The following is a 71,763-nucleotide window of genomic DNA, read 5'->3' as shown; positions in this document are numbered from 1 at the left end:
TGAGACATCCTACCCTTATGAGGCTAAGGTAAATAAATAGCAATATATCAAACACACACACACACACACACACACACACACACACACACACACACACACACACACACACACACACGCACCTGTTTCTTCTGTGATTTAAATCACAAACCTTGAATATATGCAGTCAGGTCTTTATCACCTGAATATCATCACATTGTAAATATCAGAATTATAAATGCAAATCAGCTCATTCAGACAGTGGTGTTAATAATGGCCATGCATGAAAGGCTGTACAGTACTGCCAAAACATATGGTAGCTCCAAGCCCTGTAAAACTCACAGCATGAGCTACTTTATTAACTTCTTTCAAAATCTATTTTTAACAGCTTTTGGAAAGCCTCTGTTTGCTAATATAAATATGTGACAGCAGTAGAAACTTATGATTGCATATGTTCTCTGTATTAGGGTCAACAATGCCATTACAAGCCTGATGGTATTGGTGCCAAATGCACTGGCTATGTTGAAGTGGAACCCAGTAATGAAGACGCCCTGAAGGAGGCTGTGGCCACTATCGGACCAATATCTGTTGGCATCGATGCTTCTCATAACTCATTCAGATTCTACCAATCAGGTGCAGACATTGAAAAAATATTTGTAAAGTGCAGAGAAACATTTTTAAATTGGAAAAGAAATGTGAAATGCTTCATTTGTTCTTTTGTTCAGTCTGATTGACATGTATTTGCAGGAGTGTATGATGAGCCCGACTGCAGCAAGACAGTGTTGAACCACGATGTGCTGGCTGTGGGTTATGGTACAGAAGATGGACATGACTACTGGTTGATCAAGAACAGGTATTTACTCCCATGTGATGCTCATATTTTAATTCATGCACTTCACTACTTCTAACATTCACTGAGTGCTGATACAAAAATATGTAAAGGCATCTTATTTATGCAGATCATTATTTCTCCACATGCTTTTGGACTGTTAGTGTGAACACTATTAATTTTTAGCTGCTAAATGTTGTTAAACTGTGTAATTTGTTTCTTTCTGCAGCTGGGGTCTCAGATGGGGAGACAAGGGATACATTAAGATGAGCAGGAACAAATCCAACCAGTGTGGGATTTCTTCTGATGCAACGTACCCTCTGGTCTGAAGAGGTCGGAAGAAACCTATCCTCAGTTGTTCCCTCTGATTTGACCAAAATTTAGTTTAAAGTTTTTAACCGTGTTATGTAACTAAACATAATTTTATTTGTCGGGTCAAGAACCTCTCTTTTCCTGCATCAGTGTTTAATGGAATAAATTCATAAATAAGACAAATACAAGTTAAAATAAATACATAAATTGTCAAACTGTGTTCTGTTCATCAATCCATCATCTAGACATAAATGTTTAGCACCTGTGGAATGCAGCTGCAGACTTTTGTGTTCCCCAGTTATTTTTGTGTTTTGTGACTCTTCGTATTATGACGGTTTAAGTTCAAGTTTTTAAAGTTTAGCACCGAGTTTAGTTCTTTCTATGTTTTTAAGTTTTCTTGTGTGTCTGTGAGGTTTCTCTTGTGTCTTTGTCTCACCTCTGTGTCACTTGTGAGAGACTGTTTTGTCCCTAGTGCTCTGTGTGTCTTAGTCATGTCGCTGTGCTTCATCTTCCTTCCCCTTTTCCCTTTTTCCTCTCCTCGTGTTTTATCTTTTGCTTTTCCCCATTTCTGTGTCGTGTACTTCCTGTTTTATTTTGACAGTCTTTCATCCTGTGTGCAGTGTATTTGATTTTGCTTCCCAGTCTCGTTAGGTCTAATTCATCCTAGCTATGTTCCCATGTGCCTCATCTTCCCTAAAAGCTCAAAGAAAATGGAGCAGAGTGGATACTTTGATACTACTTGTTCATATTGTAACATAAGAAACTTTGCTCAACTCCTGTCTGGCTTAAAATGACTCATACTTATTGCAGACTTACACATTGGAGGTTCAGAACTTCAGGAAGATTAGAGAGCTGGTGGCTTTAAGTAAGAAGCAGTTGGTTGATTCGTTAGCAACCATGGAAACAGTGGTGGCAATGACGGTTTGATGGACTGGGCCATTCAGTAGTGGTGTGAAATATTGATGCCTCTGACACAAGATATTTATGTTCTAGAATCAATTCTCATATTAAAATATTGATATTTTAGTCATTTGTGATAAATTTGTAATTTTTCATGAACTGAAAAACAGTGGAAAAGTAACTTTATTACTGGGATTCTGTAAATGATTGGTAGGAACTACTTCTTTTCCCACCTGTCATAGTGATACGCAAAATATCCTGTATAAATGCATCACAGCTCACTTAGTTGACAATAATGGGTGATTATAAGCAGAGCCATGTGTGGAGCTATTTCAGCTAAAACTAAAATAGTGCACATTTAACAATTGAGAAAACTGTAAAGGAAAAATAGAGACACATAAATGACCATTATATGGAAGGCTTGAGAAGACAGGATGGAGGCGTGAGGAAGGAATTACAGTAAACTCTATAGCTAGTAGAAAAACAGAACAAACCTTAATACGCTAAGAATACATAAAAGAAATATACACAATAAACAAACCAGGAATCAAACACAGAATATATAGGTAAACCAAATGAATAAACAAATTCAAAAATGCTGGGTAGCTGAGCCTCCACTGAGAAAAACGATTTATTATTATTCATCCATCCATCCATTCGCTTCCGCTTATCCTTTTCAGGGTCGCGGGGGGCGCTGGAGCCTATCCCAGCTGTCATAGGGCGAGAGGCGGGGTACACCCTGGACAGGTCGCCAGTCTGTCGCAGGGCCAACACACAGGGACAGACAACCATTCGCACTCACATTCACTCGCACATTCACACAATGGCAATTTGGATTTTCCAATTAACCTATCCCCTCAAGCTGCATGTCTTTGGACGGTGGGAGGAAGCCGGAGTACCCGGAGGGAACCCACGCAAACACGGGGAGAACATGCAAACTCCACACAGAAAGACCCCGGCCTGATGTTGGAATTGAACTCAGGACCTTCTTGCTGTGCGGCAACAGTGCTAACCACCGTGCCACCGTGCTGCCCTTTATTATTATTATTATTATTATTATTATTGTTATTATTATTATTATTATTGTTGTTGTTGTTGTTGTTATGCGAGAGTAAAATGCTACTGAAATATATAAAATCAAAGGTTTATTTATTTTTAAAGTAAAGACAACCGAAACAACCCTCCATTTGTGCTAATGTTTGTCCACCAGAGGGCAGTCTGAAAGTCTAAGCAGAGGCATGTAAGGCGTAAATGAGCAATCAATGTGTTTACTTTAAAATTATTTTTCAGGCTCTTGATGCTCTCCACTGTACACTTGTAAAAGGCCAGAGCCTCCTCTGTAGGGAGGCATGTAAGGGTGGTAAGTAAGCATATACTTTAGCCTTTGCACACAATGTGCTTCAGCATTTTGCACACTTTTTGTTAAAGAAATAATGACATGGTGTAACATGTTATGTTTTGTAGCTCATATGAGGTTGTGGTTACCTCATTTTAAGAACACTGTAAAACCTTAAAATTTGAAAGGGGTTTTACCTGATCTTGACCACTCAGTATGCATGTCCATTCTCAGTGCTACATGTCGATGGGGTGGAAGGGCATTTATTCCTCCAGGACCTGAAGCTCAGTAAAGCACCCCACCAACAGCCAAACCCACCTGTTCTCTGATTGGATTGTTAAATTTGTGATTGTCATGACATAACTAATACCTAATCAGCTGAAAGGAAGAAAACTTTTGTTAAAAGAGTGACATCATGCAAACATCATGTGATCCTTCTCCAAATGTATAGCTCCACCTTTTACTGCACCTGAAATTCTTTCACTATGTTTTTGAACTGTTGTGAGTCACCAAACTGGAATACAACTATTATAGTTAGCCATATAGGAACTCTGTTTCTCTGATACAGAACTACAGTACCCAAGCCCGAACTGGCTTAACCTCAATCTTTGCAACATTTTGTGTGGTTTTCTGCAAGACAAAAGGATCTGTATTTTTCTGCTTGTCTTCAATCAAGATGAAGTTGCTTCTAGTTGTTACTGCTTTTTTGGCTGTGACCAGCTGTGCCAGCATCTCTCTTGGAGATCTGGAGTTTCATGCATGGAAGCTCAAGTTTGGTGAGACAGTAGACCCTTTTCTCCTCTTTTAGTTTAGCCTTGGGTGAAATGCTGTTGTTCATGTTTTGTGGTCTTTAAAATATGCTTAGTAAACCTCAAATTCTGAGAAAAAATGTGAACTAACCCTTACGTTTGCTTATAGAAAAGTTTAAAAGGAATAAAAGGGTATCTCTTACCAGAAATTCAATTTTTATTCTTTATTCATAATTCCTTTGTTCTCTTTATGATTTTTTCATTTTCCAACTGGCAGAAAAGTCCTATGACTCTCCATCAGAGGAGGCTCATCGGAAGCAGATCTGGCTCAACAACCGTGAATTTGTGCTAATTCACAACATATTAGCAGACCAGGGTTTCAAGTCATACCGCCTCGGTATGACCTACTTTGCTGACATGGTATGTACGGAAAAACATGTGCCAGTTATGTTTAATCCTTTTTAAAAACATTTAAATTTTGATTGCAAAAATGATATTTGAAAAGAAAAAAAAATGTCCTTCTTCATTATGTTATGTTATTATGTTGCTTTTATTATTCTACCATGTACAGTGTCCATGAGTGTTCTGAAAGGCGCTTTCAAATAAAATGTATTATTATTATTATTATTAGGAAAATGAGGAATACAAGCACCTGATTTCCCAGGGCTGCCTTGGTTCCCTCAATGTTTCCTTGCCTCACAATGGTTCTGCGTTTCTCCGGCTACCTGAAGATATTGATCTGCCCGACACTGTTGACTGGAGAGAAAAGGGATATGTCACTGATGTCAAGGATCAGAAGAAGTGTGGCTCCTGCTGGGCCTTCAGTGCAGTCAGTACATATAACTTAGTGTTCTCTACTTGTTGTAATTTGGCAAACGTTGCTCAACTTAATTATATTGTATAATCAGCTATATATTCTGGATTAAGATGAACTCATGTTTATTGCAGACTGGTGCACTGGAGGGTCAGCACTTCAGGAAGACAGGAAAATTGGTGTCTCTGAGTGAACAGCAGTTGGTGGACTGCTCTCGCAGCTTTGGGAACCACGGCTGCCAAGGAGGCTTGTCATACCAGGCTTTTCACTACATTATATACAATGGAGGAATTGACACTGAGGCGTCCTACCCTTATGAGGCTAGGGTAATTAGACAGCAATGTCTCAAAAACCTGCTGTCACACCAGATCTCCTAAAACAAAATCTTTGAACGTACATTTTCAGGTGTTCATTACCTGACTATGATCATCTTGCTAAATATCAAAGTTGAAACCGCCATGTGCTCATTCAGACGGTGGTAGTCATGATGGTTTCTGGCTAAAATATATAGTAGTTCCAAGACTTGTAAAGTAGTACTACTTACTACTTACTGTACTTCTTTCAAATACAATTCAATCTAGTATAGTAAATTATAGTAAATTATAACATATTTTCTCTCAATTAGGATGGACTATGCCGTTACAACCCCAATGCTATTGGTGCCAAATGCACTAGCTATGTTCATGTGAGTAACTCTGATGAAGCTGCACTGAAGTCTGCTGTGGCTACCTTTGGACCGATATCTGTGTCCATTGATGCTTCTCATCGATCGTTTCAACTCTACCATTCAGGTGCAGACATTGACACACTTTGGGGAAAGTACCAAGAAAAATATCTTCAAATAGAAAAAGAAATTGAAGGTGCTTAATTTATTCTTTATACCTGTAAGTCTGATTGACATGTATTTACAGGATTGTATGATGAGCCGGCCTGCAGCAGCACACGTTTGGGCCATGCTGTGCTGCTTGTAGGTTATGGTACTTTGACTGGACACGACTACTGGCTGGTCAAGAACAGGTAAATACCCACATGTGATGCTCATATTTTAATTCGTTCATTTCATTCTTTACAATATTCACTGAGAGGTGATACACAGATACGTATACATGAACATGAAGTGTGAGCTTTACAGTGGGGCAAAAAAGTATTTAGTCAGCCACCGATTGTGCAAGTTCCCCCACCTAAAATGATGACAGAGGTCAGTAATTTGCACCAGAAGTACACTTCAACTGTGAGAGACAGAATGTGAAAAAAAAATCCATGAATCCACATGGTAGGATTTGTAAAGAATTTATTCGTAAATCAGGGTGGAAAATAAGTATTTGGTCAATAACAAAAATACAACTCAATACTTTGTAACATAACCTTTGTTGGCAATAACAGAGGTCAAACGTTTACTATAGGTCTTTACCAGGTTTGCACACACAGTAGCTGGTATTTTGGCCCATTCCTCCATGCAGATCTTCTCGAGAGCAGTGATGTTTTGGGGCTGTCGCCGAGCAACACAGACTTTCAACTCCCGCCACAGATTTTCTATGGGGTTGAGGTCTGGAGACTGGCTAGGCCACTCCAGGACTTTCAAATGCTTCTTACGGAGCCACTCCTTTGTTGCCCGGGCGGTGTGTTTTGGATCATTGTCATGTTGGAAGACCCAGCCTCGTTTCATCTTCAAAGTTCTCACTGATGGAAGGAGGTTTTGGCTCAAAATCTCACGATACATGGCCCCATTCATTCTGTCCTTAACACGGATCAGTCGTCCTGTCCCCTTGGCAGAAAAACAGCCCCATAGCATGATGTTTCCACCCCCCATGCTTCACAGTAGGTATGGTGTTCTTGGGATGCAACTCAGTATTCTTCGTCCTCCAAACACGACGAGTTGAGTTTATACCAAAAAGTTCTACTTTGGTTTCATCTGACCACATGACATTCTCCCAATCCTCTGCTGTATCATCCATGTGCTCTCTGGCAAACTTCAGACGGGCCTGGACATGCACTGGCTTCAGCAGCGGAACACGTCTGGCACTGCGGGATTTGATTCCCTGCCGTTGTAGTGTGTTACTGATGGTGACCTTTGTTACTTTGGTCCCAGCTCTCTGCAGGTCATTCACCAGGTCCCCCCGTGTGGTTCTGGGATCTTTGCGCACTGTTCTCATGATCACTTTGACCCCACGGGATGAGATCTTGCGTGGAGCCCCAGATCGTGGGAGATTATCAGTGGTCTTGTATGTCTTCCATTTTCTGATGATTGCTCCCACAGTTGATTTTTTTCACACCAAGCTGCTTGCCTATTGTAGATTCACTCTTCCCAGTCTGGTGCAGGTCTACAATACTTTTCCTGGTGTCCTTCGAAAGCTCTTTGGTCTTGGCCATGGCGGAGTTTGGAGTCTGACTGTTTGAGGCTGTGGACAGGTGTCATTTATACAGATGATGAGTTCAAACAGGTGCCATTCATACAGGTAACGAGTGGGGGACAGAAAAGCTTCTTACAGAAGACGTTACAGGTCTGTGAGAGCCAGAGATTTTCCTTGTTTGAGATGACCAAATACTTATTTTCCACCCTAATTTACGAATAAATTCTTTACAAATCCTACCATGTGAATTCATGGATTTTTTTTTCACATTCTGTCTCTCACAGTTGAAGTGTACCTCTGGTGCAAATTACTGACCTCTGTCATCATTTTAAGTGGGGGAACTTGCACAATCGGTGGCTGACTAAATACTTTTTTGCCCCACTGTAGCTGCTAAATGTTGTTAATTTGTTTCTTTCTGTAGCTGGGGACTTGGATGGGGAGAGATGGGATACATTAAGATGAGCAGGAACAAGTACAACCAGTGTGGGATTGCCACTCGAGGAATCTGCCCTCTGGTCTAATGAGGTGGGAGTAAACGCATCCTCATTTTGTCCTTATTTGACAAACAATTACTTAAAATACCATTTAAGCATATGTAACTTCTGATAATCAAACGGTATGTTTTTACAGTACACTACAGCTTACTATAGGATCGTGGTTATGGGTATTAGTTTTTTAGTTTTATCTAAATTAACTGAGTTATAAGACAGTATCTTTTTTATGGTGTCAACCAGTCTCTCTTTTCCCAAAACTGCAATTCACATTGAGATATAAACATTTACATTTGCGTTTTTACTGTAGTGGTGGGTATGACTTAATAACCATCTTGTGATGTTACCATTAGAACTATTAATCCGTTGATCAATCAGCTTTATTCAGAAAGAGAACCTCAGCCCTTGTGGGATGCATTTCTATCCAGTTTTCTGCAGATTTTTGTGTTTAATCCAGAATAAAGCAGATTTACTGAATATCTGCTGGCTTTTTCTGTAGAGTTGTCAGTGACAGTTTTGTTTCATTTAGAAATGTTTAAATACTTATTAATACCAATGAAATGATATTGCTGAATAATGCACCTTTTGCTGGTCCTTCCTTATCAGGTGTGTGAGTGGGTGGATTTACTATGTTAACAATATTAAATCATTGGTAAAATGTATCAGTCAAATCAAATTATGTACTGCTGATACATTTCTCTAAAATCCATGTGGGTTTTCAACATTTATTTGGTATTTCATGGATTCCAATTGAGTTCCCATTGGCTCAACTTTGAGAGTCACCAATATGTATAAATAGCATATCATTACACTTAAGCAAATTAATTACATGCTGTTTGTTGAGGAAAATAAAACCAAACTGATTTTCTGGGATTTATTGAAAGAATCCATCACTCCAGCACAAACAAGGCTCATACCATGATTTTAAGTTGTTTTAAGTTGTAAATCAGTCAGATTTGACCCAAACACGACAGGAAGGTTAAAGCTTCTGTTAAAATGTTCAGCAATGCTTGATTTAATCTTGCTTGATGTTGAGAAATGTGTGATATATCGTGCCATTAACCATTGAAAATGTTTATTAAAAAACTCCTTACCTTCACCTGTCCCTCCCTCAGAATATCCTCAAGCGCTGATGCAATAGCTGATCCTGTCTGTTTTCGGAGGGAGAAACATTTCGTCGCTCATCCAAGTGACTTCTTGGAAAAGTCACTATAACAAGTATGATTCAATGCAGAGAGGTCTATTAACACATAATGAGTGAAAAAGGTGACTGAAAAGCAATGCATCATGGGAGTCCCCCAGCAGCCTACCCCTATTGCAGCATTACTAAGGAAGGATTCAGGGTCACCTGATCCATCCTTAGCTTTATGATTTAGCAAAAAGGAAAGTTTTAAGCCCAATCTTTAAAGTAGAGACAGTGTCTGTGTCCCGAGTCCAAACTGGAAGCTCGTTCCACAGAAGAGTGGCCTAGGAATATTCAGACCTCAGTCAGGCGCAAGAAATGTTTCTCCTTTATAAAGTTTTATTACACAAAATTAAACGGTTATAATTTTAGCACCATGGAGAGTGCACATAAATTTCACTGTATTTACTGTGCTCTAATGCAAGACTGTTTTTAGTGGTGGACACAAATTCAACTGCATGCACTTTCACACTGCATGAGATAAAGATTACAGACAGACACATGTACACACGCGATTTTTCTTGATTTAGTAAATCTGGGTCTTAATGGTGTAACCACTTATTTCAGTTGAGACCTGCTGAATAAAACTTTCATTTTGCAAACTATTGTGCTTGGCTTCTTCTGGTTGTAATATTCTTACCTCAACTGTTAGCCTTTGTTTGGGAGCTAATCTAATATCTGCCCACATACCATTCAACATTAACTCTAAATGCACCTCAGAGTTCTGCATAAATGACTTAATACCAAAGAAGACCTTCCACCTGACCTCCACTTTTCTAGAGATGCAGTCCACTTGTTCAGAACATGGCATCATTTGTATTAAACCATTATGTACTAATTTGAAAAAAAAAATGTTTGTTAGATTGTTAAATGTTTGTTTAAACAAAACAATCAGTATGTGATTGCATTTATTGAAACCTAGTTGAAAGGCTTTGTTACATTCCCCAAACCTTGTTCATGAAGCTCAGCAACTTAAGAAGTTCACCTTCTTTGGTGGGAAAATGGGTTTGACTGTGCATGTTTATTATGTCCTCAATCCCTTAATAACTCATATACAGTTCGTCTGGTCAGTTAATGTGTTAGAGTCCAACTTAAACACTGTGCAGTTTCCAGTTATTCGCTACATATGACCATGTCTACATGCCATAGTGTTTTTATTATCATTTATTTTCAAAAAACGAACAGACAGAATAGGGCAGGACAGGTTGGTTTCAACCTGAAGTTCACTGAACATGTAATTCTGGAAATTGAGGACAAAAATGTGTGGATGACAGTAACGGCAATAACAGTCTTTACACTGAAACATGTTTGACAGGTTGCACTGGTTTATTCAGAAGTTAAAGTTCAGTTTACGAACTTTGCATAGTTCAGCCGCTTCTTTTCTTCCTCTGCTCATCACTCAGTTATACAGGCATAATAAATGATATGAGTAATCAAAGTGATCAAGGTTCAGCCTTTTTTATATTGGTTTGCATATCGTTCTCAGCTGCTAATGTTTTCTTTAGTGTCTAAAACCTTTAATTTGATTATCTTTAAAAATCAATCTGACATTTGCTCGTCATCACTACAGGTACACATAAAATAAAGGGATATAGTTTGTTGTCTTTTGTATTCTTTTTTTTTTTTTAATAGATGAAGAATAGAAATTAAGACAAAAACTTCTTCCCTTTAACCTTTGTCACACATTCTTAATGAGATTTTCCAAGCTAAGGTGACAAGTTAGTTTAAATTACAAACAGGACCTGTGGATTCAAAAATATGTGATTACTGCCTGGGGCTACAGTTGTAGCCACAGGTGCCCTGGGGTAGACTGACAGAAGCGAGGCTGCCATATCGCGCCATCGGCCCCTCTGGCCAACACCAGTAGGCAAGTAGGGTAAAGTGTCTTGCCCAAGGACACAACGACCAGGCCAGAGAGCCCAGGGATCGAACCGGCGACCTTCCGGTTACAGATGCAATTCCCAACCCCCTGAGCCACGGTCGCCCTTTGGTTGTTCGTCCTGTAATTGGAAGGTTGCCGGTTGGAGCCCCGGCTCGGACAGTCTCGGTCGTTGTGTCCTTGGGAAAGACACTTCACCTACCGCCTACTGGTGTTGGCCAGAGGGGCCGATGGCGCAATATGGCAGCCTCGCCTCTGTCAGCCTGCCCCAGGGCAGCTGTGGCTACAACTGCAGCTTGCCTTCACCAGTGTATGAATGTGAGAGTCAATGAATAGTGGAATTGTAAAGCGCTTTTCGGGGTCCCGAAATGCAATCCATTATTACTAAAAAATTTTCCATGAAATATTAACTTCATTTGCTTCATCAGAATCGATAGTCTGTAATGTTTTATGGATTTTAAATCAAATAAAATGTTGGATGAGTAGTATTCTGTCCAACTAAAAAAATGTAAACTCTGATCCAAATTAGACTGTGACTGAGCAGTCATAGCTTAACAGAATGTACAGCAGTGGGTTCAAGTACATTTAATTCTCAGCACCTTGCAGAGAAATACACCCTAAAGACTTCTTTTGGAAGGAAGCATTAGCTGTTTCAAAACCCTGATTCTGCATTGTGGCTGAATTTTTGAGAATTAAATAATGGCTTGGTGTAATATGTCACGCTTTGTAGTTTATGCAAAGGTTTAATTTACCTAATTTTAAGCCCTTTTTAAAACCTTAGAATTTAAAGTGGGTATTCTTCCTGTTTTAATATGACTGTAAAGAACGAGTTTATGTTTGACATAATGTGAAATGCCTTCAACAACAAGGTGAAGTTCAATGATTTTGTGTTGTTCAAAGTTTACATGAAAATCCCAGGCAGTTAATTGCAGTGGCCCATGATCACTTGGTCACTTTTCAATCCACTGGCATGAGTGATGCTGGTGTTGCTCTTGTCAGAAATGATCACAGTCTGTAGAAACAATCTGACAAGAAGTACAAGGGGACATCACAAGAGGGCGCCAGAGGTGGCTCAACAGACATAACCAGTATTCAGTATTTTTGGAGGAGTGAAAAAAATGTGAATGTGTGACACTCAAGAGATCAAGAGAAGTGTATAAAAGAGAGGAGAGGAGAGATTGTGGTAAGGCTTGCTTGATAAACTGGAAATTTTATGTTTTCTCCGTATGCACTAGTTCAATATAACTGATATTAGATGCATTGTGTGACTGGTGATCAATTAATCAAGATTCAAGAGGTTAAATTTTTTTCTAAGACATGATGTAACATCCATCCATCCATTCGCTTCCGCTTATCCTTTTCAGGGTCGCGGGGGGCGCTGGAGCCTATCCCAGCTGTCATAGGGCGAGAGGTGGGGTACACCCTGGACAGGTCACCAGTCTGTCGCAGGGCTAACACATAGAGACACAGACAACCAGTCGCACTCACATTCACACCTATGGGGAATTTGGATTAATCAATTAACCTATCCCCACAAACTGCATGTGGGAGGAAGCCGGAGTACCCGGAGGGAACCCACGCAAACACGAAGAACATGCAAACTCCACACAGAAAGACCCCTGCCTGATGGTGGAATTGAACTCAGGACCTTCCTGCTGTGCAGCAACAGTGCTAACTACCGTGCCGCCGTGCTGCCCCATGATGTAACATGAGAAGGAAAAATTAAATAAGTCCACAGTGACACAGCACTACAACAACCTAAACAACTGACAACTAAATCACAAAAAAAATGTGTATAATGGAATTCAAAATTTAAAAATAATGAACAAAAAGCTACCAGTGATATGAATAAGATAAGAGCCCATGCAGATATATGTAGATGTAGACATTCGAGGTTACTGCACATAGTGAGTCCCTGGTGTTTGTGTATTTGTATGAGAAAGGTCTTTAGTGTGTGGCAGAGTTTGCTTCTGGGAAGACACTTAGACTTGTTGTCAGGAGTTGTGGGGGGTGTTAAAATCTCCCAATTCTTTTAATCTTTGGGCTGAAGGAAGGACAATACTCGGTGTATAAATGCTCAATCAACAATCATTTATTTCCATACAATGAGCATAAACCATCCGGATGGGGAGACATGCATGCAGAGGGTCACAGCAAATCTCAAAATGGTGACGGGTTACTCAGCTTCTTATATCCTCTATATAGCCTAAACATTCACATTCTTTCTCTGTTATGGCGCCTATGTTATGACCTCGGCTCCCTGTCTTTCTGCTCTCCGCAAAGGTGGGGGTATGGAATGTGGTCTGCCTCCTCCACCATCGGCACAGGGTCCCTTGCACACAACACTCTCTCCATGATTCAGCAGCATGAAATGCCAAGAAACAGTGCAACACATTCACAGCAGATCAAGGGTACAGGGTAATGCACACCTGTCTAACAAATCCAAAAATGGTCACATTCCTTTAACCCAAAAATATAATGGAAACTAAGCTACATACACAGCACACAATCTAGACTAAAGGACACTATATGACCCACAGCAGTCAACACAACACATGCTGGTTTCGCCACTTACAAGTAATGGGAAAAATGTTTGTCCACCTCTTAGTTGGACTCCTCTTTACAGCACAACTAATTTGTTCAGTGAAGGTGGTTGGTAATGTGAAGTTTGACCTATATATTTCTTTATCTATCATTATGATTCAGGAATGAATGGCATCAAATGTATTTAGGTAAAAGGTAGTTAGATTCTCAAAATCTCACATCTCAAAAGAGGAAAAGACATTTTCACTGTAAAATTCTAATTTTAGAGTAGTGATATTAAGAGAGTGTTTGTAAGCAGACCAACAGGAGAAATATACCACTGCCTTTCAAGATGTTGGTCACAATATATTTAAGTCTAGGACTGTGTGTGTCACTTAGCCCAGAAACACCTGCAAAAACTACTTCAGACAAAAGAAGACCAGGAAATGCTGACTGTCATGAAGGTTCCTCCACCTAATCACTTCAGTGAACAACTGTGAGAGGTGTAAAAAGCCAGACGTTCTGTGAAATCTTAACATTTTCAAATCCTGCAACAAACTGCTGAGAAGCTGAGCATGCCCTCGTGATGATTCATGACACTTAAGTTCCTCATTCTTGCTGAGGCTGCATAAAACACTTCCTTAAATAAGCGGCGTCGTGCGATCATCCTCTTGATGTATAGCTCCACCTTTTTCTATTTCAGTGCCTGGCATTCCTTATCTTCCTTCAAGAGCTGCCCCCCCCCACCAGCTCTGCTGACTGACTTGTATGAAGCAATCATAACAGGTAGTCATAGGTAACATGAAGAAGCCCTGAAGGAGGCTGTGGTCATCATTAGACCGGTTTCTGTGGCCATTGGTGCTTCTCATGAGTCCTTCCAATTCTACCAATCAGGTACAATCATTAAAACACTTTTGAAAGTATCTTCAAATAAAACAAGAAATATTTTTTTTCTTGTTATTTTAAACCCATCAGTCACCATCACTCACCCCTAACTAACATGTATTTTAAGGTATGTACGATGAAGCAGCACCGATTTGGACCGTGGTGTGCTCACTGTGGGTTACGGTTCTTACAAAGGACATGACTCCCGGCTGATCAAGAACAGCTAAATACCGACATGTTTTAATTCATGCACTTCATTCCTGCTAACATTCGCCAAGTGCTGATACACAGCTACAAAAGGCATCTTTTGTTAATCAGATTGTTATGTCTTCACATGAGGTTAATGTGAACATAGCTGAGTTTTAGCTGCTGAATGCTGTTCATTTGTTTCTTTCTGGGGCAGTGGGGTCTTGGATGGGGAGAGATGGGCTACATTAGGATGAGCAGGAACAATTTCAATTGTTCTGGGCTTATTTCCAAGTTACCCTTTGATCTGAACAGATGGAAATAAGGGGCAGGGGGCATATAATTTACTTAAAAATCAAATGATCTTTTTTAAGTTTTATTTCTGGTTCGGTTTCTGGTGTTTTGTTTTTGTTTAATGGACTAACCTTATAATGACTGCAAACACATGTAAATAAATAAATGTTTGACACTAAGATGTAAACATTTACTTTTGTGTGTTTTACTTTGTTGGTGGTGCGTGGCTTAATAATCATGCAGTGGAATTTAGATTTAGAATCTGTTGTCTGTTGGTCAATCCAAAGATTTTTACAAATCAGATTAGCTGATTAGCCCCAAGCTTTTAGTGTAGAGTCTGCATGGATTACATTTTAGTTTCATTGAAGAGCAAATTTGGTGGACTCTGTGTCTATCACTCTCTATTTTTTTTAAATGACTAAAGATGCAAAAGCATGCCTGTTAAAAAAAAGCTGGAAAAGCTGCTAATAATAACAAACACTCCAATCTGTGGTTAAAGTAGAAATGCGGAGTACAAGTCATGCGCAAAGCAAACATCTTGACATTATTTTGGGTTCATAAGCTAGTTTGAGTCAACATAAATAATTCTAAATAAACCATTTATGTTGTCCAAAAGTCTGATGTTTCAGAAGCAGTCTCAAATACTTCCTGCTTCTATGGCCTTTGGTTTGCAAACATTAGATGAAAGATATAAACTGAAAACTTTTGTAGATGAATGTCTCCTCTCTGGATTCTCCTGTCTGAATTTAACGTTTTGTGCTTCCTCAGTTACAGTTTTACTTCCTTCAGCATGTTGTGATTTGAATTTTTTTTTTTTTTTTACATTCATTGATCACATGCAGGAAAGGACAGAGACATAAAACTGAAAGGCGATGTGGACATATAACACCGTAATGGAGGCTAAGTCTGGCTGACTGTTATGTAAAAAAGACAATAGAAATTTAAAGCAGCCAACTGTCAAGTGTGCAAAGTTAAATAGTCATAATCAAGCATAATTTGACGAGCCTGAGCTTGTCGAGCACAGCTAATACGCTTTTTTCCCTTTTACTTACTTCCGAAAAGAAAACCTTAATTTCTGCTGTTCAATGGGCTCCTGAACAAATTTAAACTTTTTAAAATTATGCAAAATGCAAAACGCTTAGCCGTGTCTCTAATAAAACTGCTGTAACTTCAGAGGTAATGTTCATATGTTAATTGATGGTTTTCTTTCATTTTTGATGTACTGCAGAATATTTTTATAAAATCCCAAGCCAGGAAAATCATCTTCATGTTTTTCTGTGTTTTATCCTCAGCTACTTTGACACAAAGGCATCTGCTGTGATGCTCACACCTTTGATAAAGTCTTGCGTGTGTCAGCTTCCTTTTTATAGATACAAAAATATGTAAATGTACTGATCTGAATTATAATATTTCTGACTGTCTGAGGCAAAATTTCCCATATTCAAATCGAATTGAATCAAATCGAATCGAACTGAATTGAATTGTGGATCGAATCGATTCAGGACCTTCAACACACCTGAATCAAATGATTACTTCATTACCAGGCCTCTGGAGAACTTCAAGACATGTTGAGGAGGTAATTTAGCCATTTGAATCAGCTGTGATGGATCAAGGACACATCTAAATCTGCAGCACACCGGCCCTCGAGGCCTGGAGTTGGACACCACTGGTCTAGGTTACGCATTCTTGTGTCAGGTTCCTTTTGTGTCTCCTGTGAGAGTCTGTGTATGTTCTTTAAGTTTTGTCCGTGTCTCCCTTTTCTGTTCCCATGTTTCATTCCATGTCTCCCTTGTCTGAGTTGTGCATGTTCTCCCCAGCCCGTCATCTCCCTCTCCCTCTGTGTCCCTCACTCCGCGTCCCAGTCATGTCATTGTTTTCCTCTCCCAGTTCCGTTTCCACGTCTGTTCCTTGGTCCCAGTGTCAAGACTATGTGTCTTAATCTGCATGTTTCCTGTTTTATTTTGACAGTCTCTCATCTTGTGTTCAGTGTGTTCTGTTTTAATTCCTTTGTCTCGTTACGCCTTAACTCGTTCCAGCTGTGTTCCCTGTGTGTTTCCACTTCCCTCATCACCTTCATGTGCATTTATTGTGTGAGTTTCCCTTTGTTCATTGTCAAGATCGTCGGTTAACCTTCCCTGTGTTTCTATGGTCCATGTGTTCGGGGATTTCATGTTTCATGCACTTATTTTCCCAGTTCAAGTTTTATGTTAGTTTCTTCCTTCCTTTTTCCTTTCTTTTGGTTTATGTTTTCGTTTTCAGCGACAAGAAGTGCTCGCTTTTCGTTAAAGTTTAATTCTGCCTCACTCATCTGCATCTGGTTACACACACCACAACCTCCACACAATCTGCGGCCTGGATTGTGACACTATTAGAGTGTTTTTTATTAACATTTATTTTCAAAAAGTGGAACAGGACAGAGACATTTATTTTCTTTCTTCATACATGTTGGTTGATTAGAAATTCAATAACAGTGTAATTCTGAGAACTGAGAAGGGAAAGAAATGGATGACAGTAATGGCAAAAACAGTCAAAACATGTTTGACAAGCTGCACTGGTTTAATCACAAGTTAAATTTTCCGTCAAAGTTCTTCCTCTGCTCGTGCTTTATGTTTAAAATCACTCAGTTATACGGACATAATAAATGTTATGAGTAATCAGAGTGATCACAGTTCAGCCTTTTTTATATTGGTGTGCATATCATTTTCAGCTGCTTATGTTTTCTTTAGTGTCTAAAACCTTTAATTTGATTCTCTTTACAAATAAGTCTGACCTTTGCTCATCATCACTACAGGTACACATACAATTCAAGTGATATAGTTTGTCTTTTTTCAAATTTCTTTCTTTCTTCTTCATGGTGCTGTTCGGGAACAGCACCATGCAGGACAGACGAGCTCTACAGAGGGTTGTGCGGTCAGCTGAGCGCACCATCCGCTCCGAGCTCCCTGACCTGCACTCAATCTACAGCAGGCGGTGCTGGACCAAGGCCAGGAAGATCGTGAAGGACCTCAGCCATCCCAACAACAGACTGTTCTCTCTGTTGAGGTCAGGAAAGCGATTCCGCTCCCTGAAGACCAACACAGAGAGACTGAGGAGGAGCTTCTTCCCGCAGGCGATACGGTCTCTCAATCACACCACCACACAGTACTGACCCACACATATGGTTCTTACACACACACTGGACTTTCTGGACATTGGTTTTGCACAACACTGGTCACTATATTCTTCATTTCCGGTTAATACTTGTACAGCTGCTGTTATTGTGTATATATTTATTTATATTTAGATTTCTTCATACATTCTTATATAGTTCTATATTGTGTATTGTGTATTTTGTTGTACAGTTATTTTATTTTCAACTTTAATTTATATATTTATCTTTATCTTATTCTTCCCAGTTAAATTTACCCTTCATTCTAATTTGTGTTGTACAGTTATTTCATTTTTAACCTTAATTTATATTTTATTCCTTCCTAGTTAAATTTACCCTTTTTAATTTTTCATATTTATTTCCTATCTTATTCATAGCCTTTTCCTTTTTTGTTCTCTTTAGGTCACGAGCAGTTGTCCAAGCATTTCACTACATATCGTACTGTGTATGACTGTGTACGTGACAAATAAAATTTGAATTTGAATTTGAAAAAACAGTTGAAGAAAAAACTTCCCCTACTACAACAACTTCTTCTCTTTAACTTTGTCAGACATTCTTGATGAGATTTTCCAAGATATGGTAAATGGCCTGCATTTGTATAGCGCTTTTCTAGTCCCTAAGGACCCCAAAGCGCTTCACACTACATTCGGTCATTCACCCATTCACACACAGGCGATGGCAAGCTACATTGTAGCCACAGCTGCCCTGGGGCGAGGCAGAGGACTGCCGGACACTGACGCCACCGGGCCCTCTGACCACCACCAGTAGGCAAACATGGGGTTAGTATCTTGCCCAAGGATATTTGACTTGCAGCCAGGAGGCAGCCTGGGATCAAACCACGGACCTTCTGATTAGTGGCTGAGCTGCTCTGCCACCTGAGCTACAGCCACCCCACAAGACAAACAGGAACTGTGGATTCAAAATTTGTGATGAGTAACAATTTACTCATCACATATTGACTTCATTTACTTCATCAAAATCTATAGTCTGTAATGTTTTATGATTTTTTAAATCAAATAAAATGTGAATTTTGACCTTTGACTTGTGCTAACTTTTTTTTATATCACTGCATTATTTTGTGACAAATTTGAACTTGTCATGATTTTTAAAATCTAATAAGACATTTCTCAGTGAAAAAGTCATCCACGGAGGCTCTACAGAGCAGGTTAATCAGCTTTATTTTCTTGGAAGCACAAAAGTCTGCAGAAAACTGAATAGAAAGAAAAATCACTCAAGTGCTGAATATCTCTGTGTGGATAAAAGTAGATTAATTAACACAGTTTCTAATGATAGAAACCACTGCATGGTTATTAAGTCACACAACAAAGTGTAACACACACAATCTCATGAACTGAAAGTTCGCCAAGGAGTGGACCCAAATGCAGACACCAAGACGCAGAGGAAACTATTTACAAGAGTTATTATTTGACAGCAGAGTTTGTGAGCCAGATTAGAAATGGCTATGGGGAGTGGTGAGTGGAGCTGAGAAGGGAGCTGGATCACAGAGGGGGTCACGGCGAGAGACAGAGAGGCAAAAGGGATCCTGTAACAGACAGAGACAGAGTTATTGTATGGATAATGAGCAGTCAACTCAGAGTCTTTTGCTGGTGAGTTTATTCTGCTTACTTCCAGGTCCAGGCTTTGAAGGCCCTGAGGAAGGGAGGTCCGTGGGAATTTCCAGTGTATTCGTGGTATAATGGCAAGTTATGCCGCTACGCTAGTTACCGCCATGGAGAGCATAATGAACTGCCGAGTAAAAGCAGGTTGCACAGGTTTAAGTAGCTCTCCCACTGATTGCTTGCACATGAGCACTAGATGAGACACATGAAGCTTCACCCCAGTGGGATGGACAGCAGCTGAACACTGATGACAAAGTATATCCTTATTATCAAGGAACACATTACATTATAACAGGATTGGACCAAAAGAGGCGAAACTGAATATGCCAATGGAAGATCAAGCAGAGGTATCTATGCCACATTTCAAAAGGGAAAAAGACATTTTCAATGAATAAAATCAAATTTCAGAGTAGTGGCATTTAGAGAATAGTGTTTTTAAGTAGACCAACGGGAGAATATACCACAGCCTTTTTTGTCCGTTTGAATAGTCACAATATATATCAGTCTAGGACTGTTTTGTCACTGAGCCCAGAAACACCTGCAAAAACTTTGTGAGACCAAAGAAGACCAAGAAATGCTGATTATCATGAAGGGTCCTCCACCTAATCACTTCAGTGAACAACTGTGAGAGGTGTAAAAAGCCAGATGTTCTGTGAAATCTTAACATTGTCAAATCCTGCAACAAGCTACTGAAACACTGATCATGTCCTCCTGATGATTCATGACACTTAAGTTCCTTGTTTTTGCTGAGGCTGAATAAAACGTTTTCTTAAATTTGTGGCACTGTGCGATCCTCCTCTTAATGTATAGCTCCACCTTTTTCTATTTCAGTGCCTAACATTCCTTCTCTTCTTTGAAGAGCTGCTGAAAAACACCTGACTGACTGGTATGAAGTAATCATAACAGGTAGTCAGGTAAATAAAAACACCTCTCTGACACAGAGCTGTATCTCACACAGGTGGTTATTCTTCAGTCTTCACAACAGACAAAGACAACGAGACAGGTAAGTAGCTGCAGCACAGATGATAACACATAGACAGGTCCAAATACACTTTCAGTAATGCAAAGATTCATTATTTCGAGAAAGAATTACAGGAAGAGATTAAAAAGAAACTGGAACTGAGACATAGAGCACATAGTATGGTAGTATGAAAATGACATCCAGCATCTTGACAGAAAATATTTTAATGCTGATGTGAAAAAGATCAGAAAATGCCTGTGTGGTTTCCTGTAAGTCACAAAGGATTTCTGTCTTTTTCTGTTTGTGTTCAGTCAAGATGAAGTTGCTGCTTGTTGTTTCTGCTGTTCTGGCTGTATCCAGCTGTGCCAGCATCTCTCTGGAAGATCTGGAGTTTCACGCCTGGAAGCTCAAGTTTGGTGAGACAACAGACTCTTTCTCTACTCTTATATTGAAGGTTTTTGTCAGAAGCTCTGATCATGCTTTGTGGTTTTTACAATAATGTCTCAAATGAAAGAAAACCTTTTAGCTTAAATTAAAATTTTATTCATTAATGATCGATTACACGTGATTTTCTTTTATTCTGTTTCTGATATTTCACTTTTCCGACTGACAGGAAAATCCTACGATTCTCCATCAGAGGAGAGTCACCGTAAGCAGATCTGGCTCACCAACCGCAAACTTGTGCTAATGCACAACATCTTGGCTGATCAGGGCTTCAAATCCTACCGGCTTGGTATGACCTACTTTGCTGACATGGTATGTGTAGAAACAGAAGCCAGTCAGGTTTCAGAATGACACATCAAAGTTCATTACTAGAATAGCCATGAGTAATTTTGGTTACAATTTGCATACAGCGGCTTTAAAAATTACAGTTAAACCCCAATAATTTTGTTCTTCTTTATCAGGAAAATGAAGAGTATAAACAGCTGGTTTCCCGGGGCTGCCTTGGATCTTTCAATGCTTCTCTGCCTCGCCGTGGCTCTACCTTCCTTCGCTTGCCTGAAGGTATTGATCTGCCCGACACTGTTGACTGGAGGGATAAGGGATATGTCACTGGTGTCAAGGATCAGAAGCAGTGTGGCTCCTGCTGGGCCTTCAGTGCAGTGAGTATATTGGAATCAGTCTTCCTACTGTTATAAAGCGGGAAACTTTGCTCCACTGTTGCCTTTTTAAAAACTGACTCATTCTTGTTGCAGACTGGTGCACTGGAGGGTCAGCACTTCAGGAAGACAGGAACGCTGGTGTCTCTGAGTGAGCAGCAGTTGGTCGACTGCTCTGGCTCATATGGAAACATGGGCTGCAATGGAGGCTGGATGGACTCTGCTTTCCGGTACATCGAAGCCAATGGAGGAATTGACACTGAGGCATCCTACCCTTATGAGGCTGAGGTAAATCGACAGCAGTATGTCAAAACCATATCACACCAAATCTCTTGTTGATGTAAATAATTTCTCAATTAGGACTGGATCTGTCGCTATAACCCTGCAAGTGTTGGTGCCACATGCAGCGGCTATGTTGATGTGAGTAAATTTAATGAAGAAGCCCTGAAGGAGGCTGTGGCCACCATCGGACCGGTTTCTGTGGCAATTGATGCTTCTCAGATGTCATTCCAGTTCTATACATCAGGTGCAGACATTGAAACACTGTTTTGGAAGATTTCTTCAAATAGTACAAGAACTGAGAAGTGTTTTATTTGTTCTTTACACCTGTCAGTCTAATTCACCTGTATTTAAAGGAGTGTATGATGAACCTGGGTGCAGCAGCCTAGAATTGGACCATGGTGTGCTGGCTGTGGGTTATGGTACTGAGAATGGACATGACTACTGGCTGGTCAAGAACAGGTAAATACCCACAGGTGACGGTCATATTTGAATTCATGCACTTCATTCCTGCTAACATTCACTGAGTGCTGATGCACAGCTGCATATAAAGGCATCTTATTTGTGGTTTCACAGCGTAATACGGATCATTATGTCGCTGCATGCTGTTCAACTATTAGTGTGAACATAACTGAGTTTTACCTGCTAAATGTTGTTATTTTCTGTCTTTCTGTAGCTGGGGTCTTGGATGGGGACAGATGGGATACATTAAGATGAGCAGGAACAAACTCAACCAGTGTGGGATTGCTAGTGCAGCAAGCTACCCTCTGGTCTGAAGTGGTGGAAACAAACTCAGCTACATTTGTTTTTCCATTTGAACAAAATGTACTCATGTTAATCTTAAACATTTGTTTAGATAAACCGAAATATATGTGAACATTTAAGATTTATTCAATCCAGGTTAGTGTTAGTCTAGGATTTTCTTCAATGTGGTCGAAATATATAATTTTACGTACAAAAAGTAAATAAACTGAGATGCAAACATTTACTTTTGTCTGTTTCACTTTGTTGCTCGTGTGTAGCTTAATAAGTGGATCAGTCCACTGTGAGGACAGATTTTATGTTTCCAAGAGAACAAAGATGACTGACTGAGTAACCCCCAGTTTCTCCTCTAGATGGATGATATTTTTGTTTAATTGAGACACATATTGACAATAGTTATTGCATAATTGACATTAAATGATACAATAGTATGCAAAACATTAAGTGATGCACATTTGGCTGTTCCTTTTCAGAACTAAAGTTAGCACATGTTACAGGTCGGTCATGACAGGCGAGAGATTAAAGAGATTTAAAAACAAATAAAAGAACTTAAAAAATGATCCTAAAACATACAGGTTGCCAGTGGAGTGAAATTAAAATGGTGGTGATGTGCTCAGACTTTTCTGCTCCAGTTAAAAAACGCTCTGCAGCATTTTGCACAACCTGCAGACTTCTAATGGATGCATCACATAATTGCCATTAAATGATACAAAACATTAAAATGATTAAATGATGCAAAACATTCGTAATGCACATTTGGCTCTTCCTTTTTGGAATAAAAGTTAGCACATGTCAAAGGTCAGTCATGACAGGATTTCTATTTTTCTTTGTCATTTGGAGAGATGATTATGACAGTGTTCACTATTGGGTCACATTATATATATCCAATAATTTACTTTAATTAAAATAAACATTATATATACTTATTAATACGTTTTTGTCACTTTATTACATGTGCTAATACTATGGCTTATAGGCAGGCTAAGGTATTATAGATTATTTCTGTTAGCACATCATAGCATAGTTTGACAAGCCTTGTTAAGCAACACTGTTTATCCACATGCCATCTAACAAACTTTCTCTGGTTCCTCCAAACCACCTCAGAGCTCTACAAAAATGATTTGATAGCAAAGAAGACCTTCCACCTGACCTCACTTGTTCACAACATGGCATCATTTGTATGAAACATTGTGTACAAATTTGAAAATAAATGTATATTTTAATTGTTGTCTCAGATACTTGACAACAATTATTAACGAAAGAGTTTTGAGAATGCAGTTTGCACTAGGTTAGGTCCATAATTTGCTGCAAAACACAGTTTTTGTCATTTTTCTTCTCTACACCCCACAGTGGATTTAAAGAGAAAAAGTCAGTATGTGATTGTATTTAATGAAACGTGGTTGAAAAGCTTTGTTAAATTCCCCAAACTTGTTCATGAAGCTCAGCCACGTGACAAGTTCACCTTCTTTATGCCCACAATGTCCAAAAGTCCTTATTAACTCATATGCAGTTAGTTCTGGTCAGTTGATGTGTTAGAGGCCAATTTAAACACTGTGCAGTTTCCAGTTATTTGCTACATATGCATGTCTAGTATGGGGCAGGACAGGATGGTTTCAACATGAAAACTGAACGTGTATGAATGGGAACTGAGGAAGGAAACATATGGATCACAGTAACAGCAAAAATACTTTTTACATTAAAACATGTTTGACAGGCTCCACTGGTTTAATAACAAGCTAAAGTTTCAGTTTATGAACTTTACACAGTTCATCTGCTTCTTTTCTTCCTCTGCTCATGCTTCATATTTAAAATCACTCAGTTATGTGGACATAATTAACCTTTAATTTGATTCTTTTTACAAATCTGTCTGACCTTTGCTCATCATCACTACAGGTACACATAAAATTGTATCTTATAGATTGTTTTCTTTTTTAAAAGAAATGAAGAATGAATAATAGAGCGTGAGACATTAAGACACAAATTTAGACAAAAAAAACTTCTCTTTAACCTTTGTCGCACATTCTTGATGAGATTTTCCAAGATAAGGTGATGAGTTAGTTTTAAGAACAAGCAGGGCCACTACCTGGTGGTAGTGATTGATGACTGACAGCTTCTTTCTGTTGTGCTCTGTTTACACTGAGGACGTCTGAGCAGAAATGAAGATTGAAGAGCCTAAAACCAACTGACACACATAGGTGGTTCAACACTCACGCAGACACTTTGTGTGGTGCTCACTACAATCTCAATAATTCATTGTTATTAGGCATTTGCACAAAAGAAAACGTTACAGTTCTTGGCTTAAAAATTTGAAAGCAAGTTTTTGAAATCACAATCATCAATGTCAAGAAGCATCACTGCATGTGACTACAGGCTTACGTCACAGCAACATTGAATGTGAAAAATTATTCTGATTATATTGTACCTAGTTAATTGTGTTATTTTATTTCTAATCTACAGTATTTCTTCACCTACAAGGGTTACTGTTCTCCTGAAGGGAGGGCGTGTATTCGTTTCTGTTTGTTTGTTAGCAAGCGACCCTTTATGGTGTTCAAGCTATCATTTTAGAATATTGTGTGATGGTAGATACAATTAACAGCTCGAGCTGATTTAATTGAGGTAAAAACTGGATCATGGTTAGATCGGATGTGAAAATCAGGAAATATTTTATGTTACCCACAATTTTTGTGGATTTCTGGTAGACTTCACAACAGAATGCTGACGTCAGCATGCTGCAACAAAAACATGGACATTTTATTATATTGTTATCATTTTAGTGTTTTGGTTTATTTAAAAAATAGGATTTCAAAAAACAAGACAATAGGATTTTTACCAGTGTTGCTTAACACAGCAAAGTGCTGCACATCAACAGAAAGAAAGAAACATTTAAGCTCATGTCAGCATGCATCAGAGAGATGACACAATGTGCCTTCAGTGTCACTGCCAAACATACCTGACTGCTTAGAATTCACTGAATCTATATTCCCGTCACCTGTAGCAGGAAGAATGTTGACAACAAAAACTGTCTTTACGGGATCACATGTTTGACAGGCAACACCGGTTGAAGTTAGAGGTTCACTTTTGTTTTTTTTACCTTGTTAGATTTGTATTGTTGATTGTCATTTATGCTTAGAAATATTTACTTCTATATGCTTAGAGTTTTGTAATTAGTTGTAGATTGGTAGAGGTTTTGATCCTTGATAGTCTGCAAACTTTGTGTGTATTAGACAGCACTTTGGGAGCATGAGAGGTCATACCGTGTCTTATTGTTTTATGATTAACGTAGTTGCGTCTGTTCTAGTCTAAGTGCTCTTTGTTTAGATGAACTGCAGGACTTCCTCACCGTGTTATCTAGGATGAACCATCTAGGGTGAGGGGGAGGCTACCCTCTTCCTGACCAAGGATGTTTGACCCTTTGATCAGCAGTCCACACACACACACACACACACACACACACACACACACACACACACACACACAGGCAAGGTACTCTTTGTGTGTATGTAGACGTCATATGTTAATGAACTTATGCATATTCATGTAACCTCAATAAAAGAACAGTGGTACGGGAGAACGGACGAGAGCAACTGGGGTCAAGCGAAGGAACGGTACCTGTCCGGTTCTCTCCCGTGCACGAGAAACATGAAGAAGCTTGCCTACTTGTGTCTTGCTTTGCAGTGTAATTATATTGCCTTCAACGTTCCAGCGGATGGGTTCAAGCTACAAACCTATCATACCTCTCTTATTTGAGGTGCATAATCACTCACTTTCACTGATAAATACATAATCTGAACAATGATTAATTAAGGTGACACAGTTAAGACTTGCTTATGTTGGTGTGCAGATCATCTTCGTTGTTAATAAAACTTAATTTCACTTTGCAGATCAGTCTGACCTTTGCTCCTCATCACTACAGGCACATATAAAATAATGTTACACAGTTTGTTTGTTTTTTTCCTTTTTTGTTTTTAACCTTTACTTGCAAAACCAGAACAAAAGTAGAACAAAACCCAATAAGATCAGATGTGTTTTGTTTAGATGGATGGATTTTTCACTTTTTCAACATTTGGAGATGGTGGCACTGGTGCAGTGACAGTATGACGATGCAGAGGTTTGGAGTGGGAGACAAAGTTGGAGAGGCAAGGGTGAGATAGCTTGGACATGAGCAGAAGAGGGATAATTAATACACTGGTCAAAGGGTTTTGAAAATGGAGCTGCCAGGCAGGAGAAAAAGAAGAACATCACAGAGAAAATTAATGGATGTAGTGAAGGAGTCCATGCAGAGGACTGGGTTGACAAAGATGCTTGGGATAGGGTGAGATTGAGGGAGATAACCTGCTGTGGTCACCAGCAGAAATAATAACAAGAAGAAGAAGAAGACAAATTCTTCATCATTCCCTTAGTTGCACATCCTGGATCCCAGATTGAATCAAGTTAAGCACATTCACACAACAATCCCTCATATATAGTACATGCCTCACACAGGCTGTCTGTGTAGGCTCCCAGGCATCACGGTCATGGTAATCTAAAGAGTGACTACACTTCTTTAAGTTTCTGGAAGACGTTCACTTATAAAAGAAGCCTTTTCAGCTATAAAACCAAATGGTAGAGAGTCCCAGATTCTTAACCCTAGTGGGAGTTGTCCCTTAAGAGGGTCCTTGACCAACTACTGATCATATGACTGATCACATAAGCCAAGGTATGAAAAAGAGTATGGGTCATTATCAGCAGAGGTCTTGGGTAAAACCATTGTGAGACCCTGCCTCACCCTGAGATCAACTTCTGAAACCATCTAGAGAGAAACAGAGTAACAAATGGAACAACATGAGATCAGGCGATGGGAAGTGAAACGTCTTTAAGAAACTTACAGAACTCCACTCAATTAGAAAAACTCTTACAGTCCTTTCTAAACATCCATAAATGGTCTGTTCTGTTACATATTATAAAACATGAGCTCTATCAAATGTCCCCTTTTCTTGAATAAGAAAAATGTTTTTGAAGTTTTGTCTTGTGTCAAAATATGGAAAATCTTTACTTAGTGTATATGCACACAGGTCAGCACAAAGTATGCTAAAGAAAATCATGTTCACTGAAATAAAAACGTGGGAAAATTCACGTCCAGAAACACAAATCAATAAAACTCTGATTTTATGGTCCACAAGTCTGTCTCAGCATCTTGCATTTGGGTCTTAACTTCTTTACATCTCGACACATAGAATTTCTCCTGGGGGCCTCAATCCCTGCACCAACAGACCCTATTTCAGATGATCAAATAGGGATTTGATGGCACAACTGCATGATAATGACACAATCAGTTAAATCAAATGTATTAGCAGGGAAAAAACTAAAACAAGCAGTCCCCCAGGGTTGAACCACTATTTTGCATTATTGGATTTGAAAAAAAAAAGAGAGAGAGAAACTGTGTACTGCTTTGTCCTGAGGCAACGAATTTTAATTAAATGAAAAATCTGTCAAAATCTGTTGTTAAACAATCAGACATAACTTTTAGATATTCACCTACATGGACATTTTATTAATAAAGTTATTTCATTTTAAACTAAACATGATACTTATCTCACCAGATGCTGTTGCTGCTACATGTGACTTTGGTTTCTGCAACGACTGGAGCACAACCATGTTAAAGAGAAAACGCTCTTCTCCTCATCAATATATATGATGGTGACATGTTTTGGGTCAATATTTTTATTAAAAAACAAAATAAAATGTAAAAGGACAATGTAATTATCAAAAATGTGGTTTCTTGCCTGAGGGCAACAACATGCTATGAAGGGCTAAATCAACACCGTGGTGTCTGCCAACAGGAAGAAACAGTGCTTGTCAGCATATGTCAGCGAAGACACAATGCACGCTGTGTGCACAAGTTCTATACATCAAAAGAGTCACAAGCAGTTGTTGCTTAGACTATCGCTCAACTTTGTGAAGTGTAGAGAGAAGAAACATGTTTAACAGGCAGCACTGGTTTAATCACAAGAAAAAGTTTCAGTTTGTGCTATGAGCTAGTCTGTGCAAAGTTCAAAAGCTTCCTGGGTTTTTTGCTCATTTTATTTGTATAAACACACACTCTCTGTGTGTGATGTAAGATAAGATAAGATAAGATAAGATAAGATAAGATAACCTTTATTAGTCCCACACGTGGGAAAATTTGTTTTGTCACCGCAGGAAGTGGACAGTGCAAAAGTTATGTAGCAAAAATTAGAATATAATAAGAAGGAATACAATACACAACTGTAGAGAACAGAATAAAATAAAAATACTATATACAGTAGAATAAAATAGAATACAATATACAATAGGATAATGTGATGTGACAATAAAAGTGATTTGATTTGATTTGGTTTGATTTGATTTAAAAATAGAATACAAATTCTACATACAACTGAGTAAAAATACAACGATGCCAGAAAAGAGTATTGCACTTATTGCAAGTGTTATTGCACATGTGTGGATGTGTGTGCTTGATCAGTTAAAGTCTTTGTTGTGGAGTCTGACAGCAGTGGGGAGGAAAGACCTGCGAAATCTCTCCGTCCCACACCGTGGGTGCCGCAGTCTCCCACTGAAGGAGCTGCTCAGTGCTGTCACAGTCTGCTGCATGGGGTGGGAGATGTTGTCCAACAGTGATGACAGCTTAGCCGCCATTCTCCTGTCACTCACCACCTCCACTGGGTCCAGAGGGCATCCTAGAACAGAGCTGGCCCTTCGGATCAGCCTGTTCAGTCTCTTCCTGTCCCCGGCAGAGATGCTGCCGCCCCAGCAGACCACACCGTAAAAGATAGCTGAGGCCACCACAGAGTCATAGAAGGTCTTCAGGAGTGGACCCTCCACTCCAAACGACCTGAGTCTCCGCAGCAAGTACAGCCTGCTCTGCCCTTTCCTGTAGAGGGCGTCTGAGTTATGAGTCCAGTCCAGTCTGTTGTTCAGATGAACACCAAGGTACCTGTAGCTGTCCACAGCCTCAATGTCCATACCTTGGATATTCAGTGGTTGCAGTGGAGGATGTTTGTGCCTGCGGAAGTCTACCACCAGCTCCTTGGTTTTACTGGCGTTGATCTGGAGGTAGTTCAGCTGGCACCAGTCCACAAAGTCTTGGGTCAGACCTCTGTACTCCTTGTCGTCCCCATCAGTGATGAGGCCAACTATTGCAGAGTCATCAGAGAACTTCTGCAGGAAGCTCTGGGTGGAGTTGTGGGAAAAGTCTGCAGTGTAGATGGTGAAGAGGAACGGAGCCAGAACCGTTCCCTTTGGGGCCGCCGTACTGCAGACGACCCTGTCCGACACACAGCCCTGAGTTCTCACATACTGTGGTCGGTCGGTGAGGTAGTCCAAAATCCAGGTAGTGAGGTGATGGTCCACTCCAGAGTTCTCCAGCTTGTCCTTCAGAACCGAGGGAAGAATAGCGTTGAAGGCACTGGAGAAATCAAAGAACATGATTCTCACAGTGCTCCCAGCGGTCTCCAGGTGAGAGAGATATGTGGAGCATATTATTTTCCTTTCTTGATGTATAAAAACTTTTACTGCGTTCTGAACTTTGCTTCTCATCGAGGCCCTAAAACTACAGGCTTAGGATAATATCAGTACATAAAAGCTTACATGTGTGTTTTTAAAGTTACCTGCATAAATTCCATGAAGCTAGTTCTAAAACATGTAGACCTTCTTTTCATCCTTAGATTTAAGGCCACAGAGCACTCAAGAAATGTTGATGCTATTTTTCACAGTGATCATTGGGAAGCGGATTTGTTGTGTTATTTCCTTATCTCAAACATAACAGTAACTCCAGGAAAAGGTTAGCTCTGCAGCATAGGCTACGGCCGTGCAACCCAGTGAGGGGTGAACCTTCTTCATAACGATGCAAAATTAAACCTGAAGTTAACTCTCTAAGCCCCAAATCCTGCTTTGGTGCAGGTCTCAGAAAATAAGTCAAGTTGCATAGACTTTAAATGGCAGCATGGACGTGCATTTACAGGGAACTGCTTGGTTCTCGCCTGTATACATGCTTGTTATTACTGCCATCTTGTGGCTGCAGTTGGCTATTGATGCTGACTGTTATATGCTCAAGGGTTTTAATTCAGCTGCGTTTTTCCCATTTATATATTTTAGCATACTTTTTAAATCAAAATGAATCCCCGTTTTTCTGAGCTTGATAAAAGTGATAAGTGGATCTCACTAGAGAACCAAACTACAAACACACAACTTTAAACTGACAGTTTTTGAAAAAACAACATCTGGAGACTGATCCGGGAACATTTTTCTGTAGAAAAAATGTTTTTACCTTTGATACTTTATGTACTATTTACCAATGACACACAGTTGTGTATACAATATTACTGTATGGTATATCCTTTAAAAAGGATAAATCAGCAAGGTTAGAAGACATTTTGTCCACACTCACGTGTGGGGTATTTTCTGTAAGGTGCATGCACTTGTAAGGGAAAGGCATCTTCACCCCTGTGGAGGCATTTTCGACAACCGTCTGGAAATAACAAGACAAAATTTATATCAACAAGTCAAGAGTAAAGCACTGATCCAACAGCTATGATTCAGACCACTCACTCTATTTTGGCTAGTTACATCTACAAGGGTCACCAGCCTGCCAGCATGGGGTCCAGAAGAGTTGTAAGCAGCATGGCTTATCTCAACAAAGCACTTGAACACTTGGAGGAAAAAAAACAAAGAACAGCACATCAGAAGTGATACAAGCCTGAAAAAGTCTGAGCTTTTATATCTGGGATAACCAAGAAGGAGCCTTGACTACCCGGTTTGTAGCATTGCAATGTATGCAATGTATAGCACCAGTTCATTAATGTCAACTAGCCTGTGTTTCTGTGATCAGTGTTATGCACTGAACACAATAGGGGGTGCATCTAATAGTGCCCTTAAAAGTAACACAACACTGAAAGCGTGTGACTGTTATATAAATAAAGCTTATGATCAGTGTGTGCTTTCACTCTCAGGCCCTCGCTGCCTGATAGACCGTGTTGTGGTGTGGGTGACAGACATCATCTATAAAATGTTACATTTAAAATGTGACTTTGTGACGCATGATTTTACAAACACTTCACAGATTGTGAATGAGGGCTTTAACAATACATGTGGCCCAGTATAGAACATACAGCTTCCAGTTCTTCAGCTCACATGCACAGTCTGTCTTGCTAATTGTGCCAGCCATCTGTCACACATTCACTTGAAATCGAATTTACTAATTTTGCTTTGTCGAGTGCATGTCTTGGAGTGTCCTGATGGGAGTGGTTTGAGGAGATGGGGTATTGGGAGAGTTATTCTGGACTCTAATACGAGTGTGAAGGGTTTGTTGGTCTGCTGGCAAAGTCATGATTGATCCCAGAGGGTGATGGCCTTTGCCAGGGGTGCACTTTGTCACTCATTGATAGATTCAGCTAAGAGGTTGGTTTTAGTAGCTTCTGGATATCTTCTCTGTTTTTTGCAGATGATGTGGTTTTGTTGACTTCATCGAGCAATGACCTCTGGCTGGCACTGTAGTGGTTTTCAGCCAACTGTGAAGCAACTACAATGAAGGTAAGTATCTCCAGTTCTGAGGCCATGATTCTCAGCTGGAAAAGGGATGAGTTTTTCCCCAAATATCTCAGAATTATGCTCACAAGTGAAAGAACAGAAGAGCACAGCAGGAGATTGATGGATTTTACATCCATAACCTCAGCTGTGCCTGCGAGTTGTGGGTAGTAAGCAAAAGAATGAGATAACAGCAGGAGAAATGAGCTTTTGTCCAGACATCATAGGGTATGGGCTCTCCCTCAGCGACAGGGTGAGGAGCTTGGTCATTCTTGAGGGGCTAAGAGGAGTGCTGCTACCACTCCAGCGCAGGTGGTTTGGAGATTTGACTAGGATACTTACATGACTGTACAACTGGAAGGAGGCCCCAGACTCCATGTTGGGAAGATTATGTCTCTCAGCTTGATTGGGAATGCCTCAATGTCCTCCCAAAAGAGCTGGAGGAGGTGGCTGAAGAGAAGGAGGCAATTCTGCTTAGAATTTCTTTTCTGTTCAGCTGCTCTGTTTAGAAGAAATCTTTACTCTTCCCTCTTTTTTTCACCATGCATTGTAATTACAGTAAAATACAGCTATACATACATATATATATATACATGCAGTGTTCTTGTTACCTTTTGATATACTAATCCTGGTTGCGATGGATTTGCAATAACCACATCATATGTGTGAAATAATCCCATAATGGAATGCAGCCTTCTTTCTACAGTAATTTGTAATGCTTAAGGGTTTTGCATGTAATCCAACTAAATAGCAGTACTTAAGTCATTATTCTTACATCTCTGCTGAACCTTGGGCAGTGGAAGGTTGCTTTAGCCCTCTACAAAATATGAAGTCAGCTATAAATACATTTATAATGCTTGAAATTATTTTGTTAATTTGTCATGGGCTATTCAGCTTAACTGCATTTAAATTTTCTGCATCCAGTGAAGCTAAAAATAAGAGTTCTTTCAGAGGGAAAATAGATTTTTCTTAGTTGAACACAAAATCTGATGTGGTTTGAGACATTTTATAATTTCCTGACCAGAACATTAAAAAAAGAATCTAAAAATGACTTTGATAATAATTATTACTAGTGAGAAATTTTGTTCTCCCTTTCCCCTTGAGGTGCCTGACATCTGTTTTAATCATACACAATAGTTACCCCATTGTAATTAATGATATCATATTAAGTGCCTGTAATTTGCCCATTTTAAATGTCACATTGGGTCAGGCTGTGATAATATCTGATGGGAGAACGAGAAAAACTGAGGCAGCGATACAGTTAAAGGGAGAATTTATTAGGGATTTAATCAGCTTGTGTGACAAAATTTGACCTTGACGTCTTACTTTTTCCACCATCACCTGAAGCAGCAACAGCAGTAACGCACAAGCAAGGTAATTCAAAGAGACTTAAATTTTCTTTTGTCGGGCGAGTCTTTTAACGGCAGACAGTAGAAAAATATCTCTGCCTTTTTATTGGAACCCAGTGTGACAGTATTCATCCAATTAGGCATGAATGATTGTTATCCAGCGACATTATCGTCATCATATTTTTTGGGAGTATGAAAAAGGGCATTAAAAAGTGGAAAACGCAAACGATGAAAAAGCTCCCAGGCTGAGACAAAGGGAGACAGAAGGAGGGCACATAAGAGGTGAGGCAAATTAATTGGTTTTGCTAAATCCTCCTCAAACAGCAGAAGCCAATGTGGTTCCACAAAAGGCCATTACCGGTAATCAATTTAAATCTGTTTTACCCTTCCCAAGGAAACCAATTAGGCAATTTAATTTAGCTTTTTTGATTCACAGCATAACCACTGCACAGGACAGGACATCCAATTCACTTCCTGCAGAGGGGGACAAGTGAAAACACTGGGAGGTGTAACTGGAACAAACAAAGCTATTGATCTGAGTAGGCTAAGAGATTCAGGGAGGAGTGAGAAGGAGACACAGGAAGCATAGCAGCATGAATAAATCTGGATTTTGTTAAGAAGAAGGAGAAAACATCCTGCTGCGTCAATTCAAAACTGCCTCATCAATTAAAGTTTATTGCAAGTTTAGCTCAATTTTCTTGTGCCTAGACTATCATTTTTCATTTAAAGCTGCATTTTTGTGTCACTAGATGGCAGCACTTGACTACTGATGATTATCTCAGCAGTTGTGGGTGTTGTGGCCGGGCTTGACTTATGCAAAGCTTTGGTTCAAAGTCAGGTGTATTCCTTTTATAATTATGGTCTCATTTCCTTGTGATGCACGTGTAGCATGAACACAACCAATGCAAACACGCATGCATACACACCTACACACTGCACCGCTGAACTCACTGTAATAACGCACACACCGCACACTGCTTAATCAACAGTGTAGCTGCACAATTTCATCACACTGGCTGTTGGGTTGGTATAGAGGGAAGTGTCAGTCAGCCGTGTCACCCATCATAGCGAACAAACAGACCCTCCACAGGGGCCGTGTTTCTGCACCGATGTGTTATCAATCTCCCATCATGCATTTCTGTGCAAATGCTAGTGCGCTACCTCTTCCATGGGTGGTACATTTATGTGTGTATGTCAACTGGTTTATTGTGGTAATGGGGAACATGTGTGATTGTGACAGACAGGAGTTCTGCATGACCGCACACAATGCTGTATGTGTGCCTGCTGAAGCAGACACACGCAGATAGGCACACAAACCCATATATTTGTGTGGCTGTCTCTGTGGGGACATTCATTTTTATAGTGCATTCCCTGGCACTCATATCCTACCCTAATTTGTCTCTTAAACCTTTAGCCCTTTCAAAAAAGCCCTTTAAAAAAGTTAAAAAGGTTGTGTGAGAACCAAGGTGTTGACAGACATGAGTTTATTAGACATAAATGCAGAGCTAATATGGCCAATAACAATACCAGTACTTAAACTTATAAACACAGCTTATGTAGGAGAAAGGAGCGTGTGATGATTTATGAGATGAATTATCATCAATTTGCAAATTCTGAACATATTGTAATGACCACTAAATCACTGTGATTTTTTACTACCCACAATAATTAGTTAACACAACAAAGCACACCTTTCAGCTTTTCATCTGTTTTGAAATCGTGGTTTGTTTGTTTTTTTGGGGGATCTGGAATTTAAATGTGCCTGTCTCTACAGCACTTCAACTTCATTTGTTCAGATGTGCTTTGGGCTAAAAAATAAAAAATAAAATCGATGTCACAGTCAACACTTTTCATAGTGCTTGTTAGAAGTATATTTGTTCATTTCCCCCCAAAAACAAACTCTTTAACAAATTTCACTGGGCTACATGCTGAACTGGGATAGAAACAAAGTATTGATCCTATTGCACTAGTAACAACCTGATACCAATATAGTTGGTATCGAATGCTACCAATATTTGGATCCATCTATTCATTTCTGTTGGACATCCAACATACACACATACAAACTGGAAAAAGGAGAACCATGTGAAAAATGTTAAGGGTTTACACAGATAAGACCAACAGACCATTAAACTCTTCTGGTTTATCCTTATTCAAATCTTTCCTTCTGTATGTTTCTTTTTCTTTATTGTTTCCTCTCTTCCTCCTCCTTTTGCCAGCTGCATTTCTTGGACGAGGCTCTTGGCCAGTGGTCTGAGAGAGGCAACTGCAGCTAACCATTTGAGGAAAAACAGCCCTGGCAAGGCCAATTACACGCAGACAAAACACTTTGCATGTTATTGTGTTAGGGATTCATGCTTGATTGACTGAATGGGTTCTAATGAGGCTGGGGAACAACGCGCAGGAATGGAAGAAACACTCTTCCATTTCCCTGATGGATTGATTCATCCGCGCCCTCATATACACAAACCAGGAACACACACACACTTGCTGGTAATACCCACAGAGCAAAGATGGACAATCTCATTGGCATGCACATGGAGGAACACATACAGTAGAGACAAAACAACAAAACAGCTAAAGTGTGCCTGTGAGTGTGTGTAGTGGGAGGTAGATTAAGAGGAGATATTATAATGGAAAGGTACCTTGCCGTATTGCCTCTGCAGATGCTTCTATGCAAAAGCTTCACTCCCACTGGCGTCCTTTTATAGTATCACTTGACTAGGCAGAGTTGGATATAGCAACAGATGGATTGGTAAAGCCTTCAGCAGTGATAAAAAAAAATGTCAGCTTGGCCTGTGTAACAGATGTTGGTTTTATTTCTGTGTTGTGTTGCGCGCTGGGCCTCAACTCCACTAAGTTTCACATCTTTGAAGTTTTTTTTTGTTCTCCGTCTCGCTGGAATGAAATTTGAAATGGATAATACTAGCCACGGGGTAGAGAAAATAACAAATGGCAGCTATGATGTTTGCAAGATCACTGTCAACAACTTACAAATTGAAAATGAAATTAGCTAGCACCCCAGGTTCAGGCTATGAATTTTAAAAGGCAGGTATGAGCCACATGTATGCAAGATGCAGGGTAAGAGACATGGAGGTACACAAGTACACAAACGACAAATGCTAAACTTGCAAATGTGCATGGCTTACATGCAAACAAGTGAGACACTGAAGTAGTTAATTTATCACAATGTAGAGTATGCTTTTCATTTGAAGTCTTGAGAGTCCTCAGAAGAATATTTGATCCTTTCTGCAATTCCTCCTCCAGCTGCCGATTTCTTTCTCCTCAGCTTCCACTCATTCATCATTTCTTACTGCCCCTCCTTTTCCTCTCAGCTCTCTCCTCTACCTCGTCCATCTCCCCTGCCATACTGAGGTCAGGGTGAAGGGTCAATTGCCTGGGTGCGCCACAGAGCCTGTTCTTGAAGGAGCAGTCATGTTTCCGAGCTGCGTCTTATCTTTGTCTTTTATTTCACCTGACAAAACTTTCCCACCGGAGACCGCCTCATTTTTGCTTGCAGTAACCAACTCTTTGCACAGCTATGTGCACACAAACGTTTTCTGTGTGCTTTATGCGGTCTGACTGTATATTAGTGAGTCGGTATGTGTGGGTTGATGCTTCTCTCTGTGCTCCAATCCTCTCCCTGCCCCTTTTGCCCACCCTTGTTTATTTACCCTGCTAAGTTTCCTCCTCTCCAGCTGTCTTCCATTCGTGACCTTTTTCTCTCACTGCCTTCCCTCCTCCATCGATAGCCCGAGCTAATAAGGCAATTAAAGCCTAATTAAAGGAGTCTTCAGAGAGAAGCAAGGTCTCAGGCAACTTCATAAGTGTAAGGGAGCAGTGTGCTTATTCAAGCCTCTCGTGAGCTCCCTGTCACTCCCTCCTGTCCACCACAACAAAGCAAAGAAAATGAAAGGCCAGAGAAACTGTATACACAATCCCATTCCTTTTTTTTATTAGTCTTCAGTTTTGATATTTTTAGGTGTATCCAGAAATGGTTAATGCCAGGTAACTAGCTAATTTGTTCAGCTGTAGTGTATTTATCCAGCGTCAGCCCACTCATTGTTGTCAAATTTGCCAGCGCAGATCAAAGAGTCCTGTGCAGTGTGTCAGCCAGGTTGCCTCTACTTGGCACTCTGAATCTAAAGTCAGGGATTAAGAGGGGAACCAGGAAAGAGGTGGTTCAAGGTTCATTTTAGCTTGTGAGTTTCTTGTCACAACAATCTGCAATGCTGTGTATGTTATTGGGTTTTTTTCCACATTAATACCAAAGCTTCCCTCACATGCCGATGCATACGATCATTGGGTGCACTTGTAGTCTGAAACAAAATCTTTACCCCTGATTTAGAAGGCACTTACAATGCATTAGCCTTGTGGTAATTACTAGAAACTCAATTAGAAGAAACCGCTGAAGACCAAGACCAAACTTGAGGGCTTAAGCTGCAACCCTGGTAAATGGATTTGGAGTTAATTTAGTGAGTCAGAGGGTGAAACAGCCATCAGTGATGTTTTAAGCTGCAGCAAGCATCCTGAGCACTCAAAGCTCTCTACCTTAGGCTGCGCTCTTCTGTAGTTTGCTCTCAGTTAGCAATCAGCTTTACTTTAGCTCAAATCTTGCAATTAAAATGCAGTGGGAATTTATTTTTCCTGTCTGTGCACATAAGCCTTGCATGCTCGTGCTTGTGGCGCCCTGCATTCAACTTGTTTTTTTGCTCCCCTCACCCCATACATTATTTCTCTGTAATGTTTACATGTGTACATGTTACCGGGCTATGTCCCAGATTCTGTTCAGAGTGAGGTGGTATATTTTATTTATGTCTCTGTCAATGTTCTCTAACATGCCTCGGGGCTTTTTTCTGACCTTAAGTACTGCCTGTCTGTCTTCAGTAAAGGTCTGTATTTACACGGTCCTTATATAATTCTCTGTATTATAAAGAAAAACATGTAAACATTAACATTTTTTATTAAAAAATAAAACATTTTTTATGAGGAACACTTTAATTTTCTTGCAACAACTGAATGATTGGAATATTTGTGGAATAAAAATTAGCCTTCCAGTGCTCCCTTGTGGACAGTTATTTTAATGGCAAATTGTTTCTAAAATAATTCAAGCAAATCTTTTCTGTATTGCTAATATCAACATAATATGCAACCGGATGATTCTATCAGCCATTATGATGTATTAGTCAGGCTCTAGCGGTTAATACCTACCTCAGACACCTGGGCCTGGTGGGGGTGTAATATACACCAAGCTGGTAAGTTGTATCACATATTGGACTCTGCCATCTAAATCTATGGAGAGAGCAGATGGACTGCACCTCGGAAAAACTGTGGGTGGAAAAGCCTGCCTGTCTCTGTGTGCGTGTGAATGCTCCTATTGGTGCCAGCATGTGTGTTGGCGTGTGTGTGTTCAAGTAGGTGCTGCAGTAAGATCTTGGCTTTGGCCTTGGAGTAAAGTTTGTGTGTGTGTGTGTGTGTGTGTGTGTGTGTGTGTGTGTGTGTGTATGTGTGTGTGTGTGTGTGTGTGTGGGCTTGTGAGTGGGCGTATATCGTGCGACCACTGCTGTGCCTCCTTCTTCTGGGGACCAGATGGTGACGAAGCCGGTTGCTCCACTTGACTGTTTCTAACATCATCGCACACAAACAAAAGGGGGAAATGGAGGCAGAATTAGACAGAACCTTTGAAAGGAATGTCTGGTATGATTGCTTTTTAAATTAAGCTGACCAATCAATTTTGTCTAAAAATTTCATTTAATAGCGGGTTTTTTTTAAGGTGAAAACTAGATGATGACTATTTAAAAACTAATGATGAAACGAATGAAATATTGGAGGAGTTTGGAAGCGATCCAATCAGAAATAAGCTACATTTGATCTGCCCCCGGGTGAGAGTTCAGCTAGCTCCCATGAAAGTGTGACAAAATGTTAGGATTAGAAGAGTAGACGAGGAAATAAGATGCTTTGTAAACCAAGGTGAACAACTCTCACTGTTAAAAACACAACAAACGTTTACACTTTATACCTTTAATCAGTGCAATCAACTTCAGATTTACTCTACGATAATCTTATGATATTGAGTCAACTGAATATGGACTAAAACGAAAAAATTAAGACTAATACCAAATTATATTTTAGTCAAAAGACTATTAGTAAAACAAAATTTAAATTTTCTGTCTGGAGTCCACTTTCCTAAACTTTGATCGGTCATCTCAGCTGTGAAATAAGCCTGCGTTTGTGCAAGATTAGCAGTTCCACATTGTAAAAAATATTTACAACCTGAAGTTAAGTTATAAGTTATAGTGAATACAAATACAAACGATATTCAGTCCAGACAAGTAAACACAAACATACAAATTATATGCAATAACAGATCATTATGAGAGTGACATTAAAAGTAGTCACACTGAGTAAAAGAGCTATTCTTTTGCTACTTTTAATGAACTTGAACTCCCCCACCAGTTCTTACAATTTCAGCTCCTTCTGTAAATTATTCCAGGAAATGGGGGCAGTTTAATTAAAAGCCTTTTTTTCCTAATTAGAGACAAACATTTGTATAATATTGTGAGAGCGTAGGCTGTACTGGTTGTAGTTTTTACACATATACGCACACAGTTAAGGAGGAATGAGCAGAAACAGAGATTTATACATAAAAAATGTATAAATCGTGGCTCAAAGAGTTGGCAGTTCGTCTTGTAACCGGAAGGTTGCCGGTTCGAGCCCTGGCTCGGACAGTCTCGGTCGCTGTGTCCTTGGGCAAGACACTTCACCTACCGCCTACTGGTGATGGCCAGAGGGGCCGATGGCGCGATATGGCAGCCTCGCTTCTGTCAGTCTGCCCCAGGGCAGCTGTGGCTACAACTGTAGCTTGCCTCCACCAGTGTGTGAATGTCAGAGTGAATGAATAGTGGAATTGTAAAGCGCTTTGAGGGCCCCGAAAAGCACTATATAAATGCAATCCATTATTATTATTATTATTATTATTATTATTATTATTATTATTATTATTATTAAAAAAAACAATAAATGGGAAAGTCTGCTGGTGTACAGAGATGGCCACTTAGTAGCAGCGTACGGAGGACAGTAATGTACATGATTTCCACAGCTAGTAACAAATGTAAAGCACAAACACAGACAGTGTCCTATTCATAAAGAGAAGCAGTAAAGGCTAAAAAAAAGGTTGCAGAAAATTTCAATTTCAACTGATCTTAGGAAGCAAAGACAACAACAACTATAAATCAACAATTTTTCAAAAGTTACCAGTAAAATAGACCCGAACATGATAGGCTTGATTATCTATAATGAGCATTTTTTTTGTTTAATGTATCACAGTGAGGTGCTCTTTCAATGTAAGATGTAAAAATTTTGAAGATATAATTTGCAATGCTGTTGAATTATATCAGCCTACATTCATTCATTAAACCTTCACACTTGAGAGATCACTAAAAAGTAACACTGAGTCAGTTTAATAGTATAGGAAAGGGCTCAGAGGTCTCCTAACATTTGGTCTACCCTAATTGATAAAAATGAGTGGAACCCGAGTAAGTGTGAAAAAGGAAATTAGCTTAGACTTTATTTCTTGACAATATTTCTAGACATAAAGAAGAGGAGGTGAAACACATGCGGCTGTTTGTATTCATTTAAGGGCTGAAAATCTAATAACTCTTGCTGACCCGATCCATCACATATACTAGCAGAAACAAGCTCCAACCAATTATGTTAAATTAGGAATTATAACTCAATATTAAGCATTAACGATTAATTATAGATTACAGCAAATGCTTCTCTTTATTCTCGATGCAGTTATAGCTGTTTCATCTCACAAGATTTCCCTTTTATTTATTTTTGGGGGTAAAAACCTTTCAAGAAAGTTACAATGCTAGGATGATTTCAGTGGACAAGTGTGTGGTCTGTGACGTGATAAGGACTGGTGTGCACATTGTGCATGGACAGCTAATCACCAACCACGCTCAGCTGACAGGCTGATGCCGCCTTATGACGCTCTGCCTCCACTTTTTCTCTCAAGAGACTGTCTAATTACGCGTGATAGTGCGAAGGAAATATGCTGAATGACAACACATTATGGACCATGAATTACAGAATGTGTAAGCCCACTCAGGCTTATTTTACATCTGACACCATGGTGATTACATGTGATTAATTTGTTAAATGGAATAAAACAGCCACTTCTTCTTTGGCGGCAGAAAATGAAGCACATCAGGAGACTGCCGGCAGCATTTATGCTGCACCTCTGTGTTTTTATTTGTTCTTTTAAAGGTGTAAAATACACATACTGAGGCTTCTTGTTAATATTTAAGTCTGCAAATGTAGCTCTTGGTGTAGTAACAGAAGGCATTAGAAATACTAAAGTAGTTTCAGTCTCCTATAGTATTCCCAGAATCCCTTAGGTCCAAAATTAAAACCGGCCCTCAGTGGATTGAGGCTTGGCTCATATACATATAAAGGTCATGCGTGACTATTAATGAATATCTTTGTTCCTGTCTTTGTCTCTGGAGCTTGCTAATTGAACCAGCCTCTCTTTCCCTACATCCCTTGGATGTACTACATGACGACACAGGAAGAGGCATTTGACAAAAATGTGTCTTTTTTTCATCCAGTGCTGCTAACTGTGATGGTGCAGCTAAATGAGGCCTGTGATGAACGCCATGCCAGACAGAGGCGTCCAAGCCCACTACTTCCCCTTCTCTCACTGCCTGGTGCGCAGTGCAACGGCCAATCAACTGCTCACACAAAGGAGGAATTAGCATATTCCCTGGCACAAAATCGCTCCCTTAATTGCAGCTGCATTGAGTCCATGTTCTCCACACATCCTCTTCTTTCTCTCTCTCTCTCTCTCTCTCTCTCTCTCTCTGGTTTTATATATTCTTTCCACTGGCCTCGTCACCAGCTTCTCAAAAAGTGTTTTGCCTTTTATTTGTGCGTAATTCTTTCACGTTTCACTTCGTTCCTCCTCCAATCATTCAGTCTTCATCAGACGGCTATTGTGTGAGCTCGGGGGGAGAACACAGAAGGAGAAGGATGGGGGCTGGGAATGTGTTTGGCATGCTGTACTATAGCAACAAGGTTGTCAGTCTCAAATGATGCTCTCATAATCAGCACATTGGAGCTTGGCTGCTGCATAGAATGACAATATCACCCTGATGCTATGTACATTGCTGTGGTCTCCCTTTTGGCTTGTCAATCTTTCTTTATCTCTCTCTGTTTGCGCTGCTCCTCACTGCTTTCCTTTCTGCACCAGCATTTTTGTCTGCTTCTTTTACACTCTCATCCTTGCACTATTTTCTGAGATTTTTTTTTCGTGCAGCTTTCTTTTGTTTCTTGCTTTGTCTCCAGTGTAACATTTATTGTTGCTGTTTGCATTCCACCCTTGCTTGCCATCTCCTCTGTTTATCCATTTCCTCATCTACCTTTTGTTTAGATTTTCCTTTTGCAGATGTTTAATTTCAAAAACATCAAAAGGTTTCTTAATGCTAGTTATTTTTCTAAGGCGGGTCCTGCTAAAGCAGCATTTGACCACAAGTCATTATTGAGTAAGGTGAAGTTGTAAAACTTTAAAACCTCTCCAACTGGACAGATTAAAGTTGCATTAGGATGGTTAAGTTAGTATACACTATATATGGTAATTATTCTTAGGTGTGATGACTATGCAGTTTAGTACCCCAAGGAAGTTTTCTACAGTCACTTTTCAACTTCCATCCATCAATTTTCTTCTGCTTATCTAATTTAGGGTTGCAGGGGAGCTGGAGCCCATCCCTGCTGCAATATGGCAGGAGGCAAGGAAATCCTGTAGAGGTCAGCAATCTGATTTAGTGTTGGGACTAACGCGTTATTAAGTAACGCGTTACAGTAACTACCTTATTATTGTGGTAACGAGAAGGGTAACTAGTTATTATGCCAAAACCAGGAACGCGTTACTCGTTACTGGGATTTAAATAGGCTCGTTATCCGTTACTTCGTGTGGTGGCTATCACGGAGCTTCCACAGATTCAATAACATTAGCAAGTGGTGGAGGCCAGCAGGTGGATGAAGGAAAAGGGAGGCAAGAGGAGAGACCCGAAGCGGCCGCTGGTCAGGTGAACTGAACTTCAGGTAAGAAGTTATGACCTGCAGTCCATCTGAGTCACATATAAACCAAGTTTAGGTGGAGTTAGCCTGATAGTGCGAAGGACACTGTCTCCGCTGAACTCTGGACACACACACACACACTTACACTGACAAGCACTCACTCATCCCCCTCCCTTTCCAACGCCTTCGATGCTTGTGCCCTACCGGGGATGATAGCAGTCAACTGGACCAGCGCAGATGCTGCAGGACCGGATGCGCTGTCTACGCCGGCTCTCTCTTACCCTTTACCCGCCCCTGTTGCTTGTCTCGTGTTTCTATGGTGTATTGATAGTCATGTGCTTTTGTGCTGAGGTGTTTTTTCTGTTATCAAACTGTTCTCCCACCAGGAGCTCAGTCTGAGTGGAGTTTTTTTCTCCTCCTCTTACCTCATGTAGTGTATTTTCGTTGTTTTTCCTATCAGCCTACCTTTCTGACATGTCTCCCCAATGTGATGTTTGTGTAAAGTTGGTCAGAAGGTTCCTTTGTGAGTGCGCATGCGCCATTAGCGTGCTGCCTGCTGTAACCCCTAATTTCCCTCGGGATGAATAAAGTATTCTGATTCTGATTCTGATTTATTTTCGTTATGCTGACTTTTTCGTACTGCGTGCTAGCTAGCATGACGGAGTTTCTATACAGCTGGGTGGGTGCTATGTTACTGATGTTGAACTTTATTTTGTTCATACGGTTAATTATTAGAGTTGCCAACCCTCCCGTAAAAAACAGAATCGTCTTGTATTTGGAGAAAATTCTCAATTCTTATTGAGGTGAAAAGAAACACAGTTTGTCCCGGACTTCAGCTACAATGGAAAAGACACAAAGCTGGATTTATTCTGTGTTTACGCTGCACAGCTGCCTCTTCTCCTCTCATTCTCTCCCTCCCTCTCCTGTTTCTACTTCAATCATGAAACTGATCAATGATCAGCTGATCGGCTTTTCTCTCTTGTTTATTTATCGCCCACTTTGCGCCAGAAAGAGGAAACCAGTGGATGTCGCGCTAAACAACAGCAGCATGTTTAAGCTTGATCAGCTGTTGTTAGAATTTATTTAATATTACTTTCTACTATCAGCTGATGTTTGCTGGAGCCACAGCTGTAAAGCTGCTGGTCATGATGTCGGTTTGGTTATGTGGTGAGAGGGAAACATGAAGATGAAACCAGGAGATGTCCTTACTGAATCATCAGAGCTGTGATGGAGAAACAGGTTTACCCTTTAGGTGACATGAATGAGTTGAAGGGAAGTTATGAACTGTTTCTGAGAGACAAATAACCCCAGGATCCTTTTTTTACTTAGCTGACCGCTGGTAACTGTGCAGGGGCGGGTCTAGCAAAGTGTTGCCAGGGGGGCAGGTAGAGTTGGTCAGAAGGTTCCTTTGTGATTGTGTTTGGGAGATATTTGTGTGTCTGATCTAATACGCTGATGTGCTTTTGGTGTTTTCCACATCTACAGACTGTAGTCAAAACACAAAGGGGTGCACAAAAAATGGCAGAAGCAAGTCTGCGGAAGAAAGCAAAGAGTCACCCAAAAAAAAGAAAAAGGACAAAACCAAAAACGTTTTCCAAAATTCAGCAGCCAACCAGCAACGTAAGTAGCAAACAGCTTGGCTTTTATACTCAGGTGAAGAGCAACATTTAGGGTACAGCAGAGAGTAATTTGTGTCACAGCTGTAGTAAAACAACATTTGTGTCTTTTCAGGGGAATACCAAGCCAGATATGTGCAGGAGCACCATCTAGGAAATGGCGGCTTTGGAGCAGTGTTTGCTGGCTACAGGATAACAGATCATTTCCCAGTAAGTGTTCAGATGGTGGGAGTAAGACAGGCAGCAACGCAGATAACGGACAATATTATCAGCTGAGCATTAAAGGTGCTGTTTTACACCTTTAATGAAGTCATACTGAGGAAATGCTCACCAATGCTCTGTGTCTTTTAGGTAGCTATCAAACACATTCCCAAGGACAAAATCCCCATCCAAGTGACGGTAAGTGTGCAACACTTGAACTGTTTTTACATTCCTGGACTGAGTGCAGCGTTCACCTGTGAAACGTCTGTTCCTCATCATCCACTTTGTTGTAATATATCAGGATGAAAACGGGAAGGAAGTCTCAGTGGAACTGGCCATTTTGCTGAAGCTTGCAGCTGAAGCAGATGGATCAGTGGGAACGTCGGCTCCTGTGTCTCTGTTGGACTGGTTTGACTTTGGCACAGAGCTGATCCTGGTGCAGGAGAGACCTGTCCCCGCTGTGGACCTGTTTGAATACATAAGAGAAAATGGAGGATGTTTACCAGAAGAAAAGGCCAAGGTAAGTTGACTGGAAGAGCCTTAGACTGTACAGCATTCAATCAAAACACAGAGTATCAGAGAAGCATCAACCTGTTGACTCATTACTGTCTTTTTCATCTTTTCCAGGTCATTCTGAAGCAACTGGTTGATGCAGCAAAGGACCTGGAGGAGAAACACATCTTTCACCGGGACATCAAGAGTGACAACATTCTGATTGAGACCGGCTCAGACGTGCCTCGAGTTCGTATCATTGACTTTGGACTGAGCTGCTTTGCTACGGAGAGATCGCGGTTCCGCTTCTTCTATGGTAACATATTCAGCTCCTGCTCTTCACAGATGTAGCAATTTGTGCCTTTTGTTTTAGAAGAAATTGTAATTGTGTCTGTTTATTAGGTACACCTATCCACAGCCCTCCTGAATGTTACTGGGGCAAAAAATACAGGCCTGGACCCACCACGGTGTGGCAAATGGGAGTGGTGCTGTACGAAGCGCTTCATGTGGGGGACTTTAATATCATGATGTTCATCGAAAACTAACTGAAATTCAACGAGCATCTGTCCCCACGTAAGAAAACATCACACTTCAAGATTCACTGATGGCTTGGATCACTGGAACTATCATCTTCATCTTTTCTCTCCTTTCTTTCTTTCTTTCTTTCTTTCTTTCCAGACTGCCGGAATTTCTTGGACGCGTGTTTAACCGATGTCCCGGAGAAGCGCCCAACGCTGGGGGACCTCCAGCGTCACCCCTGGCTCAGATAAGCCCATCTCTCATACACACACACACACACACACACACACACACACACACACACACACACATTTCATATCTTATCATATGAGTGTGATAAATGACCTAACTTTCTTTTTTGTCTTTATTTCATTTTTTTTTTTTGTTTTTTTAACAGGAAAAGGTTTTTTGGGTTTTTTTGGCCGATTCTAAATTTTGCTATCCTGAAATTCCTGTAACCCCCCCAGCTATCCCAGGAAAGGGGATCTCTCTTTGAATTGGCTTTCCCGAGGTTTCTTCCCATCATTCTGGCCCCCCGGGGAGTTTTTCCTTGTCTTCATAGAGAGCTTGGGCTGGGTCAGGAGCTTCATCAAAATTGGCCTTATTTGATTTGGTTAATGTAATAAAATATGTTGATGTAATCAAAATTAGTAAAAATCAAAAGATTTAACTTAAACTTCCATTAAAACTTGTTTAACTCAACTTTGCTGAGAATACTCTTTCATTACTAGGGCTAGGCCATATTATACCATCCATCCGCTTCCGCTTATCCTTTTCAGGGTCGCTGGAGCCTATCCCAGCTGTCATAGGGCAAAAGGCGGGGTACACCCTGGACAGGTCGCCAGTCTGTCGCAGGGCTAACACATAGGGACAGACAACCATTCACATTCACACCTAGTGGCAATTTGGATTATCCAATTAACCTATCCCCACAAGCTGCATATCTTTGGACGGTGGGAGGAAGCCGGAGTACCCGGAGAGAACCCACGCAAACACGGGGAGAACATGCAAACTCCACAGAGAAAGACCCCGGCCTGATGGTGGAATTGAACTCAGGACCTTCTTGCTGTGCGGCAACAGTGCTAACCACCGTGCCACCGTGCTGCCATATTATACCATTCACGGTAATACCGGTATAATGTTAGGCAACGATAGGAAAATGAAATATCGCGATAGAATATGAGTAAAACGCGCATGTGCAGTGCCTTTGTTTTCATACGCACATGGCTGATTGTTGAGTGAAACAGATGAACCATTAGTTTGTAAAAATGTGCAACTTCAGTGATGTGGAACTGGTTTGGTGTTTGTCCGTCAGATACACGACAAAGCACATTTTTTTGCAGAACATGCAAGCAGCCGTCGTTATTGTCGTATTTGTCGGACTAAAATGCTCTTAAATCTGGGAGTAATCTGGGTCCTAAACTCCGTAAACTTCAGGTCAAATGAACACTGCAGCATCACTGAGAGTTAAAAACTGTCTAAATTCTTTCGTCTTTAATAAAACGATCAGCATTGCTGCTTTACCAGGTGTAACTATGAAGTTTAACTTCCAGGCATCCATGAAAACAAAATTTATTACACTTAACGGAGTTAGAAGTTAGCAGGAAGCTAGCGGAAGTTAGCTCGCTAGTTTCGCTAGTTACCTAAGCATGATATTGCATGTTCTGACTGAGAGATTTCTGAAAAAATTCAAACGTACAGCTCTGCTATCACTTCCAACATAAATGAAGACAGGAAACTAAACAGCAGTGACGTTTGTAGGCTTACTGAAGTTAGGCTAGCTGGTATATAATGATGTGCTACATGATCGCTAGCGGCACAGCTACGTTAGCATAACATAAACAGTGAAGGTGGAGGACGGTGTGTTCACACCGAATGCGATGGACGCGAACAAAAACGCCCCAAACGCCCCTAATTTGATGCGTGCACATTCGCGCCTCAACGCGTGTCCAAGAAAAATCCATCGCGTGTGAAATATCATATTTTGACGTGCGTGAACCAGAAATGTGGGAGGAAGTTGTGCCAGACGGTATCTTTGCAAGATGGCAGCTGTCGAGCTAGCGCTTGAAGAGAGAGTCTCCCTCTGCTCTGGAGAGCAGAGCAGCGGCGTAAAAGACGTCCTCGCTGTACCTGGGTCCATCAGGTCCTCCAGAGGCGTGAGCAGTTTGGTGAGTTTCACCATTTGCTCCAGGAGCTGCGCCTGGATGACGGCCGATTCCAGCGATATCACTGTCTTTCACTCGGCCAGTTTGAGGACCTGCTTTCCCGCGTCGGTCCCAGAATCGCCCGCCTAGACACCAATTGCAGGCGCTCAATCCCACCTGCAGAGCGCCTGTCCGTCTGCCTGAGGTTAGTAAAAGTATTTAATACGGTAGTCCTTTATTGATACCTGTGCTAATATATGCTAAACCATCCATTCATATACTGCTAACATGGATGTGCTATGCTAACAGTGAATGCTCTCGGTGTTTACTGATAGCAAACTGTGGTACAGAGATGACTGTTTATAATATTTCTAGTCATACTCAAGGTCTCATCAAGTCCCGATTTAATTCGATTTATGCTGTTATCAGTGTTTGCAATGATATGGCTGTGGTGTCATATCAGTGTATGCGCTCGGTGTTTGCTGATATCAAACTGTAGCATTAGGACCACTGAGTTAACCTTTGTAGTGATACTCATTCCTTTTTATTTAGAACTGGTTTAATTCTGGGATAGTTGAATATTTGTATATAAACACCGCAGACTGTTTTAGATTATATCTAATATATATCATGTAATTATCCTTATAATTGCAAAATATTTTATGTAAGATTTATGTTTTGTAATTTGGAATTTTAATAATGTATTTTGTAACTGCAGTACACATAATACTCATTTAAATTGGTGTGTCCACGGTGAGCCAGATCATCCCCCAGGTAGCGACAGTCATCTGGGACTGTCTAGTGGACGATTTCCTGGCTGTGCCTTCACCTGGAGACTGGCGGTCCATCACAGAGGGATTCCAGGAGCGCTGGAACTTCCCTCTGTGCTGTGGAGCTGTGGATGGGAAGCACGCCCAAAGGAACCCCATATATCATATAGGAGACACACACATTGATATACACTAAATATTTATTCCATTTCTTTTTTTGTGGTACCCAAATTTATACACCTGCTTGATTTTGTTTAAACAATTATTGCACACTTTCTGTAAATCCAGTGAACTTCTTTTCACTTCTCAAATCACTGTGTGTGTCCCCTGTATGATATTTAACTGACATTTTTTATTGTAACAACGATTTATACAGGAAAATGATGGCTATTAACAATGTTGCCCAAACTTTTGCATCCCACTGTATTAGTATATTTTGTCATTAGTATAATATGAAATAAATTCTACATGTGTAAGTCGTGTGCCAACATTTGCTGTGTAGTAGAACTGAGACATTAGTCATTGAAAAAATTTATTTGAAATAATATTAAAATTCTCAAACAGAAAAACATTAAACATAAATATATAAAATATAAGAATTTACAGAGAGACAGGAATAAAAAGGACCCAGCTGCTCTCCAGAGCAGGAACAAGGCTGAGGAGGAAATGCTCTATTGGAGACTGGTGTGGCCTCTTCAGGGACTCCAGGATGGCCAGCTCCACCACCGATGGACCGTCCTGGGACCCGTCCCTCATCTGCCTCGGAGCTGTCCTCCTCTGTGGGCCTGTAAAACAGCACAAAACACAAAGAAATGAGAAGACTGCTACTAGATTTTAATTTCAACATCGAAAAAAACAAACAGGATATAATCAGATTGGTTGTAGACATTTAGTAAAGGTGATCACAAGGCAATCCCACAGAGTAAAAAGCTATCAGTGCTTGCTGTATATCTGATGCTACAATTACATACCTGTGGTGCAGGAGCTCAGGGACTGGGGAGCCAGGAGAAGCAACAGGGGATGCTCTGCTGCAGAATCAGTTGGTTCTATCAATACAGTATTAAATGTTAACAGGTTGAATATAATAATCATAGAGTATGTACAGTGGTCCCTCTTTTATTGCAGCAGGGGTTCTCAGAATAACTAGCCCCTCGCCACGCACTTTATACACTTTTTTCCCCACAGACATGAACATTGGTCACAGTTCTCACAATTGATTCTCAAAGTGCAAACCTTTGTAGATTGCAAAACGTAAAAGTATTATTATGCCGCGGTTTGTCTTCATCTGCCCGCCACTTTCGTGCGCCTTTTTCCCTCGCGGTGCAGGTGTGTATTTCCGAATGAGGGTCATAGTTATGGGTGTTTTTGTGCTGTTTTTTCTATTGGACATGATGGTTATCAAAACCAAACGTGATAAATTTGGCAAGTGCAGGAGACACGACACGGAGCAGATTTGTCAATCAGGCTGCAGAATGCAATGCTGTACTGTGAAATAAAAAATCAGCGAAAAAGCGAAGCAGTGACGGATGAACAGCGGGACCACTGTGTGCTGTTTATTAATAAACAATAAAATATATTCATAAATGACAACATGCATAAAAGCAGAACGGTATTTGTACGTCAGTGGGAAAATAGCGGTGGCTTGCTAGCTTTTGTGCGGTTTCCCCGGGTCAGTAAAAACTTTCAAAAGAGAAATGAATGAACTTACCAGGTTGCCCGATCTCTTCACATATCTTCCTCCAAGCTCGGTCCTTTTTATTCCTGTCTCGGTACAGAAAGCAGCTGGTGTCGTACAGCTCCAGGTTGTTTGCTATGGCATTGATTAGCCTTCCCTCCATTGAAGAATGAAGGGCTTTGGCTGGATCTGCCCCTTTGACCTAGGTCACAGCCACGTCACCAGGCTCCTGATTGGTTGTCGCGGCGCAATTTGACGCTGGAGTTCAGATTTTTCCAACTCGAGCGGTAGACACGAAACGTGCACAAAATGCAACACAAAAACTCACGCGCGTGGTTTTATTCGCGAGTCAAACGCTCCAAACGCGCTAGACTGACGCGCGTTTCAGGCGTTTTGGCGACGCAAATCCGCTTCCGAATTTTCACGGGAGCCGCAATCGCATGTCATCGCGCTTTTCCATTGACTTTACATGTAAACCTGACGCTCTATTCGCGTCCATCGCGTTCGGTGTGAGCACACCGTAACACCTTTCCACTTATAAAAGTTAACGTTAAGGTTCCTGATAGTTAGAGACAAATGCAATCGCATGGCAGGATGCTGTAAACGGACCAAACTTCAGTCAGGAGAACAACTGAGATAATCCATCCACAATACAAGGTTAGTCATTAATATACTGCAACAACATGGGAATAGAGCAGCTGCCAGAGAATTCAACATTAATGAATCAATGGTACAGAAGTGGAGGAAGCAAGAAGAATGAGTTTAATAAAGTTTGATTTATCTGACTGCTTTGTTTCGCTTAATGTGCCTTATAATCCCGTGCACCTTATGGTCCGAAAAATACGTACTGCACACTGCAGTTTAATGTTGCAAAGCACCTCTTTTTAACTTCAGTGGATATTATACATGGTTATGCTCAGGGTATGTCAGCCCATTTCTACTGGAAATGCCTTTTGGTTAAACTTTCAGCAAGGAATTTGCATTTGCACTGTTACATTTTTATAAAGCTTTAATGTACATAAAAACCAGCTTCTTATTTAAGTGAAAATAAATGGAAGGTTGTCTTTTTTCGCTAGTAATGTTGTGGAGTTGTATTTTGTCTCGTATCAATTATATCGTCAGTTATATCGTTATCGCAAATTTTCAAATATATATCGTGATAAATATTTTTGGCTATATCGCCCTGCTCCTTCCTCACACTCTAGGTAAGGAACGAGTTGCTGACCCAAGTTGAGGAGTTTAATCTTTTCAGCATCTTGAATGGACAGTGGAGCAGGAGATTGGCGTGTGGACTGTTGTGGTGACAAGAGAGCAGTTCCTATCCTCACCTATGGCCACGAGCTTTGGGTAGTGACCAAAAGAATGAGATCATCAATACGAGAGGCGTGGAAGAGTTTCCTCTGAAGGGAATCTAGGTCTTGCTTGGAAATGGGGTGAGGAGCTGGTAAGGAGAAGTTCTGGAAATGTCTTACTGGAATGTCGCCTGATGACAGAACAAGACAGACAGAAGAGATCCTGGCTAGCTTAGGAATGCCTTGGTGTCCATCTAGATGCACTCTGCTTAGACTACTGCCCATGCTCCACAGACCCAGATTAGAAGCAAACGATGGATGGATGGATGGATGGATGAAAGTTTGAAGTACTGACATGGTTGTAGAGCACTACGTGATCCATTTTTTTGTTTAGAAAATTTCTATGTAGATATAGCACATGTATTAGACTTTCTTTGATTTGTGTCTAGGCTGTGGTTAAGTTATGTATTAGCTGCTCCTGTGAGAATGAATGTGATGAATGTGTATTGCTTTACTGATGTAATTGCTGGTAATCGAGTATTGTTAAAATATTAATTGATACACTGCTAACGGTGGCTACTGTTACGATACGGTAGCTAATGGGGATCTAAATAAACAAAACAACAGAGCTCTTTGGGCTCTAAACACCATTTAAATATTGTCATTGTGTGCCTCTGCAGATCATTACTCCATCCTCCTTCACCATTATAATGCTGGGAACAGTACCAGAGTATACAAACCCTATTATGATTATAGTCCCAGTAAGCCTTTCAGTCACAGTGTCACTGCCTCCACCAACTATCATCTTTCAAAATCTCTCTGGCCAGTTCTTCTCCCATACTGTCATATTCATCTGAATTTTCTCTTATATTATTACACTTGTATATCTGCCTCCTAACTTTGTTATCATTCCTGGGCTCGCACACCAATGTCTGCTTACACTGTCACAGTTTTATCTTTCCTTCCGTATACTGTCACAGTTGTGGTGTGTCTGTCTACCTCTGTTGTTACTTGTAGTTTGTCTCCCAGCATGGCTGTTGTGGTAACAGTGTTTATTCTGCCAGTCAAAGATGAGGCAGAGGCAGCATCGCTCATCCAAGTGCTGTGGAGAGAAGCTGTGGTGAGGAGAAAGAGAGAGGGGGAGAGTGAGAAAGTGGGGGAGAGAGACAGCAATCAAATTTTAGACTGTAAAAAGTCCCAGGCGGTTTATACACTTGTATGTCTGAGATAAGCTCAGGTCTTGACTGCTGTTATGCAGAATTTCCATACAGTTGGTATACCTGTGTCGTGATGCAGGCAAAGCTCGAGTGGTTTCTCATCCAACAAAAATGGCACAAAGCACATGGCTCGAGCAGACAACAACCTCTTCACAGAGCCTCTTCACCTGCACGTTTTTCCTCTTTGCAATTACTTCTATAGAATATTTGAAAAACTGTATATTTGGACACTAAAGCTCAGATTTTCTTTTTCTTACACTGGGGTGCAGTAGAAGGGCTGATATGTTCTAGAGGAAAAGGCTATTTTATATCAACAGAGCAGTGCAATGTAAATTTCTTGAGAAGCTGTTTAAAATAAAGATGTGATTTTGGCAAATGCAGAAAATTAAATATGTGAGAAATTACTTCTATCATTGATCCAGAAAAGCATAAGAATGCAGTGGTGCAATAAAGCAGTCCTGTTCACTGATTTGCCATATTGCTCACAAGGACCCAGTACAGACAGATATATTGAAGAGATACAGCAAGCAGCAAACATGATATAAATGCTACATTTTTGTATGTGTAGAAATGTACACCTTTAGAATGCATGATAGGACTACCTGAAATTACACAGCTTTCAACTGTTGTGCTAAATCTAGACAATTTTAACATCCAAAGTTGTAAGTAAACAGTTGACTCTGCGAATGACTCATGACCTTAAATGGGTGACTAAGTGGAGCAGGAAGTTTAAGCATTGCTGTAGTGAAAGCTACCTCATAGCTTCCAGATACTTTATGGCTGCAGAGACCATGGACACTCTGTACTGTAGCACTCGTCTGGTACTTTTCTGTATGCTTCATGCTATTTATGTTAGCTTAGCAATCAAAAGACTTTTTTAAACATACATTTAACATACAGTAGAGTCCCCCTCTTTACCTGCAAAAGTAGCAAGACTTACATGTATTTTTAATTTGGATGGGTCGTAGTAGGCCTACTGCCATTTGGGAGATGAAGGACAAGACGTTTATCACTGTAAATGAAAAACTTAGCTAGTGCTAATAAGCTAATACTAGGCCTCAGTCACACAGGTCTAGTATTAGGCCTGTGTTTATTTAGGTTTATTTAGAAATAATACACAGCTCCTAACATGTTGGCAATCACTTCCTGCCATTCACTTCATTCTTACTTTGTAGTGGCAGCCCTAAACCTGAGTCATTCAACCCATCACATCAAACTGAATTGTCGTTACTGAAAAAGATGTCACTCGTTTAAGAATGCAGCAAAACAACACATAATCAGGGTAGCACAGTGGTAGCATTAGCATTGTCACGTCACAGCAACGAAGTCCGAGGTTTGAATCCACCTGCCGGCTGCAGTATTTCTGTGTGGAGTTTACAACTTGTCTCTGTGTACTCTGCACTGTATGCACTGATGATTCTGCAGTTGTCTGTTTGTATGTGTTAGCCATACAATAGACTGGCGACCTGTCCAGGATGTACCTCGCCTCTTACCCTGCGACAGCTAGGATAGGCTTCAGCCACACAAGGTCCCTGAATTGAATAAGTGGGAAAAAAATGAATGGATAGATGGATGGATAGAGTGAATGATCACTCGCTGCAATTATGATGTGATTTTTGTTTCTGTAGAAGAATTTGGGATGGATTACTTGCCAAAGCATTTCAAATACTCTGCATTGAACTTCAACCCGGATCTTAATAGTTTCCTCTTGAGTTCAGGAATTGAGATAATTAGGAATTATGAATGCGAATAGGAAGTCGTTTTGTGTCTGAAACTAAGCACAGTTTAGCATAGTAATGTCACATCATAAAACTGTGATTTTAACAGCCTATTTTTGTCATGTCACCTGCTACAGGCACACCTGTTGTGTCAGTGTAGATATGAGGTATTGAAGAAATGTCTTTGTTCATTGGAAGCTGCTTTGTTACTGCTATAGTTGGAAATGATACAGCTGCGGTTATCATTGTGAGAGGTTCTTGTGTTTGCCACGTGTTCATTTGTCTTTCTGCGAAGCTGTTAATCTCTAAGTTCATCATAAGAATTATTTTCAGCTCGTCAAATTCTCTGCTGACGTTAAAATTTTTAATAACCAATTCCATACATGGTGAAACTTTTCACTTGAGCACCTGCATTATTCTTAAGATATAATCCCTTAATTAATTAAGACTTTGCCAAGTTACAATGTTGCTGTCATTTCATTGTGGATTTTCAGTTAATCTGTTTTCAGATTGACGTATTAAATTCCTTCTTGCCCTGTTTGTCATCTCTTAAGATAAGATAAGATAAGATAACTCTTTATTGTCATTGCACAGTCATACATAGTACAGTAGTACAATGAGGTTGCTAGTATGCAATATTCATCATTTAGACATGAGATGATGAGATGAATTCATGAATTCAAAGTTGAGTTACTGACACTTTCACAGGACTGACAAGAACTAGTCCTGTGGTGTCGGTGGTGGTAATACTGGAGTAATGGTATTTTAAATCATTTTCAAAGCTTCCCTTCCGGCACACTGAGGGCAGCCTCTATGTCTGTATTCATCCACTGTCTCTTTGATCAATTCGGGGCTCAGAGAAATCCACCACCAATTACTGTAAAACTAACCTGTCACAAATTGCTTCTGTTATTAGCATATCAAGACCGTTATGATTACAGTGCAAGACTACAGCACAGAGAATTGAATCCTAAATATATTCTCATCTTCCCCACGTAAAGAAGTAATTCCACGTGTCTTTGCTTTTCCTTCTTTCTACTGACAGTTTAATAGTGTGATACAATGGTTTGGGAAAATGTGGGTAATCTGATAGTAATTGGGGAAAAAAAAAATAGGTCGGGGGCGTATTTTGAACACATTCTTCTGCTTATTAGAATGTGACAATCTTTGCCTTGAAAACCTAAAAAGATACAGAAACAAAATAAAAAAGAGGTTGCATTCATGTTTTTTTCAAAAAGTGACTTTATCCTTTTTATTTTTCACCTTCCTGTAATCTGATTTTACAATGCAACCTTGTTTATTATCCTTGCAGATAAATCTTAATAAGCATGGTTCTGTGGTATCAACACTGTTTAAAGTTAAAGGCCTGCACAAATAACCTCTTTATTAATAATGCTTGACAGCGTAGTCGGAAGCTAAAGGCTCATTACACCGCACTAACTAGTCCCTAGTAGCAGAGACGCATGGCTGCTGCTGGTCTCTAATAAAGAAGAGACTAATTGGCTAATTACATTCAAAGACAAAGCTCGTGAGTACCTCGCTCGTGGACCTCATTTCAAAGGGCCGGTATTTAAACTGCGTGGTGTAAAACTGAGGTCACTCTTTAGGAAACTAGCTGTATAATGAACACCCGACCACACATTGCAATGCACTTGTAACGTATGCACATATTCATAGACTTGCACAGACTCTCACACGCAAATATACACCAAGTGTTGGCGGGAAAATAGGGAGCAGTGACTTAACATCGTGCAGCTCATTAAGGAAACTGACTTCATTAACATGCTTTGTATTTAACCTCATTGTAGGCTGAATATAGAAATGGAGAACTGCTTTGAAAATGTTGCTCTGTGTGATGTGAGAGAACACAGAAGTGGCATAACATGTCTCTTTGTTCTGCAGCTTCTTGGAAGTTATCAGGTTGACAACCCATACCTGGGAAATTTTACACTTTGCTCCAACTTTTGAAAGGGGTCCCAGCAGTGAGCTAAATAAAGGAGAAATGGGAAAGCTGCTGGATGAAGATGAAGAGCTGGATACAAAGAAAGGGGTAGAGAGCGGGGAAAGAGTATAGCTGACCTGACAGGAAGTCTTTGACAGGGACCCACATGGCAGGTAGCAGAGGTGCAGGACTCTGACACTGAAACTAAGCGCAGAGTCATCCATCACTGTGGCAACTCTGCCTGTCAGTACAGCAAGCTGGGGGATGCGGAGGCTGTGCCGGGGCAGATGGAAAGGGAGAATGAGGCCTGGAGTCCTCCACCAGAGGCAGGACAGCAGCCAGGATGTACATTAACCCCCCCCCACACACACACACACACACACAGCCTGGACAAGCACACACAATTTAAGATAGGGGCTAAAGCGTACTTTGACCAACGGCCTTCCCTGTCCCTTTGTCCACTCTGCAGACCAGCTGTCTGGAGGAAGTAGATACAAGCCATCCATCATCACACTCCTCCTGTCTCTGAGACCTCTAGCCAGGCTGCCGGAACAGTGCAAATGTGTGTGTTTAAGCATGTGTGTGTGTGCATTTCGTGATAGCTATGTGTTATTTTTTTGCAGCTATGCGCTCTACATGTTTTCCATGATCAGCTGCTGCTATGTGGTGACAAAAAAGAAGGTCGAGAACAAGAATCCATTTAACCTTATCTACTTGTTTTGTTAGCAGGTGCTAACAAGTATTGGAGTGCATGAGAACATTTATATAAGCACTGTTTACTTCTCAAGTGTTCACGGGGAGGGGAATGATTAGCATTTCCTCTGACATGATTGAGTTTCATGTAGCTGTATGTGTGCTTTTGTTTTGTGTATCACCGTGCTGCAAAAATCTCTCACAACACAATCAAGCAATGCTTCAAGCCAATCAATGACAATCAGAGTTATTCAGATGTGGCCTGAGCTGTGAGCTCTTCTGGTCTTAATTTTAAAATCACACCAAATTCACAGTTACAGCTGATTACCATCATCACCGGCTTGTTATCAGAGGATTACAGGAACGCAAACAAACTGTTAGTGGTCAGATTAACAAGTATGAGCAAACAAGCGGGCTGCCATTATTATATTATACTCAATTTAAAAATGGTTTGTCTGTGATAAAAAGCTGCTCTGGACAAGTTCAGTCCCTCGGGAACAGCTACAGTAGGGTTGAATTATGAGATTGTCTACCGTCGTTTGATGTTGCACAACCAGACTGTTTCCGGGCTATACGGGCTACAGCCAGCTTGATATCACTGCGCATAGAGCACATTGTATCGATAATTACATTTCTTTTATGTGCTAGAACGACAACAACACAGCACACAAAACACAATTTTAATTTCCCCACAATTATTCCCCTGCCAGATCTGTTTCACTGTGTCATTTTTGTGGGAGCAGACCACTTCATTTCATTTAGATACTGTAAGTCATGGTGCTTAGATTCAGTGGAAGATTAAAATGTAACTCAGTTAAGAGTCTCTAAGGGAAAAGGCAATCGTCAGAGTATCTTGTATCTAGTTAAATTCCACGAGAGGCAGATGTAGTACAAACTACGATATTGATATTGCTTTATATTAGACCAACAGTCACATAATCCTCTGCAATAATGACTGATACTCAAGGCGCTGCAGTCGAGGAGCTCTTCTGCGGTGAAGTCTCTATAGACACTGAGACCAGATTAAACCCCAACTCATAACAACAGAGGCGAAATCACGTCAGTGGACACAAGACACAAAAGAACATGGCACAGTGTGAAAAGAGATGATTTACTTCTGTGATTTGCTTTTCAACACATAATTTAGTTCTTTTTTGTACTGATTTGATTGCTGTATGTGAAGTGGGAGCGCTATAGACTAAAGGTCAGGTCTTTTGAAAAGTAAAGGTTAAATCTTTCCAATGACAAAAAAATGTCCCTTAAAGCACTCTGAATAAAGTCTGGACAGTCAGAATCCGTTGCTCAGCAGACTATCATCTGAAAGTGGAGGGAATCTTTAACTGCAGGCATTTATTGCTTGTATCAGAATACTGGGAGATGGATAGATTATTCAGGACCTTCAGTCAAAAAGAACGGGAAGGGTGGCGCTTGTCTGATCGATCCACCTCATCAATATTGAATTTGCTGCACAAGTAGACTACACAAGGCAGGGGCTGGAGGGGAAAGGAAAGCTGAAAAAGTACATGAGGGGAAAAGGGAAAAAAAGACTACATTTCCAGAAGTGGAATGTACTGAAGAGGTGGATTGTGAAGTTTAACAAGACACAAAGGGATCTGAGTTACTAATGCAACCCTGGGGAGAGCTACGGAGTATTATCTATAACAGAGATCGACTAAAGGTAAACTAAATCACTAGCTATGGCTTCTTTATAAAAATGCACTTAAACTGTCTCCAGCTCCAGCAGTAATGTGATTGTAGCCTTCAGACAACATAATAATGGTGCCTTTAAAACACTCTAAAATGTTTGTATGTAACACAAGTAGTAATCAACACTTGAGGCTCCCCTGTATGTAAGTGTTCATAGTGGTCACTAGAGCCTGTACTACTCCCTGTAGCTGGAACCGGAGTGCTTAGACATGTGCAACGAGACTCACCACCCTCATTTGCATGTTTAAAACTGCAAAACTTCACATTTCTATAGGTTACAACACTTAGGAGATTTATCTAATTGGCCCAGATCGCGCATGTGTGTGTGTGTGTGAGAGAGAGAGAGAGCATGTGAGTACTTCTACAAAATAGAGCAGCAGAGACCACTCACATCTGTGGTTGCCAGTCCATTAAAGCTCTTAAAAAATCAACTCAACAGGCATCACCGTGGCCGGCTCCATTGCTGGAGTACAACGAGAATACAGATAGATCACAGTAATCGCCTCCTGTTGCTCTTCAGTAGTTTGAGTGATGGTCCCTTGAGGTTACTGTACGTGCAAGTGTGTGTAGTGGATGAGGTGTATTAGATGGCAAAGTATGAGAATGCATGCAAAGTGTGTGCAGGTACTTTTTGCGTTCTCTGCCATTCATGCATGTCTGAAAACAGGGGCGTCAAAGCACAATCATAAAAACACAAATCGCTACGACTGTCACAAGTGTAGTCAGTCAAGTTGGTAGTGTATTTAAATGCATCAGAAGAAAATTGGTGTATGCAAAGCTGTATGATGCAACAGCCAAGCCAAACATTAAATAAAATACTAAGCAGGTGTCATACGAAGAAGAGCACGAGAAACACTGTTAAAGTGAAAGCTTATAGGGAGCAAAATATGGTAGGTAACAGGGAAGAGAAATAATGGAGAGAACAAAAGAAGAAAAGCTAATTAATGTGTTGTTACTAATTTATGCTCTCTGCAGGTAGCTCAGCTTAATGCATTATATTTCTATTTATATAACTTCTTGCATTTGGTGGTAGATATATATTCTTATGTAGCTTTTAGAATTATAAGTAGCTTAAATTAGGATATTTTTCTAATTGGAGGAAAGTGTTACAGTGCCAACCTTTAATTTAACATACTATCTGCTTTTGAGGAATCATGTCTTACCTAGAAGACAATTGTGATTCAATACAGTATCAACTTAAACTCCTGAGATAACAGCCAATAAAGAAGAGACTTCTATCTAGCAAGTGAGGCCTTCAAAGTAAAAGCGGTGCTACTAAAAACATGTTTTAAAAGACACCGCTTTTACTTTGAAAATGAATCCCCACTTCCAATTTGTGCCTCATTTTTCAGTTACACCAGCACTCTACAAGTAGTTAGCATGCGTTTGCATGTGGGTTCATGTTGGTTTTTGACACAGCATGGTACACCTCTGTAATGAGATGTATTCAGCAATCTCCAGCAACCAGTCGCCAACCAGAAACCTGTCAACCACAGGGGGTCATCAGCCAGACTCTAGGTCTGTGAGAGTGCTGCCTTAAGCAGAATGCATGGTTCAGCAGGGGGAGGCTGTTCACAGTTCGCAGGAGGTCCATGATAACCTCTGTACCTGCAGAGAGCAGTGTTGTAGATGGAGAAGGTTTACAAAGTACTGTATGTGGTGCTACCGGTGTGTGGGCCACTCTTTATTGTTCTGCTGTTGGTCTGTCAGCTCTCTGCAGAAAAGACCGTTATTACATATAGAGCTGTCATGGCGCCAAGTGTTAAAAACAATGAAATGTGTCCACTTCAGCCACTGTCTGTGCTTTTCATGCTTTATTTTTTTAAGTTTTCTGGTGAACTGATTTTGTAGGACTTTATGGGAGCACATTTACTGCAGATGAAAACCCCTCACAGCTCACTGTCAGACCAGAAACATGTATTGCGTTGACATATTTGCAGGACCATAAATTACGCTTAAGTTAATGATGATGCAGATGAAAGTTTTCTGCCAGTGTTGTCACATAACTGATGACCAAGGAGATCTTGATGCAGATTGCAAACAAGTAGTTTACTGCCTAAACCAACAGATAAAATCAGAAAAAAGCCTTGCCTTCGCATTCAGGTTTGTGTGATTGAGTCATTCACCATCCAATCTGAATCCTAACAGCAAATTTTTATCAATTTTTGTCATTTGTGTGTTGAAAAGTCACACTATGATGGGCCCCACTAGGATAAGATATGGCATAAAAAGGTTCCACACCAGGCATCAGGATGTAACAAGTCAGGAATGAGAATATGTTCTTCTTATTTCAGAAGCAAACAGATTTTCAGATTTGTGTTTTCTCATATGAGCTTGCTGTGCACATTTGTGTGTAAAACAAGTGTTGAATTACCGTCAGCTACAGTACCTATTGTTCTCCTTAACAAAGACTTGTATTTTGTCATTTCTATACAAAATTAAAGCCATCCTCGGGAAACAGCATAGTTATCATCCCCATGACGAATAATCTCATTTATATGTCCTATATGGAATTTAATAGGAAGCCATCTGTGAGCAGGCATTTTCATAGCTATGCAATAACTTAAATAAGCACTGACACTAAATGAGGAACACGGCAATAAATGCAGAGAAAGGAGGAGGGCTACTCGACAAAGAAGCTAATGAGATTGATTGATTGGATGCTCTTGTTCCTAACTGCCTTAATGAAGAATTAATATCATCACTGAATATTTGTGAGAGTGATTACATTATGTTAACATTTCATGATTGCACCGAAGGAAATATGAATGCACTGTTGTCAGCCGTACCTGCTGTAGATGGAATAGCTGCAAACAAAATATCCTCTATTAGTATGGAAGTCACACTTTTGGATACACAGCTAATTAGTCCCAACCTCAGTATGGGCACGGCTTCAATTATTAGTCAGTGTGCCCTTTTCGGTGCACAACAGTCATTCTCATGGCTGCTGTGTGAGTGTTGCCTTGTCTGAGTGGCAATGACAGGGCAGCCAGAGGTGGGCCATCAGCTGAGAGGTGATGGATGGTTTGTGCTGGGTTAAGCTGGAGCAGCTCCAGTCTGTCTCTAGCTCTGGTGAAGTTTCAGACACTGAGATTTACACAGTTTGCTTTGCACAGAACCGTACATAATGGTGTTGGCCAGAGGGGCCGATGGCGCGATATGGCAGCCTCGCTTCTGTCAGTCTGCCCCAGGGCAGGGCAGCTGTGGCTACAACTGTAGCTTGCCTCCACCAGTGTGTGAATGTGAGAGTGAATGAATAGTGGTATTGTAAAGCGCTTTGGGTGCCTAGAAAAGCGCTATATAAATCCAATCCATTATTATTATTATAATGAAAACACTTTGAATACATTTAATTATAATTACTAATCATGCATAGCAAACTTAACCCTTCATATAGGGTTAGGTTTGCTTTTTCCAAGATCCAGCTGGACCCCCTTTTTCACTCAGAATTGCCTTCTTCGCCCTACTGGGCAATCGTGGCTCAAGAGTTGGGAGTTTGCCTTGTAATTTGCCTTGTAAGGTTGCCGGTTCGAGCCCCGGCTTGGACAGTCTCGGTCATTGTGTCCTTGGGCAAGACACTTCACCCATTGCCTACTGGTGGTAGTCAGAGGGCCCGGTGGCACCAGTGTTTGGCAGCCTCGCCTCTGTCAGTGCGCCCCAGGACAGCTGTGGCAACATATAGCTTGCCATCACCAGTGTGTGAATGGGTGGATGGCTGAATGTGTAAAGCGCTTTGGGGTCCTTAGGGACTAGTGAAGCGCTGTAGAAATACAGGCCATTTTTTATTTACCATAGATTCAAAAAAGTGCTGAAAATTTTCCCAGAGATTTTGGTTCACATTGACATGACAATATCACTGCAGATTTTTCAGCTGCACATTCATGATGTCAGTCACCCACTTAATTACATCCCAAAGGTGCTCTACAGTAAACTCATGTTCAAAAAACCAGTTGGAGATGGTTTGAACTTTGTGATATGGAGCATTATCCTGCAGGAAGGAGCCATCAGGCAGCATTTTTTCAATCTTCCATTGTTCAATTTTAGTGAGCCTGGATAAATTGTATCCTCAGTTTTCAGTTCTTAGCTCACAGGAGTGGCACCAGGTGTGGTCTTCTGCTGCTGTACAACACGTGCATACCTTGGTTGCAATGAATAGTTATCCGAGTTACTTCCTTCAAGTTTTCTTTCCATAAGCGTGACGCATTCTCCTCTGACCTCTGACATCCCAGCAAATCAGTAGTTTCTAAATTATTCAAACTAGTCTGCCTGGCACCCACAAACATATAATCTCATGCTAAGAGTCGGTTAGATCACCTTTTTTCCCAATTCTGATGTTCAGTTTAAACTTCAAGTCATTGTGGTCATTTTGGCCATGTAGCTCAGGAAGTAGCACAGGTCATCTGTAATTTATTAATCAGAAGGTTGGTGGGTCAATACCCCGGTGGCCCAGTCTGCATGCCAAATATCCTTGGACAAGTTACTAACCCTAAGTTGCTCTCCGATGCATCCATCGAAGTATGGAAATCTATGAATGCTAGATAGAAAGCACTTAGGCATAAAAAAGTGCATGTGTGAATGGGCGAATGAGGTAAGTTCTATAAAGTGCTTTGAATGCTCAGGTAAACTAGAAAACTATTTACCATTTTACCATGTCTACATGCCTAAAAGCACTGAGTTGCTGGCATGTGATTGAAGTATATTGTGTACACTGTGGGAGCATTTTTTTTTCCAGTTACATGGGATTCATCTGAATAATTTTTGTCACTTAAGACCACTTAAAATGTTCCTTCTAAAGTGACATCCCTGCTGACATGAGAGTAATGAGTGTCTTCTCAAGCGGTACTACTTGCCAGTAGGAGTGAGGATGTATAGTTATACAAAGCCTCACAAAGCACATCGCGACAGATGTGAGTGCCTATAACACTTGAGGATGTAGCTCTTATACTAACAGCTGAAAACATTTTCTTTCAAGAGTGACCAATTTTTTGGGCCTTCAGGTGAAAAATAAAGCAGATGAATATTGCACGAGTTATTTCTGGAGCTCTAAAAAATTTTATTTTGGAAGAAAGTGAGAAGCCTAAAGACTAAAGCACTTAGAGTTGTACAGAAATTGGACACTCTAACTGTGATCTGTACTTAACCTTAATTAAATGAATTTTAGCTTCTGAAACATAAAGAAAAAAGAAAAAATGACCAGGGCTGTATTTTCTCAGACATGCACGAACAGACAAAAAGCAGCCAAAAGCATTAATAAACACACTGACCCCCCATCCTGCATCACGTGTGACACAAACCACTGAGATTTAAAAGCCAAAGGTTTGTTTTTGCCTCTTTTCTCTTCTCTTTTCCTTCGTATGTCAACTCATTCATCATGAGCTGTGCTGAAACGTCAGAGCAGGGTACGGCTCAATCGATCAGGAAGTCTAACTGCCCTTTGTATGTGTGTGTTTTCTTCATGCCTATGTGTACATGCAAGAAGTCTGACTGGAGTACTTTATTAGTGGCCACAGAGAAAAGTTCCTGTGACCTTTGCCTCTCGCATCATTTTCTGACCTTTTACCCTTTCCTTCCTATAGCACCTATATCTCTATATCCTCTTTCCTCTACTCATTTTGTCCTGCTTGCTTTCACTCATCCAATCTCCTAATTCTACACAATCCCCCCACCTGTTCATCGTCCTTCCAGTGCTCTTCACTTTTACTGACCTCTACAGCTAATCCACGCCATCTTTCTTTCTTCCAATCCTTCTCCTCTCTTGCCACAAGTGAAACAGTTGACAGCTTTATGGCTTTATCTACTGTCCGTTTACCTTTCATTTTCTGTACTGACACATAATTAGCCACTTGTCATGAGAGAAGGCTGGTTGATAGAAGGAAGCCCAGCGTGGCGGGATTATTTTACTGATAACAGGGACTAGTTGTTGGGGATGCAACGAAAAGGCCGAGGCAGAGTGAGGGATAGGACGACTGGAGCAGGAGAGAAGTGAAGTAAGAATAACAGGGATTAAGGTGTGGAAGGGGTGGGCGGGGAGAAATGGAGGCAGGGTGATTTGAAGAAGCTGAAATGGGACTGGAAGACGGATGAGAGGGAATAGAATAGAATAGAATTCAACTTTATTGTCATTGCACATGCACAGGTACAGGGCAACGAAATGCAGTTTGCATCCATCCAGAAGTGCTTTAGTGATATAGATATATTACAATATATATTAGCAATAATATAGATATGTGAGTATATTACAGAAATGGGTCTATTATGGTATGTTATAATGTACACGGTATGAAGTATGTTGTGAATATTCTATAACTATAAGTATGTACAGGCTGTAGTGAGTACAAGCTATGTACAGGATATGAACAGGATATAAATATGAAAAACTATACAGAATATGAAATAAATAACTTTACAGAATCTGGGATATACAGCTATACAGAAATGGGAACTATGCAAGTTGTAAACAGTTGTAGGATTAAAAATGATCGAATGTACAGAATGATTATTTACACAGAGCTATACAGTAGTGCAGTTAAGATAAGTGAGATATAATTCCTACAGAGGCTATATAAAGTGCTAGTGGTTGTGAGTGGTGGTTCAGTCCATGTTATTATTGTGTTTGAGGGTACAGTTGTCCATTGTGGGTGTGTGTATGTTCAGTCCATGAGTTTAACGTGGGTCAGATGTCAGGAGGCAGAGTTCAGGAGTCTGACAGCTGTGGGGAAGAAGCTGTTCCGGTACCTGGTGGTCTTAGTCCGGAGGCTCCTGTAGCGCCTCCCAGAGGGCAGGAGGGTGAAGAGTCCATGTGATGGGTGACTGGGGTCTTTGATGATTTTCCCAGCCCTTTTCAGACACCGCTTCCTGTAGATGTCTTTTATGGCAGGAAGTGGTGCTCCGGCGATGCACTGGGCAGTTTTCACGACCCTCTGCAACGCCTTCCGGTCCGAGGCAGAGCAGTTCCCGTACCAGACTGTTATACAGTTGGTCAGGATGCTCTCGATGGTGCAGCGATAGAAGTTCACCAGGATGTCTGAGGACAGGTGGTTCTTCCTCAGAGTCCTCAAGAAGAAGAGGCGCTGGTGAGCCTTCTTGACCAGCTTGGAGCAGTTGGTCATCCAGAATGAGAAGGAACAAAGAAGTTCAGGATCCACAATGTCACAGTTGAGTTCTCAGGTGAGATTCTTGACGGTCCCTGAGCAGGAGCTAATAAAATATGTCATCACCTCAGTGTCAGAGAGGCAGCCTCAAATAGATTCCTGCACATCCCCCTCCCTTCCTCACGCACACAGGCTTAGCATACTATGTGATCTGTGAGGAAGCGTGGGAATAACAAATACAGATGAGTGATATTGGCACAAGATCACTTAGAATATGTAAAATACGCAACAAAAAAAAATCACCATCGTGTTTCTGAGTGTCATTTCTCTGGAGTGTGCATGCAATATTAATGTTTATATGTGTGTGCGTGCATGCACTGCTATATTTGCATGCATATGAGAATACAGCCACCTGGTAGCAGCTGCTTCCCACAACTTCTCATTGATAAAGGATGAATGACAGTAATTAGGCAAGCGGAGGTAGCTAATAGCTAGTGTGGGCAGAGGACATACTGAACATGAATTGGATTCTCCATCTGAAAGTGATTGAAGACATTTGAGTTGAAGTGTCAGCTACATAAATACACTAATTAGAAAGTGGTTGTGTCAGCTTTACTTTCTTCCTCGTGTTGATTGGACGTTTCAGTATTAATGGTGCATGCCTGGTCTCTAAGTGAAAAACATTTTTAAATAGCTTGCCACGTCCAGTACCCCAAATAGGTATATATATTTTTTATCCAGATATGAAAAGAGAGGAACAAACTGTCACACTCGAGAAGCTGAATCCAAAATAAGTAAAGTTGATTTTCAGTGTTTCCTTATTTGCCTCTTAGAATTTAGTGCACTGATCATAACCTTAAAAAAAATGTCACTATATGCTGTAAGTTGATGTTTTGCAGGTAGATCATAATTTTGCCTATGTGCATAAATCTGATCATATATGTTCTAGAACAGTGGTCCCCAACCCCCGGGCCATGGACCGGAACTGGTCCGTGAGCTGTTTGGTACGCGAGAGTTGAGGCTCTGGTGTGAAATTTATGGTTTTCAGGGTTTTTATCGTTATTTTTTTATCGTTTTTATCATAAACTCGGTTTCCCTGGGTCTTTTCCCATTCTTATGAATAACTCTTCTTTTTTTGGGTACCGGTACTGGTTTTATTTTGTTGTTTTTATCCATGACACCTTAAAAGCCGGTCGGTGAAAATATTGTCGGACATAAACTGGTCGATGGCGCAAAAAAGGTTGGGGACCACCGTTCTAGAAGAGTTTTACTTATTTATTGATCGCCTTAAGTTCGTAATACATCTGCTTACCATATAATATATGTAGCTGCACTTTCTTGTAAGCTTTTGCATTACTTGGATATTGCCCATTAAGACTGATGTAGTGTGTTTTTATTGTAATGCATTTGTCCTCTGTGATTTTTTAAAAGGGTAATTATAAAAAGCACAAGAATAGTAACTAATTAAGGATGAGTCATCACCTCAGCTGCCATTCCAGTCATAAATTCAGTCTAAAGTGTTTCCAAACCACCCCCTGGACTTTTGATGTAGATCAAGACTCAGCAAGGGAAGGCAATATTATTTTTTTAAAAGCAGCGTTTCATTTTATTTTTTGCCCACATGTGTGAAAAATGTTTCCACAAATCTCTCTCCATCCGCAGAAAGACTCTGTAAGTTTGCTGTCCAGGGCTAGATAGAGGACGCGTGGTCTCCATCAAGTGTCAAGTGGATCATCAGCAATGTCTGCTTTAAAACCCTTAAGAAAATGCTTTGAACATGGAAACACATTATACATAACATGAAGTGTCCCACAGGGACTGCATGGCTATGAGACAGAGAGAAAGAAAGAGGCTGTGTGTTTGAATCGTTCTCTAGGCAGTCATTAATCTTGTGAAATTTATGCCTACAATCAAATGGGCTGAGTGAGGTGTACCTAATATTTCCCCCCCATGTTTCTCTGTATTTAAGACATACAAGTTAATAATCAAGCTTTTCTGAGGAGCCACTTTTGGGGTTTTGATGACCAAATGCAGAACAGATGCATTTCGTGCCAGGGCAACACTGGAATGCAGCACAGTGGTAATAAAAAATAAACAAGTACAAAAAAGAACAAGGAAAACCTAAAGAGCTTTGCTCGAATGCATAACGCAATGAATAGCAAGACAGTCTAGCTGGGATTAAAGGTGGGGCCGTATGCTGGTTTGTGCTTTGGCACTATATAAATAAAACCAAATTAACTTGAATTAGTTCTTCCTTGGAATATGATCAAACAATCTGTTGTTCTGTCATATTGATGAAAGTCAAATTTACAACAAATGCAATATAAATGTATCACTTCAGGACTACCTGAAAAGCATAAATGGGCTAAACTAAGAGTTAAGCCTTGACTATAAAACTTCTTGACCACCACACAGCCCTGAAGAAAATAACCTGTGTTAACGCTAATCATTTTCAATATCTAGATTCTCAATGTCTAAAATGCAGTTTAGTTCTCACAAAAACATTCAGCTCATGGAACTAATTGTTTTCTCCCCTCCTGTTTTAAACGGCTATCTTGTTCCTGAAAAAGAAAAATAATCCGTTCTTTAGAGATCAGTGAAATGTGAAACAGTCCATCTGAGAAATGGACAAAAGTCTGAGGCTCCTCCACTGGTGATTAATTGACCTTTTTCTTCATGCATTCTGTGCATATTTATTTGAGCTGTTACATCCGTTTGAATTTAATTGCAGCGCTAATGGTTATGAACTGGAAAATGTTCTCTTATCCCTGTTAAATCACCCTGCGTATTGTTGCTGAGTCTACAAAGTTGAAACCATGTGCGGTGCAAATGATATATTTAAAAGATTGATATTAAGAGCAGAGTCGTTGGTTGTCTTGCTTGTAGCTTCTAGTTTGCACTCTGATTCATGTTTGCAAACGTAGGATGGTAGAAAAAGATATCTTCATGACAAATATAGACATAACCGAGTGTTCCTTATATCTTTCCTTTGAACTTGCAGTGAAAATCGCCTTCCTTGTGCCCCTTTCTTCCCTTCTCCTCTTCCCTCTGCCATCGCTCTAGGTTGTTATGAATATGGATGGAGGCTGCTGTAGAGGGGAGAGGAATAGGCCAGTGATCCACAACCTCACTCACAGATGCTAAGCAATTTTTTTCTCTTTCTTTGTGCATGTGTCTGCGCCTCTTAATGCCCATTTCCCTCTGCTTGGCTTCATGTGGCAATCATGAAGCCAACCGTCATCCTGCCAGGATGATGAATGAATCATCCTGGCAGGACTATTGAATATGTTGTGTCCATGGAATATTGATTTGATACTGTACACATTTTGCACTTAAACTATCCCGTTTTATCCGTTTTATTTTAGGTTTCCTTTTGCATATTGCCAAGGTTCAAAATCAGATTTCATAGGTTATTAATTCAATAAAAACAATAATTTTGTTTACAAGTGAAGCTATTGTGTGACAGCAATATATGGAAAGGGCGAGACCGAAAGCTTGTGTTACATTTGGCCGACACTATGGTGCCGGCTGTTTTTCTACTTCAATATATTGTAGGTTGTTATGCACAACTCAAATCCAGGTAACTCTAACCGGAAAATTACCCCAAAGTGCCAGTCTTTTTTTAACAACAGTGAAAAACATGCCACTGAATTTTTTGTAATAATAATCCACTGTAAATGTAAAATGGATCAAATGCTGTGTTTGATTGATGCTGTAGAGACCTATAATGCACTGAAAAAGTGTTTGCCACCTTCACTGATTTTGTAGTTTTTGGTAGATTTGTCACACTTAGATGTTTTAGATCATCAAACAAGTTTTACTATTAGATAAAGATGGGGGATACCAAAATTACTCCAAGAGCGCATCAGCGACTCATCCAGGTCACAAAAGAACCCAGAACAACATCTAAAGAACTGCAGGCCTCACATCTTGATGATCCCCAAGACTTTTGGGCAAAAATAGTGTGGATCCCTTTACATCTGGCATAAAACTAACAGAGCATTTCATTTAAAAGAAAGCATTTTATCAATAGTCAGACATGATGGTGGTAGTCTGATGGAGGCCGCTTTGCTCCTTCAGGACCTGGACAACTATGAGTTCTGCTCTCTACCAGAAAATCATGAAGACATCAGTTCATGAAGCTCAAGCATATTTATTTGTGCAGCGCAACAATGATCCGAAACACACCAGCAATTCCATCTCTGAATGGTTAAAGAAATTAACTACAGATAAATGTTTGGAGTGGCCTAGTCAAAGTCAATGAGATGCTTTGGCATGACCTTAAACAGGTTGTTTATCTTCAAAAACCTTCAAAGGTGCCGGAATAAAAGGAATTCTGTAAAAATTCTGCTAAATTCCTCCACAGCGATGTGAAAGACTCATTGCCAGTTATCACAAATGCTTAACTGCAGTTCTTGCTGCCAAGGTGGCACAACCAGTTCTTAGGTTATATTATTTTTTCATACAGGGCCATGTGGGTTTGGATAACCTTTTTCCCTTAATAAATGTAATCATCACTTGTTTCACATTTACTCTGGCTATCTTTATGTAATATTAAATTTTTCTTGAACTGAAACCCGCGGCAATAACACTTTACCTGCCTGTCAAACCAAAAATGTTTACCCCTTAATAATTACAGAAGATGGGTTATGGTAGGAGTTGATGATGACTAGAAGGAATGTAAATCACTTTATTGCAGTGTTGTTTGTTATAATCTGAATAGCTCATTGAGCTAGTAGAATATTTGTGATCTGTGAAGGAAATTGGGGGAGAAAATGGAGCAAAGTCATTTTTTGTGCAGAGCCAGATACAGAATTTGGTTGGTTGGTTAGGTTCTCCATTTACATTGCCATGTGCTCTTAAGACACTACACTTTATCTTGGCTAAGGTGTGTTCCTCTGTGTTTTTCGTAGTTTAGAAATGTGCCCGGAGCAGAGGTAGTAGATAGCTCTGGCCCATCAAATCAGTCTGAGAGTAAGTGAAATCACTGCGTCTCTGTCCCACTGCGCAAATCACAACTGCAAATTATACCAGCCTGCCATGTGAGTATTTCACAGAAACTGGAACGGCAAGAGAGAGAGAGAGTTAAGTGAAAGAAAAAAAAGAAATATAGAAAACTGTTTTTATCGTTGAGTCTGTA

General features: G+C 40.4%; 4 protein-coding genes across 4 annotated transcripts in view; all 4 read left to right on the top strand.

The window, feature by feature from the left end:
- LOC146552388 (cathepsin L-like peptidase) overlaps positions 1-1,255 on the top strand; it is a 2,312-nt gene extending 1,057 nt beyond the window's left edge. Inside the window, exons 4-7 of the mRNA XM_085258157.1 lie at positions 1-28; positions 444-609; positions 724-829; positions 1,035-1,255. The exon at positions 1-28 is cut by the window's left edge and continues 164 nt beyond it. Of these exons, the coding sequence (XP_085114283.1) occupies positions 1-28; positions 444-609; positions 724-829; positions 1,035-1,134 (400 nt within the window). The 3' untranslated portion in view covers positions 1,135-1,255. The remainder of the gene's footprint in view (positions 29-443; positions 610-723; positions 830-1,034) is intronic.
- Positions 1,256-3,903: 2,648 nt separating this feature from the next.
- LOC146552387 (cathepsin L-like peptidase) lies at positions 3,904-10,711 on the top strand. Its single transcript, XM_085258154.1, has 8 exons — positions 3,904-4,129; positions 4,380-4,522; positions 4,734-4,931; positions 5,051-5,242; positions 5,542-5,707; positions 5,828-5,933; positions 7,689-7,792; positions 8,874-10,711. Exons 1-7 carry the CDS (start codon positions 4,030-4,032, stop codon positions 7,786-7,788), a joined length of 1,005 nt encoding a protein of 334 aa, XP_085114280.1. The 5' UTR covers positions 3,904-4,029; the 3' UTR covers positions 7,789-7,792; positions 8,874-10,711.
- Positions 10,712-20,339: 9,628 nt separating this feature from the next.
- On the top strand, positions 20,340-22,799 carry LOC146552386 (cathepsin L-like peptidase). The gene is made up of 8 exons (XM_085258153.1): positions 20,340-20,478; positions 20,748-20,852; positions 21,050-21,192; positions 21,342-21,539; positions 21,633-21,824; positions 21,897-22,062; positions 22,172-22,277; positions 22,492-22,799. Exons 2-8 carry the CDS (start codon positions 20,753-20,755, stop codon positions 22,589-22,591), a joined length of 1,005 nt encoding a protein of 334 aa, XP_085114279.1. The 5' UTR covers positions 20,340-20,478; positions 20,748-20,752; the 3' UTR covers positions 22,592-22,799.
- A 13,741-nt stretch (positions 22,800-36,540) lies between these two features.
- Positions 36,541-52,665, top strand: LOC146552385 (serine/threonine-protein kinase pim-1-like). Its single transcript, XM_085256732.1, has 8 exons — positions 36,541-36,547; positions 45,278-45,372; positions 45,514-45,561; positions 45,665-45,883; positions 45,991-46,171; positions 46,258-46,428; positions 46,534-47,498; positions 52,169-52,665. The coding sequence occupies exons 1-6, from the start codon at positions 36,541-36,543 to the stop codon at positions 46,398-46,400; spliced, it is 693 nt and encodes a 230-aa protein (XP_085112858.1). The 3' UTR covers positions 46,401-46,428; positions 46,534-47,498; positions 52,169-52,665.
- The last annotated feature ends 19,098 nt before the right edge of the window (positions 52,666-71,763 follow it).

Source organism: Mchenga conophoros, linkage group LG19 (genome assembly GCF_057382185.1).
Source record: "Mchenga conophoros isolate Kocher_MC1m ecotype Shallow Benthic linkage group LG19, M_conophoros_male_GT1.1, whole genome shotgun sequence".
NCBI classification, from domain to species: domain Eukaryota; kingdom Metazoa; phylum Chordata; class Actinopteri; order Cichliformes; family Cichlidae; genus Mchenga; species Mchenga conophoros.
This window is presented reverse-complemented; position numbering and strand designations above follow the sequence as displayed.

What these genes read in the sequence shown, in the direction of transcription:
- LOC146552385 (XM_085256732.1), top strand. An exon ending in GGATAACAGATCATTTCCCA is followed by an intron (nt 45,373 to 45,513) that starts GTAAGTGTTCAG and finishes TGTGTCTTTTAG; the next exon opens with GTAGCTATCAAACACATTCC. An exon ending in GCGGTTCCGCTTCTTCTATG is followed by an intron (nt 46,172 to 46,257) that starts GTAACATATTCA and finishes TCTGTTTATTAG; the next exon opens with GTACACCTATCCACAGCCCT.
- LOC146552387 (XM_085258154.1), top strand. Translation starts at nt 4,030, where the DNA reads ATGAAGTTGCTTCTAGTTGTTACTGCTTTTTTGGCTGTGACCAGCTGT. An exon ending in GTTTCAACTCTACCATTCAG is followed by an intron (nt 5,708 to 5,827) that starts GTGCAGACATTG and finishes ATGTATTTACAG; the next exon opens with GATTGTATGATGAGCCGGCC. An exon ending in TACTGGCTGGTCAAGAACAG is followed by an intron (nt 5,934 to 7,688) that starts GTAAATACCCAC and finishes TTCTTTCTGTAG; the next exon opens with CTGGGGACTTGGATGGGGAG.
- LOC146552386 (XM_085258153.1), top strand. Translation starts at nt 20,753, where the DNA reads ATGAAGTTGCTGCTTGTTGTTTCTGCTGTTCTGGCTGTATCCAGCTGT. An exon ending in CGCCTGGAAGCTCAAGTTTG is followed by an intron (nt 20,853 to 21,049) that starts GTGAGACAACAG and finishes TCCGACTGACAG; the next exon opens with GAAAATCCTACGATTCTCCA. An exon ending in TACTGGCTGGTCAAGAACAG is followed by an intron (nt 22,278 to 22,491) that starts GTAAATACCCAC and finishes GTCTTTCTGTAG; the next exon opens with CTGGGGTCTTGGATGGGGAC.